The sequence below is a fragment of the Glossina fuscipes genome, unplaced genomic scaffold (genome assembly GCF_014805625.2).
Source record: "Glossina fuscipes isolate IAEA_lab_2018 unplaced genomic scaffold, Yale_Gfus_2 150, whole genome shotgun sequence".
Lineage (NCBI taxonomy): Eukaryota > Metazoa > Arthropoda > Insecta > Diptera > Glossinidae > Glossina > Glossina fuscipes.
Window position 1 is genome coordinate 1896696 of NW_023998493.1, and position 72089 is coordinate 1968784.

The 72089-nt window shown below is 33.6% G+C and overlaps 1 protein-coding gene across 3 annotated transcripts; it reads right to left on the bottom strand.

Moving 5' to 3' along the window:
- Positions 1–28628: 28628 nt before the first annotated feature.
- On the bottom strand, positions 28629–57318 carry LOC119641488. 3 transcript variants are annotated; one of them, XM_038040204.1, is made up of 7 exons: positions 57270–57318; positions 44578–45118; positions 32324–33210; positions 30273–30510; positions 29942–30153; positions 29664–29769; positions 28629–29458 (listed from the first exon to the last, which is right to left on the bottom strand). In XM_038040204.1, the coding sequence occupies exons 2-7, from the start codon at positions 44630–44632 to the stop codon at positions 29355–29357; spliced, it is 1602 nt and encodes a 533-aa protein (XP_037896132.1). In that variant the 5' UTR covers positions 44633–45118; positions 57270–57318; the 3' UTR covers positions 28629–29354. The 3 variants fall into 3 exon arrangements, with proteins under 3 accessions (XP_037896132.1, XP_037896131.1, XP_037896130.1); XM_038040203.1 differs by lacking the exon at positions 57270–57318 and adding an exon at positions 52553–53032; XM_038040202.1 differs by lacking the exon at positions 57270–57318 and having other exon boundaries at positions 44578–52327.
- Positions 57319–72089: the final 14771 nt, after the last annotated feature.

Consider the following 72089-nt stretch of genomic DNA (forward strand, 5'->3'; position numbering starts at 1 on the left):
TATTTAAAAGCTTTAAAATGAATACTTTTGGTTGAGAAGGAACGGTTATTAAACATTTTATATAACGATGCAACAAAACGATGACTGCGTCGTTAACTAAAAAAGGGAAGAAAGGAAAAACAAAAAAAAATTTAACTGATTTCTTTTCTTTTTTTATTGCTTTTTAATAATATAAAATACTTTTTTACAGCATGAGAGTTATTATAAAAGCAATTTGAAGTAAATTAAATGAAACAAAAACGGATTGAATGCATTTGAGTAATAAAATTGCTCTACATCGTAACAAAAGAAGTTCTGGGATACTTTCTTTTATATAATCATAACAATAATCAACAAATGCAAATGCTATGTCAGACGAACAATAAAAGCTAAAAGAGAAATGAACGCTTTATTCCTAAAGTAGAAAACATTACAAATTTCATTTTGCCAATGAAAAACGCAATTAATATTAATGGGGATTTGAAATCTTTCCATAGCGATTATTTAAAATGTGTGTGGAAAACGAAAGAAAAGTAAAAGAATAAAAGATTTTTTTTTTAATATTTTTTTTTTTGTCTGGGAAAGTTGGTTGTTTTCTCTTAAACTCTTTACAATAAGTACTATTATTATTCTTGTGCACTGGTCCGGGGATCTTTTGGCTACAATTCAAACCAAGAAACTCGATGGGCAGAGAGAAACATATGGCAATGTAATCTAAGATGCTACTGCTAAACCATCATTATGTGAGAAGAAAAAGAAACCAAGCAGATTGTGGCGGCAGCAAATCGCGTGAACGGTTTTGAACTATTTTAACCATTCGGGGTAGATAGGTTACTATTTTCCGTCATGCGAGTTGCATTACATAGTATAGACTGCATACTTGATAAAAATCGACAATCAGGTGCGATTTCTTTTTTTGGGACTTGTGTTAGCCAACTTCATCGTTATCAAAAAAGCATAGATCGTTTCGTTACGTGACGCCTATATGAAATTCCTTTTGTGACGCGGGAAAGTAACAATTTCACTCATGGTCTTGATGGATTTTTGTTAGGAACCTATTTTCTAAAGAAATTTTTTTTGTATATATGCGCTAGTTTCTTTGGGAGCATATGTGAGGAGGTGGATCATTTTAATTCAATTTACTTTATAAGGCTGCTTGCGCCCACACTCGCTAGCTAACACATATGCTCAGTACAACGTAAACTCTTAATACCGATAAACACAATTGATCTATGTTGCTTTTAAAATATTGTTCCACACAGTCGAATAAATCTTTTGCCCACGTAGAAGCTTACCAAACCAAAGCACACTTAGAACCCTTTCTGGCATCAAAAATATTCGTTAATTAAATTTATTAATCTCATGGGAATAAAGGGAAATTATTAGTTTATCGAGGATCGATTTGATATTTTGAATGTACAAGGCTACAGGTACTTATGCCAGTGTTTGGAAGACAACCTTTTCAGGAGCATGATTTGGACAATTTGTCAGACTTTTCGGCAAACGAAACAATGTGTAAAGAAAAGGTCTACTCTGCTAACTCCATAAAAAGAATAGACTACCAAGTGTGAATTCGAGTACGAAAGAATATTGTCGTATTTGGCTCAGCTTGGAAGAATCATGCAATTCCAAGAATCCAAAGCTATGATTCCGTTGAAAAAAAGTGTATGAAAACCTTTCACTTTTCGATTCAATGTATTTTTGGTCAGTTTTAAGGTTGTCTGTGTAAATGCGAAATTTCAACTTTCTATTTCCATTTTAGCGATTTTGAGAATGGAAACGAAGGACGCACAAATGTACATCAATTCAGAATCTTCCCTTGATCCAGTCTATATCTTTTATTTATTAAGATAACTGACTCATATTTTGAAACGCAGCAACATGAACGTAAAAATGAATAAATTAGTAAAGAGTGTGAATGATGTTTACAAATATTAATGAACGTATTCATGTTGTAACCTCATGTAAGAATTTGCATGGCTTTAAGTCATACACAGTATTGAACAGTTGAACATTGTACTTTTCTCTTATTCCCTTATATGATAAAGTTTATTGTCTTCCATTACCTAGAGAACATTAACAACTATGGCAGTTATTTGAAGAAACTTTTTGATTATTGTTTACAACACTACAATTGTTGTTTGCAGTTGCATAAAGCAAGTTGCATAAAACAATTTTCTAGCTTATTACGACTTTATATTCACCACTTGAGGATGGCGCTACATATATTTTATCGTTATATTTTCCACATTCGAAAACAGGTATCAAGGTAACATATTTTTTTCCCCAAAAAGGGTAAGGTTCTACACTGACTCGTTTCATCTTCTTTCTCTCTATAGATTTGTCAATTGACTTTCTCGTCAGTTTTCTTAGTTATACATGCGTTTATTTCTTCATTTATACATCGATATGTATATATATATATATATATATATACATGTTCACTCGAGGATCCATCTTCATACGTACGACTTTCTATATGCTGTCTTTCTCTTCGTTTGTCATATGTATTTCTTTGTCTCTTTCCTTTCCTCTGTCCATAACAGTGTTCGCTTGTGCGAATTTCTGATTATATCTTGTTGAAATTTCGTAAGTGGCAATAATTAAGATAGAAAACTGAAATTTACTAACTATAATTTTCTCTAGCTAATGATTAGCAAGTCATTAGTTCAACAATGTGCCCCAGCAGATGCCAAATTTTGGATCTTCATATAAGTATTCCAAGGTGATGTATATCCGAGATTCGTTGCGAGACTAATTTCTTTCTCTCACTTATGTATATGTGTATGTGTATATGAACGTATGCATGCATGTTGTTAAGAAAATTTTTGACCTTAATACCCATGACTGTTTCGGTTATTTTGTACACTTCTATTTGTTTCTTTTTTTTTTATTCTTCATACACTTTTTCAATTTTATGAGGATAAAACTTTTATTGAAGGGGACTTTAAGTGGCCCCTAAAATTAACGATAGAAAAGTATGCAGCAATATTTGTTGATTTTTTAAAGATTGCTTTTGCTTTAATGGTTTTATTATATTTATACCTATCACTATAGGGTGAGGGGTATATTTATTTTGTCGAGACTTTTGCAACGACCAGAAGGAAGCAGAGATCCGACAAAGTATTTATATTCTTGATCAGCATCATATCTGTATCTGTGTAATGTCTGTTGTAAAAATACTCCTGGCCACAAAAATGAAGCTTTCGACTTCAAATTTGGCAGAAACATTGGGAGTATCACGTAAGGTACGAACAATTTTTCAAAAAGAATAAAAAATTGGTTTTTGCTCATTATTCATAAACTATAACAAATAAATATAAAAATGTGAACGCATATTCTATGGGCGATGGTGCATCTCTACAATTATAAAAAAAATATATAGAGCCTATCCAATGTTACAGTGTATGAAAATTTACTTTTTTTTCCATATCTTTTTTAGGCTTAAAACTCATGGTACAAAAACACCTTAACCTTATATAAATTCTTGGACAGTTTCAAACATTCCCTCGCTAGCGAAAATAAAGTTATATCACCTACAAATTTGAAAAAGAATTTGGATGTGATCTAAACTTTACAAAGGATATGTCTACAACGATCGCACGCCTACGCGACAATAACTTTTACTTTGAAAATAGAAAGAACCAGGCGCGCCCACTCCATATTGCAGAGCATGAAAATTTAGCTCTTTCACCGTTTTGTCATTTTCAGGATAAATTTGATGGGTGTAAAAGATTCGATCAACACCGTATGTGATTTTCTTATTTGTTATTATTCTATATTGGTCAAATAGCTAATGCATATTGTAAGGAGTATGCACAAATACGAAATTGATTTTCTTATTTGTTATTATTCTGTATTAGTCAAATAGCTAATGTATATTGTAAGGAGTATGCACAAATACGAAATTGTGCGCACACACATAAGTTTCTCAAAATGATGATCGCGACAAATAGAGAATTTCCGATTTTTTCTGCGATTATTCTCAAGTTCGTTTTCGTACCAAAGGACACACAATGGCCTAAAGTGTCGTGCTACGATCCTATCCTGCGATGAAAGTCACAAAAAACTTGGTGATTATATTTGGAGGTCCTAGGCTCTGTCTTGCCCAGAGGGGAGTGTATCGCCAACATCCAATCCTCTATACATGGTGCTTTAGAGAAGCGAAGTACGCACTAAGTGATGCAAGGTTGTCCATCAGATCGGGGGTTGAAAATTATCGCGTGCATTTAGCTCTTAAACAATGGGTTTTTGTCTAGTTAAGTTTTTTACACTTGTAGACGTTAAAACATCTAGCTGTGCTTCGGCCTGTCTATGCGAGAGCATATCTGAGCCTCTATTCATGTGTCTGTCTGTCCTTTCTTCTGTTTGTTCTTGCATCCCTACGCTCCTGTGTCTGTCTGCCTATGTGCATGTCCGTGTGTTTCTTTGCTTATCGGCGCGTCTGCCTGTTTTCGCATATTTTGGCTTGAAAATAGCAACACATTTTACTAACGTTAGTAGGCGCTCTTTGATAATACACGTCAAAAACGTGTGCGCATCGAAAAGTACCGGACACTGTATACAAAATTTGCTTGACGCCTTGATTACCATCCAACACAGATATCTTGCGAAAATGTCTTCATGTACGGTATCTCACAACAGTTAAATAAAAATAAATTCTCAAATAATCTGAACTGTTCGTTTGTACATTTGCAGCATTGACACTTACATATAACCAACAATTTGTTTAATTGTACACATTGCAAATGTACACACAGTAGACATTTATGTTGAAAGTTGGCATGACGTGCATATGCTAATGAGTTGACGTTCAATGTAACAAGACCAACACAAACACACATCACATCCAAACGTTTGGCACTAAATTAAGTTTTATAAATACAGCTTAAGTCTCAGGAGAAACAATTCAGTTTATAAGACTTTAAATGTGGTTTTCAAACAAATAGAACAAATATTTAGTAATTGTTTTCTTGAAAATGAAATTTTAATTATCTACACTTAGCTCCTTTCGTAAAGCCTCAGTTGATCGTAATGGGCTTCTGTTGTACTTGGCGCATGATACAACATACGTTACTTAAGTTTACTATTAGCTTTCGACATTGACCATGAGATACAACTGTAAAAGTCACTAATTAAAAAGTAGTCATGGTAGAAGACAATAATAAAATTTGCCTAAGGTAGATGTAACTGTGAATTTAACATTTAATATTGTGAGTTGTAATGGATCAAAATTGAATTAGAAATAGTTTGGAAATTTCTGGTGCGGAAGAAGTATATTTTGGATATTGGTTCCTTTTTAATATGGAACAACTTGGAAGAAAGACGAAGACTCCTCTCTTAATGAACTATCTAACTTGTTCGACTCTACAAGTAGAAAGGGGTATTAGATAAATCGTATTTCAGCGAACAATCTTGCAGCGGGGGATAGCAAAGCTTTTTTTACTGATTCATTATGGACGTTTTATCTTAATTGCGCACTTCACTTACGTTGGTTATTGTCTGCTCCGGTTGGAGTGGCTCATAATTCCACCAAACCATACATGAGGTTAATACGGCTTTTGTCACCTTTTATGGATTTATATTCCTCTTATATCACGTTTTTCTTCACACGTACGTATGCATGCATGCGATATGTGTTCGTCTGGCTACCAATCTCTGCAAAAATGGCTGGATTTGTTTGTTTTCAGCAGCAATTTCCAGGCGTATATTTATTATATTAAGAATGAGGAAATGGAAGAGCAAGATACAAATGCTTGTTAATTACCGGTGTTATTACTGTCATCGATAACAGATACACAAAAATGACCTAAGATTAACCAAATTTCAATTTTAAACTAAATGTTGGGATATCTGCGTATTTAGTTGTCTTTGGTTTTATTTGCGCGAAAAAAGACCTACTTTCTACATTTTGTTTTATAATGGGCGATCAGATTGTTATGCATTTCAGTTTTGAAAATAAAAATTCGCCTGAAAAATGTTACAAAATGGCAGCACATCCGGAGGCGTTTTGTGAAGAAACTTCAATGTAATTGGCGGTCCATTACATTAGTGGTTGGTGCAAAATTGCTTTAAAAAAACCTGCATTCATCTACAGCAATATGCAATATTGATTCATGGTAATTGTCCAGAAAAATCTACAAGAAAAGCGCATTTAAAGTCGTGTAATGTGGTACAGACTTGCGTGCTTCTTATAACAAACTTTCCATTATTCCTTTCATTAAACAACAATCCTAAGAGTTACACAGTCGAATTAATAAACTTCATTCAATACTTGCAAATTCTTGACAGCACCTCCGAAATCTTCTTCTTCATATCTATTCATTGAACACCTTACAGAAGCTACGCTGATGTGATTTCGTTGGGCAACGCTTCTAAGGGTCCGCATGAGCTAGAAGAGAGAACTTTTGAAAAGTCTCTCTGAACGAAGGAGTTTTTTCTGTCACGACAACAATGATTGAACATCATATTTTTTTGCAAAATCAAATTTCGGAACCTGTTAGCAGAACATCTTGGTTTTTTGAACTCAGATAAAACCGTCACGAGATATCCCGTCCAAAATTTATTTTTATTTATTTACTTTTTTCTAAGGACCGATCAGGGAAAGCCCCCTATTCGCGTAACGCGGTGACGATCAGTAAGAAATGAGGAATAGGAAGGTGATGGCTTTGCAAACACAGCCTTCGAAAGCTACGCAACAGTCGAATTTTCCAAATTTTGAAGGGAAAATTTTGCGAAATGTGGTCGAAATGTTACCATTTTTTTTCTACGCTTAAAAGTTTAAGTTGTGTAATTATTTTATTACATTCAAAAAGCAAAGTTATTTTTTTTGTTTCGAAACTGTTGTAATCTCTTACATGAATATAAACAATTTTTAAAGTTATGTGTTAGTGCATTGGAAATGTGAAAATTTAACAGATAAGGCAGATTCCCGCTGGAAATCATTTGAGACGGACGATTGATTAGAAAATTTTGGGAAAGCTCCCGAAATTTCAAAACAAAAACCTTCTTCTATTTAACTCAATTCAAGTTTTTCTGACACGTTCTAGAGGATATAAAGCGACTACGTAGTGGTATTAAATCTTTTGAGATATCTTCTGCAAAAGGTAGAAAGAAAAGCAATGATATCAATTGATTCTTAAATATTCGCCTTACCTTTTGTATCAGCAATATTGTTATTACCATCACGGTCGTTAACGAAGGTGAATGCAAAAAAAAAAAAAAGCGAGGAGCAATCAAGTTGTTGGCAAGAAACGCAAAGCAATTTCGGTTCTTTGGCATAAATCAACAGAACTCACAATTGACTTACGGTTGCTGAAAGTACGCGATATATATTTCAATGCTTGACGTGGTCATCGCCTTTGTGCGATATATATTGAAAAGAAACATGAGAGAGATATTAACGAAAGATCAGATATATAATATTAAAAAGCAACAATTGTAAATTGAAATTTAATATTTCGTTAGTGCTTGTTATGAGCAGAAAGATACAACGGATTGATGTAACAAATAAGCAAATAAGCAAGCAACTTATCCTGAGTGCTTTAAAGATATTCCTAGAGTGCAATTCAAAGATTGATAGGATATTTTGAACTTACGTAGCATATGTCATTCCGTCCTCTACTGGTAGAGAAGAGCAGTGATTTCAGTTTTTGTACACAAAAAGACTTGCGGTAGGAATGTATCAAGTTTCTGTGGACGTGTGTGTCAATCTATTTAGATCAACCCATCTTTTATTATACCGAACAACTCAAAATCATTTTTGGAATTAATTTGGCCCGGTTTGCTGACCTGTCCGTATATTTCTCTGAGTCTGGTGTCTGCCCGGATAACAGCTGAATACATTTGCGTGGTACTTGGTATATCGACATGTTTTGGCTCAAAAGACGAATGCTATTGAATGTGGATTGAATAGAATCATTTTTAGGACCACTTCCCGTATAGCGCTTATGCAGGAGAATTGCATAATTTTTAATATTTCTCGACGAATGTCGCCTAGTAATAGTATTTCGGCACAGTGAATTGACGTGGAAAATGTGGATTGGATAACACAAATTTTCCAACTGTCTTCTATTCAACCATTCTTATAAAGTAAGTTGCAAAAAGATATCATTTCTACTAATTTATAGTAAAAACCGATCCATAATAGTTCCTTGACATAGAAATTATCTGTACCGAACTTGAACACCGAACATCTGTTAGCCCCCTTTAGGGGTATCATTTCTGGTATCATATTTGGTCTTTTATTATGAAAGCAAATGAAAAATTGTATTAGGCGAAGTGGTATATTTAATAATCGGCCTTGCCCGACATTTCAATATTTCAATATTTGTACTCGATTGTACCCATTTAATTAGTTGTGTTCTGTTTGTCTCCTTCCGTTAGTAGTACTGTCTGGCTGGCTTTACTTCCGGTAATTATTATAATCTACATCAATTATTGTAAAGCTACATTAAGTTTGTGAAGTTGTATGCAGTATCCAGATGCACCCTTTTTCATTTTATGCAGAATCGTTTTTAGAATCCCTTTACATATATTCGGCCTATTTGATGGTTATTCACATGTTTGCGTTCAAACTGTAGATCTCCATTTTCGTTATTTTGATGAAATAACAACAAATCTGTTCAATAGGACCATTCATCATATGACGAACTATTTTTGAAAAGGTTATATGAAAAAAATTTTTTCTTTTTGAGGTTTCATACAATTTTCAATTTTTTTTTCATACAATTTACGATAAACATACCTCAAGTATTGTAGTGGTGTTTGAAGTGGTGTAGGATATTTAATGACCGTCCTTGCGCGGTCATAAAGCTTCGACTTGTTTTCATTTCCTTCATGTCTTGTATTGGTTTTTTTTTTATGCTTATGGTTTGCAATGTACAATGTATACCTATATTTCCATGAAAAAGTCTCTATAAAATCATATACACTGTCGTGGCAATAAAAAAAGAGCATTTTGTTTGCTTAGTACAATGTAATGAATGTTTTGTCTAATGAAAGTACCATGAATATTGCATAGGCTCCATTTCTATAGTGAAGTTATACTAATTGACTAAAACAGTACTCTTCCAAGTACATTAATTTTACTGCATATGAACTTACTATTATGCTTAAATAGCGTAGGAACAAGAAAGAATCCTAATAACGAATCCGGTAATAGCCAGAATGATTCTTAATCAACATTAAAACGCTTTATCTGAAATGTGTATATAATATAAATATATATATATAAATATAATATAATAGTATAATAATATATAACAAAAACTTTATATAAAACAATGCGACGGAATACAAGATTTGATGGCACAAGTTAGCTAAACTGTTAAGAGTAAAGGGAAATAGTGATGGGGTGCAAAGTTAAAAAACGTATTCGTAAATTATTTCTTGTGAGTTGCATTCATTTGTTTTAATTAACAATAATAATGCGAATATAAAGCCGTTAGTTAAGAATTCAATATTGTCTACACAGTCTAAAGATAAATTAAGTAAGAATATTATATCCGGTTGCGACAGAATCTTTTCTACCCATCACCGTTAACCTACAGAAGATTAACAAAAAAAAAAAAAAATATAAGCTTGTATGGGTGGACGTGGCTGGAATTTTATATTTTTGTAGAATCTTATGGAAATTTATATCGCGTATCTGTAACGAGCAAAAGACACGGACAACAAAGATGTGCTAAGTTTTATAGAAGGGGGGCATTGTAGGCGTGTTCGCTGATGTGTTTCAAACCGTTCTGCAAATGTGTAGACGATATCTTCATTTTTGCCAACTGGAAAATGTTGACTACTTTCCGTGAGTTCTCAGTTTAGGCTCTATTGCGGGCATATTCTTCAACTAATTTCGATCATTGTCTGAACCCACGTGGTTTTATTAATTTTCAACATGAAATATTTATTTTTTGTCGATCAGAAGAAGGTTTACCATAAACATAGAAAGGTAACCAGATGGACTTACTTCAATCGATTCTAAAGTTGATGCTAATCACGAACGCCGTATACACACTTTGTGGTGCCTCCGAAACTTCCTTCTGCATGCTGTAAATATTTGTACAAAATGAATGTACTCCCATCGTTCGATAATAAATGCAATACGCAAGAGTTTAACACGTATCTTAATATCTTGACAATTACGAAGTTTTTCATATGAATAGATATTCATGTAAAATTATATTATTACAGTAGATTAGGTACTTATTAAAGAAGAAAAAGAATGAAGGCGGAGACTTGGCGAAACTCTAAGAAATGCTCAATTGTAGTCTTTTCATCGCGTGGCCAGTAAAGCAGAACAAGAAAAAAGCTATTTTCTAATTTGAACCAAAATTGTGAAGACCAAAGTCGAAGCTTGTTTCGGTTCCCCACTTTAGGTTAAGGGTTGTAGCAAGTATTCTTAAGTAGTTCATGTAAATACGTTCAAATATGACAATAATAATAGTGTCATAGGTATGGTTGGATCTCATTCGAAATCACCCGTTTCGATCAAAAGACCCGTGGACAACACCAATTAAGAGGACAGAAGCAACCAACACGACTTACGAAGTCGGATTTACGTTGGGCTCCCTCTTCTTTTTTCGGTCATCGAGAAGAGCAGACGTGCGAGATATAAAAAAAAATATCTTTAATAAAAACATAAGCTATAATAGAGTAAGTGATGAGTGAATACGAATTACATTAGTAAGAGTGAGTTATGGAAATTTAAAACTATCTTGAGTTAAATTATAATTCATGATTGTTTAATATACTCTGGGTGATGGATAAGCCAGTCAAAGAAATTCAATGTTTCTCTTTCTTTGGGGTAGTAAGTTCAATTACGGCACCATAACAAATAGGGGCTTTACAGTACAAACAAATTATGAGGTCCAAGAAAAGAAATTTTTTGTAAGAAAAAGAGCTTTTTTCCATATGACTTCCGCGATTTGTAGAGCGTGCATCGTAGTGAATAGATTGATTAGCATATGCATTAAGGCGATTTGTACACGATTGATAGCCTTTTATAGAGTGTACATTTAAAATCATATTTACAGTGTCCATCTTCTTGGAGTTCGTGTCCCAGTTACGACTTTTTTTTTCCATTTAAAACATTATTTTTCTAGGCCCAATTGGTTCAATAAAAATTTAAGAAAAAAAAAAAAAAAAAAAACAAGTAACAAGTAATTGAAAAGCGTATGAAACTCTGTGGTTCGATTAAGACTTATTTTCTTTTTTGTACAAAATTATCTGAGGGATGAAAACTTTTTGCTTTACTCTTGAACAAACAGTTTGTATGTGTTTGCCTATTGCTTCACTCAGTGGAAAATTTAGTTACTTTATATAAAATCTGTGGATTCTTGTCGCAATTTAAGAGAAAGTACCACACTGGCTATAAATTATTTACGATAATGCTGTTATTGAAATTTTCTTTACTTGTTTCATGATAATATTCAAGATTTTCTGGGGAGAAAAAATCCCAATGAAAATTTTCTTTCAATAATCTTAATAAGATAATTTAAAAGTACCGTAATGTTAATGTGAAAAGGGTGCAAAACGAATATTTCAAATTTACGAAGTCCCGTAAAGCAGCATATTTTTCAATTGCAATTCGTTTATTTCTTAATTAATTTTCTTATTGGATACAGTCGTTCATTTTCAGTAACCATAACGTAAAATTAACGATTATTTCTTTTTCTTTTCGTATTTTTAATGTAATTTATTTCATGCTGTTGCAGCAGCCCTATGAATATTTTATATAGATAGATTGCGAAAATAAATGAAGATGCGCGAATAAGCGAATGTAAAATAACAATAATAAAAGAAAAGAATTCAATTCAATATATTTTGGGGAGAAAGAACTAACTTGAGGTAAAAATAACTTGAAAAAAACTTTTTCCATAAATTAATAATATTGAGTGATAATAAAAGGTAAAATAAAATTATGTAGCTTTACCGTTCTGGAAGTACATCCGTGTATTCATTTCTTTTCATTATCTCACTGAAACAATTACCAACACACAAGCATCTACAAAAACTGATAAACAGTGAAATAATGACTGAGTCGATTGAGACTTTGTTAATAAATACTTGGATCAAACAATTGAGATGACAGAGAAGAATCTTGCCAATCATAGAATAATCATAACCGTTTTGAATACTCAATTCGAGTTCCTGCACATACTTTCGCAAAAGTCCGTCATGGCTGTTACAAAGAAAGATAGAAATGACTGGCGAATATTTAATTCTTTATTGTAATTATTGATATGATAAATTTAGGAGTGGCGAATATATAAAATTTGATTATATATGGTAGCATCAATCTCTTTTTAGCGATGCAATTTGCATTATTATATAAATCATACGCGATCTCCACTGCGTGCGTGATTGATATGAGGACAATTGTTTCTGATAAACCTGATTATTTTCGCAAGCATCTGGTCTCCAAAAGTCTTTGGCTCACATGTCAAAGGATATTTTAAAACGAACAACGTAGGTCGACGGGGAATATGGTTTAGGAAATCGTACCGCGACACTGTACCCCGAAGTGAAAATAGAAGCCAATGAAAACCCGGTTCAAGTATACAGTGCCTAACGTGTTACTTTGATATAAAAATGATGATTTGTATATACAGCCAATCAAGCAGATTTGAAAGCAAGCACGATTGTAAACACCAATTACAAGGGCAAATAAAGAGACCTTCAATAGGCTAGATGAACGTCTATTTAAAGCAATACACGTAGTGAATCATCATACTACATATAACTAGATAGTCAGACTATTCTTTGAGAAAGACGAACAGTGCAAATTAATTAACGAAAGAGACACGCAGGCACAATAACCAATAGTGAGTCTAATGAAGAAATAAAATAGTAAGGTGAGCATACATGTATGGCTGTATGTGTAAGTGTACGTCGCTGACCACTAGGTATGTATCTAAATGTAGACAGATATGTATGTAAGTGCAATGTACAGACAAATTGACATGAAAATAGACATATATGTGGCTGTGTGTTACGCACGAGATAAAGAAATTAACATAACCTTGTACCAAAACCTAAGTTTTCATTCATCCAAAAAAAATTGAATAATGAAGATGAAAAAAACTTTTAGCACGTCTTTGAATTTCTTAACAAAAAGGATTCCAACAATAAATCATTTATTCATAAGAGTTCGCCGTAGTCAATCACTATATATCACAGCCTTTCGCAGTTAAGTTGTCAAGGCTTTTAGACATTAGTTCTTATAAATGCATAGTTAGGAGCGTTTATAAAGTGCTTTCACGAACGCGATAATTTGATAAAATTAAATTGAAAAACGTTTCCGGATTTTTTATATTTTCTTTTATTCAGTGATGATGCTGATGAATATTTTTTTGCACTCACTTTTTTTACCCTCTTTTCAAGAGTGAAAGAAGAATCTAAATAGTAAAGATTTGTCTTGCTTTTTTTTTGGAAATATTCAAATACAAAGAAAAACGCGAACAAAAAAGAATGAATAAAATAGTATAAAAAGCAAATAATAGTATTTCTTGTTATCTCGCGATGCATGTTCATCTTATGCAGCATGCCTTTTAGTACGATTAAGGCATCTTTGGCAAATGAGACTGAAATTTATTCACTCTCTGCGCGGCTCTGTTTACCTAACGTTTCAAAGCAAACCTTGTATTTTGGCAGCCTTGTTATATTGTTTATGCAAAAGAATGACAAAATTACCTTAAAAAATGTGCCCACAAAAGCCATGAACTGCCACAGCACTCTTGTTCAGTAAACAAGATAACATTTTTTAACCAGCTATAAAAATATGTTGATTTAAACAAACGTAAATGGCAACTAAAAGTCACGGATAGTAAGTAGCAATCGCGTAAAAAGATAAAAAGTTTATTTGAAAATTCAATGAGCTCCGTGAACCCCTTTTTAGATAGACGCAAAACCGTTTTCATTGTAAATAAGAAAATTATAAATATTAGGAAGCCTTCTTGCAAATATTAAATAAAGAAATTTTATAATTTTCTCTACGTATTCAGTGAATTCTTAACAAAATGATTTGGGTAAACGTTACGTTCGCACAAACAAATCAATTTTTTATCCCCAACGTGCTTAATGTGCTTATACACAAAAAAACAAAGCGAAATGTACTGTTGGGTAAGCAAATCTTTAACACTCAGCGCATCGACAAAAAAATCGCAGTCAATTTTGTAACTATATGGGGCTCGTTTGTGTGTATAAAAAGTCTTCTATACTTTGTTATATTAAACTTTTATATTAAATTTGCCAAACGTTTTTAACAAATAGAAAAACGTATATATGCAAGTCAGAAGGGCCTTCGGGAATGTATTAGCCATGCTAGTCTATTGAAATCATCATTACAATAGTAAGAATGTGTTTAGAACAAAAAGTTTGAATTCAGATTACACCAAAACCTCGCTTGGCGTCGTAGAAAAAAAAAAAAAACAAAACAAAACAAAACGAAACGATGCAAAGTGAACCGGAGTTTCTTATAGGAAATCGTATAAAAATCAAAGAGAGGCTTCAAAAGGTAACACAAAACGAAATTTAGCCGTAATTCACGAACGAAGCAACATTGAAAAAGAAAAAAGTGGAACGATGCGTGGCCTGGGTGCGTTCGTAAATCAATCGGCCCGCTTGCAATTAGCCCGAGAATTGACCACATTTTTTTTCCAAAAAAGGGAAGTTTCTTTCCTTTTACTTTCGAACTTTAGATTTTTAAATTCTAGCCCAATGATATCCCCAAGAAAGCTTCAATAATCAGCTAGATTCCATCAAGGCTGCACCTAAATGCGTGAATAAGTTAGATGGATTAAGTAAACATAATTTTTATAGCTCTGCACATAGTGCTACGAAATTTTCAATTTTGGCGTTTGTCAATTGTTGCATCGTCGGTTTAAAGAGACGTTATTTTAAAAGCTAACCCCAAAATTGTCTAATTTACCTCGATGGGCTCTAAAGCGGTGAAAGGTTTTTTTCGTGCAATTACTAGAGGAATAAGGGTAATGTTCATGAGCGCTGTACACAGTATTTTGAAATAATTTACTCAAGAGCACTTAGCTAGTCATGCGATCCTTGAGGTTGTATTCATTTATTTAAGTTCTTCAGTCTGTTTTAATAATATTCTCTTTTTAATGGCTTTAATTAAATTTCTTTTAAACAGTTTCAGTATTTTTTTTAAGATTATTATTATTATTATTTTTTTTTGTCAATTACGTATAACCCTGAAATATGTTTGCGTTTCTATAGTAAAAGATTTTTGCTTTTAATGGCCTCCAATGCTCATTAATGATTATGATAGTAATTAAATTTTTTATTTAAAGGTTTTTTTAGGAAGATTCACTTCTTTCTTTTTGCACCCATCACCGAAAAATTAGGGATATATTTATTTTCTTAAAACGTTTGCAAAGCCCAGAAGAATGCTTCAGAGACTTCACAAAGTATATGTGTTTTTGATCAGCAACAAATTCTGACTAGATCTAAGTATGTCCGTGTGTCCGTCTGACTGTCCGTCCGTTTGTTTAATGACTCTTGTAAACATTCTCCGGGCCAGAAACATGAAACTGTCGACTTCAAATTTGGCAAAAGCATTCGGAGTTCTTGCTCGCAGATTGGTATTGAAAACGGACGATATCGGTTGAAGGAAACGACTACACGACTGCGTGAAGTTGGGATACGTGTGTTTTTGAAAAGGGATAAAAAATTGTTTTTTTGATGCATAGCACAAAAATTTGAGGATGTATATTATAGGCGAAATATAGAAAAAATAGAAAAAATTGACCTCTCCAATATTATAGTGTATTAAAATTTAATTTTGTTCTCAATACGTTTATTATGCACAGAAAGAAGCTTCAAAAACCCCATAAATTATATAAATTCTTGGCCAGTTTCAAATCTGGTATGCGCCTTAACGTGTCCCTCTGTTCATACATCCACCTGCCCATCTGTCCAACTTTATAGTATCTCGGTAAACATTCTACTGTTAGTGAAAATTAAGGCATCGCCTACAAATTTGCGAAGGAATTTGGAATTGACCTGAACTTTTCAAAGGAAGGGCCTTCAACGCCCATATGTCTGTACGCCTCTACGATAAACTTTTTAATTTGGAAAACAGAGGAAATCAACTGCGCCATATTATAGAGCGTGAGAATTTTGTTCTTTTACTTCTTTTGTCTTTTTTTGGGATAAACAGCGATGGGTATAAAAGATTCGGTCCCGACCGAACTTAATTTTCTTTTTTTTAGATTATTTTGTTCAGAGAGTAAATTTTGAAAATTATCTTTGCAAATTTTATTTTTGCAGCAGACCATCACGCCTTTGATTGGATCTCTTGATTAATTAATTAAGTGTTCATAAATAGTCTCTTCACTGATTCAAAAATGTTCAAAAAATAGGCACTATTTCAGGATACTTTGGGATTTTTACCTCGCAACGTTTCACAAAAGGCGTCTTTGTTGTTTTTCCCAACTAGGTGCATACTAGAACGGTTATTGTACACTCACTGTGTAGGTTTGAAACGTATAAAGCGGGTTAACGGTTTTCCTTCGAAAACCAGTCCGAACACGATAGATTTTGTTTATAACTCAACCTCTTTGTTATTAAGGCATTTAGTTAAGTGAGACATCAAAGTTTGAGGTGCAATGCAATAAAATTTTAAATTATTACCCACATTTTTCGTTCTTTGAAAAAGGTAAATTTAGATAGTTAGTAGTGATCCGGTATTGCAGCGTACATCACGTCTGACGTAAGTTTGCCCGGACGTACGTAATATTCAGAAGGGCTTAAGACAGAGCCCCCTTTTATTATACAGATCGATTCAGAAAATTATTTCAAGCTTGTCTGTCCGTTTGTCCGTGTGATGTCCGTCCATGTATTATTGTGTTCAACCTGCAGGTCCCAAATTTTTGGGATATTTAAATAACAGATGCTGCAATGGCTGGTGTACCGAATTTCTTCAAAATACTGCAAGAATTGCGATTAAGAGGTTGAATACAGGAAAAAAGAAGGACGGACGCACAAACTTAATATAGCATTATAAAAAAATTTTGAAATAAATATAATCAAATACACATCGGCTTCTACTCCAAAAGAGAATTACCTCCAACTGCAACGCATTTATGAACAATGTGTGTCGTCTACTTAGCCACCCACACATAATTTCCGCTTTTTAATGTTTCCTATCTGTCTGACTACATCTGCCTAAAAAAAAAAAAGAAACGGGTAGCAGCGTAAAACAACAATAAGGAAACTGCATAAAATAGTTACGCCAGCCATTTTGTAAGAAATTTACAAATCTGGTTAGATTAGGTTAATTAAGATTAGTAGATTAATTTAAGGGCATTTCCATTTAGCTTACAAGTTGTACGCATTATTTGTTACCTTATAGTCCTTTTGCCTTTCACCCGTCTATCGAATTTTAAGAAAATGTTTGATAGGCATTTTGTATTTATTTTATACTACGAGATCTGAGGAATGAAAGCATTAAAGTTATAAGTACCTGGCATATCGAAAAACCACCAATATGCTGTGTGACACGAGAAGATAAATTCATGATAAAAGTAGCCTCCGAACCTGTTATCCCGGTAGTTCAAAGATAAATATTTAATTTTCCTTTTTTCTGACAGATTTCAAGGCAATAAAAACGTGTAGAATAATGATAGGGAATATTTCTCAAGCAAAGCAGCGGCAGTTTCACATCCTCCTCGCTTTACCTGTCCGTAACTTCATCTCGTGGACAAAAACTTCATTTTGGCTTCTTACGCAAAACTTTATTCAGTTCATACACTTGATTCATACTATTACAGTGAAATTAAGAATTTTAAGGAAATTATTTTGTATTTCATTCAGGTTTCAATTGTCGATATGTATTTTCATGTGCACAACTATCAAATGCTCAACAAATAATACATTAGTGCAAATATGAGTACGGTGTATGGGGTTTTGTCCCCAGGCGAAGTCTGCAGCCACAGGAATAACTTCATGGAAATATGAATTTATGTTCTGTTTTCAAACTCAGTACAATCAATGTGTGCCGCATGCCGGCTTTCTTACATTCATGGCGACAAATATATTAGAATTGTCTGTCACGCACAAAGAGGAAATTAAACATGCAGTTCAATCCAATTTCTTTGACAGTTTGCCGCAAATACCTAAACATATATTGGAAAATATTCGCTATGGACATATGTTTAACTAAGTCAAAGACCGCTCTTTTGTTGATAAATATTTTCTTATTTTTTAATGGAAAATTATAGTGTGCTTTAAAAAAATTACATTGGCAACTGTGCCGCCAGCCTCTGGTGATAAATGAAAAACGTCGTAAACGGAATTTTCGTTAATCTGTAGTAATTATTTCTCATTATATATTGCTACTATAGTTGGCTGTCTCGGCCGTACTAATTGCATACTACATACCCAAAGTAAATAATTTAAAAGCAATGTTAATTCACTAAGTAGTCCAACTTAACTCGTTTAGAGTAAAGTAGGGCCTACATGTGGGAATCGCTTAAGGTGCATTTATTCTGTTTGATATCATAGCGTTCGCTAGGTGATATAAACTCATTGCTCGAGGCACCAAAAGCGTCCATTTCATCCTTAATGGCCAATGCCGAGAGCTCTTATCTGCCAACGTTCATAAAAGATAGTGTTTTTCATTTATTAGAGCGCACACAAAACTTTTCTACTACAAAGCAGTGCAACGAATCGATTTTAAAAACAAAAGGATTGCTTCTTAGTCGATCAGCTGTTTCAAAGCTATAAATATTATTTTCTATTACTTCTGTGCGATATTTGAACAATTGTATCCTTGCTTAGTTATTGGAATGCAATCCTGAAGAGTTAAATTAAGGTATTCACCGATTGCATAAATGAGGTCAATGCTAACACAGGCCCTGTGTCTCAAGCGAGCGACGCGAAGCTATTGGTTAAAAAGGGACACACATAGTAAGTGGAGATAAATGAATGTGATTCCTTTACACGCTAAAATGAACTTATCGTCTCTCTACGTCATGCTTAGCCGCGTTGAACGCACATCAAGATACCTGTTTTGTTCTCGGTCGAAATAAAGATTACGATCGGTTATTATTGCTTTGAATCGAATAAAGAATTGATTGCACTTAAAGACGGTTTGTGATTCAAAAGTAAGGGATCGCTTAACAAACCATGTCTATAGGTACTCATTATGTCTTATAATTTGTTACTTGCCTACGTACCAGCTCGAAGGACAACAAAAAGAACATTTCAATTAAGCAACGAATGTTCCTAAAACTCGTATTCTCCGTAACCTATATGCTGAACGTGTAAAAAAGTAAGCAATTCGCCCCCTCGTTGTGATAATTTTTGAAAAGACCACACTGTCAAGTATGGAGGTCGCTAAATATACAGGAAACTAATTTACGCATGAACAACAAAAACCTTGTTTCGTATAGCAAGCGAAAAATTGATAATCTCCCCCCAGGAGTCTAACTTTACGCAACTTAATTATGATATCGACGGTTTCAGCAATATTAGCCAACTTCTCAATAAACAAACATATGCTGTAGCCCTGAAAAATAATAAATCCTACACCAACCTACTGGATAGAATTAATATTAGGTAAAGTAATCTACTTAATATAAAAACAATGCTATTTAACAATTAATTTCTTTCTTGGACAAAGGAATAAATTCTTTACTTTACTTTAGCGATTATGCTTTAATCCTTGGTGGGGTTCACTACTCGAAAATCCTAAGGATAAGGAGTTTTACAAGCGGTTACAAAAAAAAAAAACAGGTTTAGTGATACAAGAAAAATCCCGGAACTGGTGGATTTCACTGTTTACTCGATTATTGCCGTATATTGTTTAGACATTAATATGTCTTATGATTTAAGTTCTGACCGTTCGCCTCCTTTAGTTAATTTCGACGTGAACTGTGCTTTTCATCTCCAAACTTGTAAGGTTATCTCTTCAAAAACTGATATGAACTATTTGAAGCATTGGCTAGATCAAAACTTAAGCCTCAGGGTCTGAATTAAAGACGGTCTTGAACAGAATTTTATCGTAGGAAACTCTAATAACAACAAAACTTGTAGCAAATGTAAATTAAATCGATCTACAAATGAATAAAGCCAGCGTACCGAAGGAAGCTTTTGATAGAGTTTGGCATCCAGGACACCTTTTTAAAGTAGACAATGAAATATCAGACGCCCGTGAAATCTATGTGGTCATTGCATAATGTAGTATATTAGGCCATCTTCGCACACATGATACGACTTCATTGCATGCAGCAATGGTTATACCGAAGCCTCTACCCTCGTTCAAACACGTCTTTATAAGATCTCTATACGGCTAAAGGATTGGCATATACGGCTAAATTCTGCAAAAAACTATGCATATCGCAGTTGTTACTTTAAAATTGAGTGAAAATAAATGTATATATGAAAAAGACAAAATAATGAAAGTTCGTGGCCCTGGCCGGATGAGAAAAGTATTAGAAAGTGAATTCCATTGAAATACATTAGAAATGAGCCGATTAATATACGTAATATTCTATGCATAGTTCACTTAGAAATGTATTTTACATTTTCATTTCGGTCTTGCTCTGTCATGGTGTGTAACACATAAACAGATGTTACAAAGAAAGGAATTTTGCCTTTAGCCGAATTAATTAATGAAGATTTATCTTGAGGAGCAGATGGAGACTAACATTGCGGAGAATCTTAAAGACTTTCTTTTCCCATGTATATATATATATATTCCGTTAATAATTTTTCGAAAATATTTGCTTCACTAAATGCCCAGATTTGTTTTAAGCAGAAACAGAAGTGGCTATGGTTTGTAACATTTGCGTAAGTGCTGAAACAATTTCGAGTTTCAGTTTATATTTTATCTCGCACTCTTGAAAGTTTTCCACGTCTAAATGAGTGCTTTTCTCTTAATTTAACGCTTATGTATGTTTACAAAAAATTCGAAGAATTTTTCATCAAATGAATATGTGCAAAATATGTTTATTCTTGATTGCACTATATCTTGGACGCCCGCCTGCTGGCAGCTTTAGCTTGCGTTCTCAAGAACAGACAATAGGTTTTGAAACGTGCAGTGACGCGTATATTTATCGTAGTTACGTAAAAGCTCATCGTGAAATTTCGAACAATAAACAATCTAGCAGTGAGAAGAAATTTGCAGTTCACAGCAGATAAAGCGTTGCCTAAATACTTCGCATGACTTGAAATATTCTTGTAATGAATGAAATATTGAAATATAGTCAGTTTTAAACTAATAAAACAATTATGTGGTTTACGTCAAGAATGTGCCACATGTAGCATCTCTGAAACTGAAAAAGAAATCAAATCTTCAAAATTTTAGTGGTAGTGAGTTTAGCAGTTTGAGGAAAATAAAGAATAAGTTATTCTGGAATATTTTCGTTTACACTTCGCCAGCACAGGTAAAAATAAAGAAATACACAAACCTTTTAATTGTATGACGTAATTCTTGAGCTTAGCAAAACTTACATGGTTTGTTTTCTTATGTTTCGCTCTAATCCTAACATTTCAGATCGCAATCGCGATTTTAATAGATAGCCGGGCAGACAAACAAACCTGACATAAGCAGACTTATAAATAATATTAAAACAAAGGATGTTCAGGATTATGCATTTCACAAATCTTCTCACGTCTAAATTTACGTCTCATGTTCGCTAGCGGGAGAGTGTTTACCACAAATATTAAATATTTGGGGAGACGGATAGATGGACAGACGAGCAGGAGAAGCTTAGCGCATTCCAATTTTGAAACTGGTCAAAATTTTATACACCTTGCGGGGTTTCCGAAGCTTGGTTCAACTTGTTATAAAGGTATCGAAAAACAAAAAATTTTGATACACTTTAATGTTGGGTAGGCGGGGTAAAATTTTGTACAGTGTCGCTCATATAATATGCGTTCTAACTTTTTCTTATATATCTGCCATAGTTTATGACTAATTCTCAAAAAACCAATTTTTTATTCCGTTTGAAAAGATGTATTCTCAGTTTGTAGGTGTGTCCTTCGGCCGATCTGGCCCATTTTCAATACCAACCTGCGTGCAAGTAATTCTAATTTTTTTTATCAAATTTGAAGTCGAAGCTTCATTTTTACGATTAGGAGAAAGTTTACAACAATCGTTAGACAGACGGACAGACGGGCATACTTAAATCGATTCAGAACTTGATGCTGATCAAGCATATGTATATTGTGTGGGGTTTCTGAAGTTAATTTCTGGACTTTGCAAACGTTTTGACAAAATGAATGTACCCCGCATCCTTGGCTGACGAGTATAAAAAAGGGACTATTCACGTGAAGTATTAGCCTCCCTATTTAATTCAAAGGCAAGTCCTCCTCAGCAGTAACGGGTGATGAAAAACAGAGACGCCGTGATAATGCGAAGAACAACGAATCAAGCTGCAGGGCAAACAAACATTCCGCGATTTTGCTGGATGTGGTATATTATAAATTGGCGTACGATTCGATGAAATTTGGAGCCAAAAAAGCCATCGAGCAATGAAAAAAAAGAAAAATTTTTGAATTTAATAGTCAGTTATATATTGCAAAAGTTAATCAAGAGAAGCTTCTCAAAAAACATATTGCAGAATGCGCTTGGAAAGTCTAATATTAGCTTCGGCATAAGTGTCAAATTTTGCTGATAATGTGTGTGGAAAAATAACTAAAACTTTTAACCAAGTAGTTGCATACGCAAAAGTCAAATTATTATTTCGAGGAAAGATTCGAATTCTTGAAAAACCAATAAATTTGCAGTGAAAATAATTTTTCATATCAAGATTAAATAAGATGATTGCAAGAAATTTATCGGTTCCTTAAGATATCTTCTCTTACTATTGGCACCATCCCTCTTTCCCATTCCTTTCTTAAGTTTTTCATTGCCTAAATTTTTTGTTCACTTCAGTAGGCCACTTTTATTTCGTACAAGTTTTCATTCTCTTATGTTTCCATATGTCTGAACAAATGAAAAAAAAAAAATGAATGAAAAAAAAATGAATAAAGAAGCACTCGTTTCCACTTATACGCAAGAACAGCCGAATAATTGAGAAACGCGACTAACAAGTCAGTATTCGCGGGTTTAAATCCCATTGAGGTAGAGTTTACTTTGGTCGTATCCATAGTTAGTGTCCAGTCAGTTAAGGCATAACACTTACCGACTGAACACACTGACCTACTAGGTAGCCTTCCTACATCTTTCCCTTTATTCACTTCTTCTTCTTTCTGGCCGTCATGGTTTTACACTAATAAGAGACTCCCCCGATTGGTACTTCAATTACTATAACCTGCAGCCTGAAGTCTTCGGAAATAGTGGGCAAATGGATTTCGCAAAAACGACTTTGAATCGTGTTGAATCTCTAAGATATGTCTTATAACAATCTTAACATGCTATTTGATGGCGGTAATGAATTATTATTGTTTAATAAAATTAAAATAACAATAATTAAATTCTTAGTTCTCTTTTCAAGAACCTATGGAAAATTGTAACCTCATTTTCATAAATGAATACGCGTTTGGCTCTCATTAAAAAAAAAGAGAAAGAAAAAACGAAAACAGAAAGGAAAAGTTGAAAAGTCCATATCGTATATATCTACATATCAGTTCATGCAGAGTGTGGCGTACATTTTAATTAAACAAAAATCCTTTTCACTTAGGAAAGAACAATTTTTTTTACTTATAATGACTTTAGAAAATCCTTAAGGTTATACGGATTTAACAATTTCACACGCGTTCATGCTGAAATAACTTGGTTTTATGTTTGTTAACCTTTGACTGAGAATAGCACATTTTACTACAGCCTCACATAGTTTCGGATCATGAAAAAAAAAAGACAAATAAGACAGTTATATTCAGTTCGAGTCGGATCTCGCATACCCACCACCATTATAATATTTGCCATATGCCTTTATTTATTGTGATAAAAAATTTATCTTTCACCATTTACTTCACTAAAAGATATTGTTAAGAAAAATTAATGTATAGAGACGTGTCGTCTACCGTAACTAATTCAGAGTTAACAGACTTTCTCATTCTAGTCTCCATGTCTTTATATGTGATACCCATGTCAACGGTATTGTAACGAAAAAATTAATCCAGTACGTCGTCATACCCCATCGCCTCGTCGTTGTACTCTCGAAGTCCTTTTATTTGATACCCAAATCGCTGGTATTCTTAAGGGGGAAATTAATTTAAGGCCATATGCATACCATATTTATTTTAGAATTAACGCATATTTAAGCAGAAAATATATCTTCATTTGAGGAATGTATAAAATTATTTTAATCATATCGGACGAGGAGAAAGTCAACAATAAGAATATATCGACTTTATAGGGTCTCTGAAGCTTCCTTTTTGGTGTTGCAAGTGTTATGGCGAAGTGAGTGCACCCCCATCCTCCAGCGGTGGGTACAAAAATAAATAAATAAATAAAAACCAGGTAACTAACTTGGAATCAATGCAAACTGACTCTTGGACTCCTATCATTTACATTAAATTCATTAAATTTGACTTTTTTTCGGTGGGGAGTGGGTCTCCGATGATAATCTTAATTAGCGGTACTTTTAGAAAGTGGACTGATAAAACCGACACAGCAAATACTTTTACCGATATTTGTCATGTATTAACACGTGTTAGAAAGTCCTTTCAATACCAATCTGTTTGTTTACTATTATCTATAGGCGTATCACATCTACTTTCATTTCCACTACTATAAGAAAAATAATACCAAGATTCAATATTTCTGTTTTCGTTCCGAAAACACTTAGGAAAAACGCCAGACCAGCAGAAGAAGGAGGACGATGTAAATAAAAAACGATTTAAAATCTTGAATATATATTACCATAGGTATCTGCCTAAACATTATGATGTTCTTGAAGCACTACCCCTAGAAACTCAAACGCAATGAGAAGATTAGTGTATGCAAGTTTTTCGTGGGTGAGTTAAAGAAGAAAGAAAAAAAGAAAAATATTAAATAAAACGACAGAAAATGTATTGTTATAGTAAGTGTTGTAGATTATGTTTACGTTTATGTTGTTGTTAAATGCGGAAGCGACAGAAGAAACCGGAACATGAATTTTATGACTTCATTTTTAATACTACCAAGGATGCAGGATGTACATAAAAATGTATACAACTGCTTGCCTTTACCTTTCACCTTTCGTTCTTACCTTTAACATTTGTTTTACTTGTGTTCTTTCGAAATAAAATTTTTAAGTAAATTGTTATGTTGTTCTTGGCTTTTTATTTTTATTATTATCGTTATGCTTGCGATTTCCTTTCACTTTTTTTTACTTTCATTTTGTTTACTTGGCTGTTGTTTTGGTTTTAAAATTACATTTAATTCATTATAGTTTTAATTACAAGTTTTTTCCGGATAAAGACCTACACTATAATATTTACATTAAATATAATAACTTGGATTTACTTGTTTTTGATTTTTCTGTGTTCTAAATGGAAGGAAAGTTTGTGTTATTTTTTTTTTAGTTAAACTTGGTATTTTTATTTAAATACTTGTAGGCTTTTTTTCTTTTTATATATATTTTTCATTTAAATGCATATTCTCTTAATGATAGAAGTGAAGTATGCCAAAACATACAAGAACGATGAATATAAAATTTAGTTGGCATTGCAGTTCGTGACGCGGCAGATTCCATTAGACCTAAGTTATAAAATCATTTTTGTGTAGGAGAAGAAACACTTAGCTTCTGTATGTGTGCTTCACAATCTCTTGAAAAGAAACATTGTTTTCGATGAATTCGAGGAAAAGTAAATGCGAAACGCTTTGAAGGCTTTCTGAAAGCAATTTTTCAAGAAATTTTTCATTCATTTCATTAATATCTTGCATACTTCTCAGCCCCAATCACATTCATTGGAAACCCGCGAGTTAATTGTATCCTAATCTGTTCTATAGTGCAACTGAACCTATCTTCCAGCACCTTTGAAATTTCCAAAACTATGAAAAATCACTGGCGTACAATCTGAATTGAATTGATTACGATATGTAATTAAGGCAGATATTTGCTAGTTTGAAGTTGGAAGTAAAAAGTACAAAACAGATAGTTAAAACACGGCAAGTATTTTGATCAGGCAATGTGTACGCAAATGAATAGAAATGTAATCAGAATACAGACTTTAACCGACTTGTCATTGCAACGAGCATGATGACTGTCTCTTCTAGTTTTCGCGCGTGTACGTAATTGCAGTAGCTCTTATTTGATCCAGATTGCCTACTCTAGAAGGCATTGATTTGAAAGCTAAAGTTACTCCATAGCACTTGATTAACCCAGATTATCTACTTTAGTTGTTACAGACATACGCGTTTGTCGTAATTACATACCACAATACGGAGAAATTATCTATAATCATGTTTCCTTATCCCCGATTTTCTCGACAAATTTACATCCACTACTTTTGACATAATGCAATCCAGAGGAATAAATTGAAACTTTTTTACACGAATTTCTTTTTATAAAAGTAGGTGAAAAAGTATTTCCGTTAAGAGTAATTCTATAGGTACATATATGTGGCGCTATTAAACTGAATTTATCTAAAATTAGTTGAACAGGGTTCGAGTAAATTTGAATATGGAATTTTTCCGGGGTACTCAACCGACCACCACACTCTACATTGCTTCATGTTCATTAATTGAGAATATTTGCAAATAATAACAAGTAAGAAAATTATATTCAGTTGTCACCGAATCTTTTATACCCATTGCCATGATCGTAAGAAAAGAAAAATAACTCTAGAATATTAGCTGGCTGCCGTCGATTTTTTCTATTTTTAGAATAAAAGTGGAAATTTGTATGGTACTTTGTGAATAACAAGCGAAAAACAGGGAAAAGAAAGCTATTCACCGCTTTCATGACATGGACGTGCCGACGTTGTAGAAAAGTTTGTGTCATTTTCGAATTCTTTTGCAATTTTGTAAGCGATATCATCAGTTGCGCAGACGGGCAGATAGACAGACGAACAGAGGGACATTCTTAACCGCATTCCGAATTTGAAACTGGCCAAGGTCTTTTATATTTTATGGGTTTTTTGAATTTTGGTTCTGCGCGTTATAAAGCTTTTGAAAATTATGTACGATACATTCTAAAATTAAGAAGGCGTGGACGATTTTTTCCATTTCGATACAACATCTCTCACAGAAGATACGATCGTATTTTTTAAATTTATCTTCTACAGTTTATGAGTAATGAGGAAAAGCCAAAGAAGTGCTCCCAGTTTACGTGATACTGTAGACGTGTCCTTCAGCCAACCAGTCTCATTTTCAACAAGCGCCATGTTTCAAATGTTTCAGATAGTTTCATTTTTGCGGCTAGGACGTTTTTTACAACAGACATTTTATACAGATGGGCAAGCGGGCAGACGAAAAGAGAGAAGATTCCTTATTGGCGTCCCAAACGTTTTGGCCAAATGAATATACCTCTCATCCTTGGGTGGTGGATATAAAAATGGCTACGTCGCTTTATTTTTGAAGCATCGGACAAGTCTGCTTCTTTTTCAATGAAATATGGTAAAATCAAACGTTATAAAGTCCAAGCATTTCTCATTATTGTGTTACACGACTTGCCGGTGTAATCGATCATACTTTAATATATATTAAGAGATAATATCATTGTATTGAAAAATATGTGCACCCGTTATGTTATTTAGAAATTTGTAATTGAATCAATTTGCGTCAGGTTAAATTGAGTTGTCTTGCATTAAATTAAATTTAATTGCGTTAAATTAAGCTGAATTGGATAGATCTGAATTGGATGACAATTGAATGGAACCGAACCGATATTTTGCATGCACCACCAGACCACCAAATTCCATTCCGATTTGATAGAAATTATTATGCCATTCATTTTTATCTTTCCCTTATAGCCCCGAAGCCTAAGGACAAGTGCTTCGCTAAGTTATCAAAGATCTCCATCTACTCATGTTTTTATTTGAGAATTGTAGAGCTTTCAGTTTAAAAAACCAATTTGCTTGTTTTTCTCTGTTAAAAATTAATAAAATTTTTAATTAAACTGCCCAGTGATATTTATATGGATTTTGAACACATGTATATACATAAATGTTAGACCGCGTACACTTTTTAATTATTTTTTAATATATATATATATATTTTTTTTAATTATGCTTTATAAAATGCTGTATACTTTGGTGTTAGGACCATTTTCTAAATTTTGTTTTTATTTTAAAATTAGTTTTGATTTGTAATCTACGCTAACACATTTATTGATACTTCACAACTTTGTAGTTTCTTCTTTTTGTTATTATACTCACCGTCGAGAAAGCATGAGAAAAAATCCTATATGAAGCGCACAAAGGGATAAACGTGCGTAGATAAGTTGACTTATATTTGAAGCTTATGCGTTTGTATATATATATGTATACATAGCTATATTTATATATTGTACCGAATGTCCATTTAACACTTTCGATCTTTGTTCGAAGTAATACACACTTACCTACCCCTACCCCTACCCACATTGTTCGCGTTCACTTTCAACTGTTGTTCTATTTCATAGTTTGCTAGAATTCCCAGTCATATAACCAGACATATTTCTAAACCAATTTCACGATTTAAAAACAAGTAGGAACATTATAGCCTACACCACTTCGCTTAATGCAATTATTCATACCGCGGGAAATGGTCGATCAGTACTATTCGTTCTTGATACAAAACAAGTCGATGTACAGAATTTCATCAAAATATCTCAAAAATGTAGTCCCGTAAATTGGACCCAAGAATATGAGACAGAGAAAAGCAAAGGGAAAATTCAGAAAATTTTTCTAAATCGATCGATATAATAGAAGATGAATTTATCTTGATTCTTCGGGTTATACTCGGGCAATATTTGTAGGCATAAACTTAATATACGTTATAGCACAAGTGGTGTAGGGCATAAAACGGAAATTGGTCCAGTGTTTGTATGGTTGAAGCAAAAGTCAAATATAAATCTAAATAAATGTGTTTCGTTTCGTCCCGCCTCAAATCCATTGGCATCACAGAAATTAAGAAAAAAAATTGAATTTTGATATATTTGCTTCGAGTGGCGAGTATATAAGATTGGCCCTAAGACCCCTTTGTTCTATTGATTGTTAGGTATTCTGTTGAAAGCTGTATTGAGTTTAAGATGTTTAGAATTTTTTGGAGAGCTTTGTAAAAAACTTTTAATTTTTTCTTTCATATTTCTTTTTAAATTCCTATAGTACAAATTTCCGCACAAATTTTCTGCAGTTCTTCTTAAAAATTAATTTTAATTATTTTTAATTAATCGCTTTTCTGTATATGTACACATGATTGCGTTACCACTAACTCTTTATAATGTTTAAGTGTTATACCGAAATGGTTAGTTAATTTTATATAGTTAGCATTTAAAGTCCAGTCACGTTTTATAGAAGGACATTAACAGCAGTAACAGCAATAGATAGTAAGAATTCAGGGTATAATTGTTGCCAGTAGACATTATGGCAGATGCTGAATAGTCACCTAAGTAAACGAGAAATGAAAAGAACCAGAAAAACGGTAAACAAAGAAACAATCAAAAGGAAATAACAAAAGTCATAACAATTATTATAAATGTTTACAATTTGCTATTGTTAATCGCTGGTAATCTTACTTAAACAAGTTAAAAATTATTTTTTAAAAGCGTTTGCTCTACATTTCTTGCAAAAGAATACAGTTTTGCACTTACCACTTAAAACGTGTAAATGTACCGAAACAGAAGCACTGTTTGATGGCTGGCAAGTGTAATTACCCGAATCCATTTTACGTACAAAGGGTATAATTAAAGAACCAATCTGTAAGGGTACAGGACAATACACACAAAACACATATATACAAATAATTCGGTCATTGTGTTACTGCTTTCCTTAGTGTAATCATGCATAGTTACATACTCTAATGCAAATTGACTTTTGGTTGCAAGCAAAAGCTTTTTTCTTCTTGCGGACAACAAACAAAAGCAATTACCGTATTCTGATTATCCTCGCTGTTTCCAAATATATTGCGATCCAATTGTGAATACCAGCCCATGCCGTTATCGTCGCCGATTTGCGCTTTGTCACGAAACCATATAATGTATTGTGGCGGATCTAGGGTACCGCGTACTATACAATGCAACACCACCTTACTGCCAGCCTTAACAAAACGATTTTGATCACCAATCAACTCGGTGAGTGGCACTGTTCAAAGTAAATGTGAATTGCAACACAAAAGCAATTTATTTATACGTTTTTCTCTTATAATTCTTTTGAAGGTTGACAAAGCTCACGTGTTGACTGCGCTGTTGTTTATAACTTACCAACAATTTTTAAATAAACCTTTGCACTCATTTTGGGTTCAACGCTAACTTGACACTCATACCAGCCCTCATCACTCGGATGAACGTATTTGATTTGCAGCGACCAGGTATATTCATTGTCATTTTGATAGATAGCCTGAAAACGTTGATCAGCTATAAATGTTGTTTGATCCACCGAGATTATATGACCATCACGCAAACGTACCCATGACACGGGCTTATTTTGTAAACGATGAATCTGTAGATAGAAAATTAAACATTTTTCTCTGTCGATAATAATAAGAAGCTTAGCAAGTGTTTTGGAAGTTATTGTAGTTAATAGATATGAAACGATAAGTTAGTAGTGGATAACATAAACATAAAATATAGGTTACTTGATTACACGACATTTTATGTCAAGCGGATTAGTATTTGCGTTACCCATCGTTGTCCAAACAATAAAATAATCTCCCACGCTATAGCAGCCCCAACCAACATGAAGTATTAAAATGAGGGAACGTTTACGGACAAAATCCTTCCATTTGGAAAACACTAGGCTTATCTAAGGTCTTAAATATTTAGGTTTGTGATTTAGCTGTATGATCTTGTGGAAACCAGAACCCATTAATCAGACGAAACTGTGTCGCCGAGGACTTCTGATATCCGTGATGCCAGTGAATTTTATAAAGGGGTTAAACTCAGTATGTAGCCACACTTTTACGCATTTCGACTCACCATGCAACTACACTCTAATGACCTTCATTATCTTGCCCAAAAGAGCTTCAACACACCTGGAGGACACGCCGACACTGTCCATCCCATGGAAAGTCGGTCGTTTTATGTGCAGCATAGGTCCTAATATGCGAAAGGATTGCTTCATAAAAAATTTTTCTTCAAAACAAAATAAATGTCAACTTTTTTGATGAACACTGCTAAAATTTGTGGGAAGGATATCCCAGCCTCCAGTCACCCAAACAAGTTGTGGACAGGAGTTCCGTAAGATATAGAGTACTGACTCATCAGAATGCAATTTTCTTGACATTATATGTGCTTTTAAGCTGGCGAGAACCCCCAAGCTATGTACTAACTCCCGCTAGACTGTGTGACCGTTACGATGTTCGTCTTCGTCTTTTTGCTCAACTTTATCATGCGACAGACGTTGTGCTACAGAGAGACGTTACTAAGCAGTATTTAGGGCTACAGCCGTATATCTACGAATCGTTTGTGAGCATTGTATCATTTCACCCAAAAGCAGACGGGATTGCTCATCGGGATGGATTTGTCAGCACTAGATTTTTACACATATGTGCCAAAGAAGTTTCAACAATATAGTAGTCGAAGGAAAGCGTGCGAATTGCTTAATAGTAAAGATCTAAAGATCTATCCTGGGGTGGTCGGTGAAGCGGACCGATTCAAATCGTTTTCATTCTTAGATAAAAGCACCTCTGTATATTAAATTTCATCAAAATATCTCAAAAATTACGACCTGGAGATTAAGCACAAATTTACATGGACAGACGGTTAAATAGGCTTAGATCGATTCCGATTCATTTTCGAATCAAATTGGTATAATAAAAGATGGATCCATCTTAAGTCCTCCTGCATGTTACATACGTTAGCACAACTCAATATACCCGGCACCACGATTCGTATAGGATAATTCTTTAATAAGTTGTGATAATATATTTCATTAAGCATATCGTTGTTAGTGTATAAATAATATCTGTAGAATTACAGTTACGTACATATATTTATATATATAAAAATTTGTTGCGTTTGCCTAGGTAATTACACAAAGCAAAAGTTATCTTTGTTAATACCGTCTTGTTTAAAGGCATGGTTTCACGGAAATTGTTTATAAATTTGTAGATCGATTTTACGTAATTTTTGAAAATTTTTTTAAATGCTTGTCTATATTTAAAAAGAAGTTTTATGAAAAATTAATCTTTGCTCGGTTCAGTTGTCTTTAAAACTTTTTTGAGCGCTTACTTGTCTCACGTAAGCTTTAATCCACATAGAATGCTTGGTAAAAAACAAAAACAACTCTCTTTCAAACTAAATATTCTACTCACATGGCATGGCATGTAGGCATGATTGCCCATTTGTACGGTTATATTTGTTGTTGTTGCCATAGTCGAGTTTCTATATATGTGCGCATTGCCTGTTAGTGAATTGTCCAAAAATAAATGCTGCTCTTGTGTATTGCTATTAAACAGATTCGGCATTAAAGCTGATTGTTCGAATGTGGTATCTGCGGTAGTGGTGGTGGCTGTTGTAGTTGTCGATACCGAATTCAAATAGGCAGGTAAATCGGCTACAGCAAAAACCGGAAACGGTGGTAAAAACGTTGGTATAGAAAATCCTTTGGTTAATAAATCAGCTATTGCTTGTTGTTCTTCATCCAATGGCGGTAAATCGCTAGTGCCAGCATCACTATCAACGTCAGTGCTTAGTGCATTTGGAGGCAATGAATAAAACCATTCCTCAGAGTAATCGGAATTTGGGTTAGTTATCGGTGAGAAGGCGGCAGATGATGTTGTTGTAAATTGTTCTTGTTGTTGTTCTTGTATTGTAATGGGTTGTGGTAAATTTGTCGTTATCGAATTTTGTGTTAATGGCTGTTCTTCGATCAAAGCGGCAGATTCTAAGCTCGCAACAGCTGGGGTCAATGCATACAAGTCGAGTAAATTTTTGTTATTTTTTATTAAAGTTGACGATAATGACGTTGATAGGCTTGGTGTTGCGACCAAGTCATGTGTATGTGATGATAGACCAGCAAGGCCGCTTATTGCTAATGATGCTGTTGTTTCTGTTGTTGTGGTTGTTCTGGCAGGTGTAGTCTTCAAACTGTTTGTTCTATTGGAAGATTTATTTGGATTTTCCTTAGATACAGTTGCGTTATGTTGCCACAAAAGTGTCACTAATTGTTGAGGCAATTTGGCATCGCATACGCTTAACTCTGCATGAAGCAAACAAATAACGAACAGAAATGAATTTTAAAAATATGTACTTCGTGAATTTTTTCTTTTGTTTACAATGAAAAGAAAAAAAATGATTGCGCGACCTAATCAAAACATGTTTCAACTTTTCATTGCATAGAATCCAATCTTAATGTTTGTCAATTAGCTTTCGATCTTCAAACGACTACCTTTCCCATTTTTCGTTTCGCCAATTTCAAATGATTGTCTACTTAAGTGCGTTTTGCAACTTCTCCACATTTACCTACATATTTTATTTCAGTTCTTTTTTATGCATTGATTTGCTGTTTTCCGTTTTTTTTTTTTTTGCACACAATTATCCTTAACTGTCACTTTGCATATGCTCACTGCGCACTTACTTTAGTCTTTTTTTATTAAACAGAAGTTATGTTTTTCTTTTCCTTTGCAGAGAATATTTAAGTATTTAAAAAATCTCTGTTTATGTCATAAAAAATTAAGCTTTGCTGAAACATAAAGACACACTTTTCATCAGAATAAGTTTACGGGATTCAAGCGATATAGAGAATAAAAAAAAATTACCTATCGGTGAGCTTCTGCGAAAGTTTTCTAAAATGGTAGGCTTGTATTTCAATGCTAATTCTAAGAGCAATAGCCACTTCGCAATCGTATATATATATATATATATATATATATACATATATACAATATATGATCTATTGCGTCGCCTTAAATCAAGTATTATTTGGAAAATTAATAAAGTGGGTTTAAAAGATTTAGATTTCACGTGAATTCGATAACTTTTCTACCATTTGATTATTAGTAAAATAAGCAGAACATTTGTATAAACACAGGAATCTCTTAAAATCTTAAAGATCGAAGGAGGAAAACAAAGGAGCACTAACAGCGCAAGAAGAGTACAATTTATTCATTTTTTTCGCGTATATTGATGTATCTCATAGACACATTTAAATTGATTATTAAAGTCAAGTTAGAAGCCTAGGCTGAAGAAAAATTTAAGAGAATTTTGCAATAAATTTAAAAGGCGAATTTCTTCAAGTTTATGAACTATAATTGCCGGATGAAATAGAACAGAAAATATTATAGTCGGGCAAAGCCGCCATTCTTCATTTATTTGTCTGATAAAATACAAAGCTTTATACTTTCTTTCATTGTTTCCATGGGAGCCTTTAAAAATAGCCATACATTACTTAAATTTATTACACTTAAATTTCATTTCAAATTAGCTTTACGTGCTAATTTTCTTAATAAATTATTGGAAATGAAATCGGTTCCCTTAACTTACATGAGAATCCTTTTATGAAGTGAAGTTCAGAGAATAAAATTGCGTGGTGCAAATTTGATACAGTTAAATTTTACTATTGTGAACTAATTTTCATTGCGCAAAGTTTAAAGCAAGATATTTTTACACCGTAGTGTGGCCGAAACGCTTATGCTCAGCGTTTTCTGTCGAGAAATTTTGAAGTTTGGACATTTTTTTTTAATATGATATTCGATATACGATACGTTATCTGAGGATTGGCCGAAAAAGTGATCCGTAAGGTGTAACTAAATGTCAGGTGAGCTTGTGGAAGATACGCATAGGATAGTAGCTCCTCTAAATTTTTCTACGATTCATCTCTGGCCATTTTCACTTTTTTCTAAAAGGTGATAGACAAAGCAACGCCTACAGATTCTACGTGGGATAGTAAACGCCAGCTCGTCTACCAGGGGCAAAAGTCATACTTCACAATTAATAAACTTAGTTACGAAATTCAGAGCAAGAGTGAGGCTTCTCTTCTCTAGAGGGTTTAGGCTGATTAAAATGCTGATATACGTACCTCTATTAATGGGGCGTAGTTTTTTGCGCTTCCCATCTCAATGCGCGAAGGGCAAATAAATTCCAGCATCTGCGCATAACATTCATTGCATGGTAACCAAACAACTGATGCACTCTTGGCAATAGGATTAACTAGAGATTTATGTAAGCTTTTTGTGAAGTGGGACTCGGCAAACTTCTTAGCCCATGTTTTCATGAGGCAAACAGTTAACTTAGCTTTATCAACCATCGATTGAACGTGAAGATTAGATGCAGTTTACTTTTGAAAACGAGTTCCGAACCATAAAAGGGCATGCTGTTGGGCTTTCTAAGAAGTAACAATAATATGCATAGAGGTATGAGATTAATAGTCGCTTTTTATGTGCGACCGCTAAAGTACGAGGCGATTCTGTTAAAAAAGTAAGAGCAATTTCACTGGGACGATTCTTAGACAAGTACACTTTATATGTTACTTAATAAAAAAATTTTGTGTCTCGAATTATTGTGAAAAATTTCTCCGGAATAATAATTTTCAAGGAGTAAATGTCACGAAGAACCGCAGGATTGTATTTAGAACAGAAAAATTCATGGATATATATATATATATATATATATAAAGACACTTTACTCTCTAAGTACAAAAATGGAATCAGCGGCATTGGCCGTCTCCACATAAAGTTATGAGTAATTAAATTATATTTTTCTTACTTTTCTGAGGTTTAATGCTTAAATAAGCATAAGGCAAACAAGACAAAATGTTTAAAACCATTTTGTACACCCCTCAAATAAAGATATGTTATCTGCCTAAAAATGGGTTAAATTTACAATGAATATGATAGACAACGCGATTAATTTTTTCTTTGTAATACCAGTGTTATGAGTATCAAATAAACGAACTTCGAGAGTAAAATGCGAAGAGCAAAGTGTTGGGTATGCGAGATTCGGTCCTCGCCGAATCTTACTTTCTTACTTGTTGTTGTGCTTCTATTGTGTGCTGAAAGCCTTTCTAAGAAAAAAAGGTTTATAAGGCTTCATTAAAATATTCTTTGATTAACTATGAGGTTGAAAGCGATTCCGAAGAAACTCACCGTTTGGTACGAAGTTAAAATGTAACATGTGCGATTCCTGCTTTGATAGGGTGAAAGAAAACTATTATAGTGCTGGGACTGCGGCCTAATAAAAAAAAAAAAAATTAATTGTGATCGAAAATGTCACACGTCAACGCTTTAACGCGTCCTTTTCGAAACACAATTTTTAAAAACTTCACACAGCATAACTCAAATAATATTCAGTTTTTTCGTTAAAATTTTTACAGTCTCTTTAAAACGTGATTCTCTAAAGAACCACGTAGGATATTTTCGACAAGTTAATCCAGACATATTCTATTAATAAAAGAGTTTGTGCGTTCGAATATTCAATTCTTCATTCGAATGCTTGCCAATCAGACAAAAATCAATATTGACAAAGACTTCTAGGCAATCCTCTGGATATGGTAATGCAAATTGAATAATATTTGTTTTTTTTTTTATTCAAATTTGGACCAGTATGCTCTGGCGTTGCCACTTTTTAATACTTTTTTAAAACAATCTCACTTTTCAAAATTTGTTAAATGCATAATAACCTTCGCGGATATTATTATTCTACTCCCGTATTTTCTATCGAAAGATAATCGTCAGACAAAACTTGTTTTCAATGGTGTTATTCCTTAAGGAAAAATTTATATGCACCTTAATTCGATTCGGAGAGAATGTTACCTACTAATGAGACTAACAAACAACTTTTAATTAAAAAGAGGAAAACGAACCGAAAAAAATGTAAAAAAATCGTTGTTATATTAAAATCCATCTAAATTGAATTGAATTGAATTACTCGGTTTCTATCCCTTACCACCAAGAATCTTTTTATATGTGTATCTCTTACAATACGGACAAGGAGTTTTATTTTTTTTGTCATATTTTATCTGTTAATTTTTGTTTACTTCGACTATTACGCTATTTCTCACCGCGTGACAATAATAATAAACGTGTTTCACAGCGCATATGAAATGAGTTTAAATACGTGATGTTTGTTGTCATAAAAAATGTAAAAAAAAGAAAAAACCACGAATAAATAAAATAAACAATTCTTTTTTTTCATACAAAGCAAGTCCTCCATTACAACATGCACGTATTTATTTACTATGTACCTGATATCATGTATGCACTGACAATTAAATGAATGCATATGCAAGTGTTTATACAGTTTTCAACATTGTTTAACGAAACTATACACCGAAAATTAGATTTTTCTCCGGTTAGTTTAAGTACGTGTTTGTTTCGTTTTTCCCTTCGCGAATGCTTCCTGTATATCTATATGGTTAATGCTCACATTTCAACGTGGCCAGATGCGGCCAGATCCTGTAAATTTGTTATGAAATATTTTTATAAAAACAACACATCTCAAGCGCAAAAAAGCAAACATTAAATAAAAACGTGTTAAGTTAAACACCACAAAGAATTAATTAACATTTTTATAATCAACAATAAGAGCAGATGGGATTACACGAGTTTATTAATATACCGTACGTGACATCGAGAAATAAAAATTTGTCAACCCCTAATAAGAAAATCCATGAAATGGATAAATTTTTAATAAGCAAGGGAAGGAGCAAAGACAATTGAAAAATTTGAAGATTAGTACTATACAGAAGTCATGCGCCTATTAACAGTGTTACTATGATCAGAGCAGACCAGAGTGGCGTGTTATTCTCGAGAAGAAGATGGAGTGCGAGTTTATTAAACGGAGAGCCTATTGTCAGAGGATTGTCGCGCCAAACCGGGCGATCTGACGAGGCATACGCATGTCATCGATAGACAACGCATTCCAACAACAGTTCCGACCGATTGCACTGCGACCAAGGCTGATCACGAAGAAGTAGTAACAGACTGTACTGCTTACTCCGTCTCCATAGGGCTTGTCCAGCATTTTAACGAAGATGGGGTTGAGAAGGACGATGTTATTATACCACCCCACCCACCTTAACCCGAAGGCAAACTCTCCGAAGTTAAGTAAAGTGTTGGCCGAGATGGTGCGACCGGGATGGCATCGGCTCCGCGCAGTCGAGACAATGCTTCATTTATCCAAAATCGCACTTATAATGCCCACTTCTGAGGCCACCACTTTCGATAATGATTTCGAACCGAAGGCGAGAAGAAAAAGAAAGATACATTGAGAACATACATAAATATCATACATCGTGAAATGTATATGAAATATATATAATTTATGTATATGTATTCATATATATGATTATAATTATTTCTATAATATATATTTTCATACAATTTCTTACGATTTCTTACGATAACTTATTCGGTTAGGTTTTTTTCCGAGGCAACTGTGACAGGTGCCAGTTGGATTTAACTGATTCGGCATTTTTTTAACTTTAAATAAAAGGAATGAAAAAAACTTTTAGCCCAACATCCTGTTGTACGTCTTTCGGTAGACAGAGGGTTGGTAATAACGATCATGGATGAAAAATATGCAAAAATATATTTGATTTGGATAGAGCTCCAGTATCCCTTTCTGAACCCAATCTAAGAACAACAATCTGTTACGAGGACGTTTGCAGAAGCCGTTATAACTCAATTGACGTCAAGTTTCCATGGTCTTCTCTACGCAGGAATTTCGTGGAGGGTCTGTATATAAGACTTATGTACCAACTAAATAGAATTGAAACGCGCAAACATATGTGTGATTTGAGACACATCACCTTCACCTTCATTGCTTTGCGCATTCTTTGCGTTTCTTCTTTTTTTTTAATATCAATAGGTGTCAGTGCAAATCTTTTACCGCCTACGTAGTCGCGAATACAATTAATTTTATTTCCCTAACGTTTTTGAGCAAACCGCTATGGTCCGCAATACTACTTTTCTTAAAGGGTGTGAAGATAAATTCGACTATAATTAGCAAAGACACCTGCTATTTTGGTTAACAAAACTCTGTTAACGACTTAACGGATCTCTGTTAAATAATTGCAATTAAGGTATAGTTGGATTTGAGAGCCTGCTCCGTCCTTATAAAAAAAAGGAAAGTTTCAATTTCTTTGCTCATTCGACATGTACTTTTATATAGATTCACGTGATATAGGTGAACATAGGTGACATTTTCTAGTTTGGCCGCACTAGAGTCTCAAATTTGGGTGTTCTTCCATAGCCGTTTTTCGCTAACATACCAAATTTCAAAACATCGTTAAAAATAGCTCCCATATGCAGAATTTGTTTAGTTTGTTTGAAACGTATTTTCATATAGACTCGTGTAACGTCCACAAAAATATTTTCCTTTTTTTAATATGGACGCAGTAGGCTCTCAAATCCAACTATATATATCTTAATTGTAATTATTTAACAGAGATCTGTTAAGTTATTAACATAGCTTTGTTAACAGAAATGGTAGTTGTCTTTGCTAGCTAAATTCGTATTTATCTTCACACCTCTCTTTTCTTAGTCAAAGAGCAATTTCTTGACATTGTCTAATTCTATTTTTATTAGTGGAATCTTATAGTAGATACCCCAAATCCACAGAAAAATCATTTTTGTGATGTAACATATAATTTACTGTTATACGACAAGTCGTCAAAGCAGAAATTATTTGATTCATTTGCAGCCAGAATTGCGTTCGTCGCTTTATGGTACTTACTTCAATCGTTTCATCCAATTGAAAAGAACACGAATTGTACAAAGCTTAAATGCTGTAAAAAATAAAAACATTTTTTCGACAAGTCCTTTCAATTTTTGGAATTAATTTTATTTTTTTAAATCTACCCCAGCTTTGAAAATGTTGTTGAAGATTGTTAACCATAAGAATCTAGATTAGCTTGATGTATGTAGTTTTTAGATATGAATTTAACGAATTGAATTTAAATTGAAGTAAAGTTTAATAAAAGTGTAATATTATATTTAAATTTTAAGCCTTAAATTTTAAAATTCAAATTTTTCAAAAAACGTGATTTATCTTTTTTTTTTAAATTCATTTTAGGAAAACAGAAATATAACAAAAATTTGAATTTTTCTCAAAAAACATTGTTATTTTAACTTTTTATATTCTTGGCCAGGAAGAATGGTATTTCAGATCATAATGTAACCCGAGAAGGTTCTTTCAAATTTTGTTAAACTCTGAGCACTAGAGAACAAAATCCCTTGAACTTTAATGCGTTGTTAAAAGCTTCGTTTAGATTTGAAAGATAAAACGAGTGGGAATATTAAGCTCCCCGCATTGCATTTTTGTTTAATTACAACAATATATTTCTTTATTATATAATTTGCAAATGTCTAATAAAGCAAAACTGCTGTTTTTTTATTTTGGAAAATAATATTATTGTTTGCAGACACATCAACTGCACCATATTGCGAGTTGTTTTGTATTATTTGCACAATAATTGCTTCTGCGGTATAGCACTACAATGACAAAGGGATTACTTGCTTTGACTTGGAAAGCTTTCCTAGCGAATGAAGACAATTTTCATAAACATATTTATGTCGTGAGAAATAGGATTCAAAATATTTTTATCTGTGCTTAGAAGATATTTACAAAATTTATATGTATATATTGTGGGTATTTACATATTTTATAAGCAATCAGTCGGGGGACGGCTCTTGTACGTTTAACAAGGTGATTGTTAGAAAGGAGCGGACAGAGGGACAGATAAGCAGTGGTCACGTCCGAGTAGCAAATGTTGTCAATTCTCAACGGAATTCCAAGTCTCCATCAAATTTACAAATATTTGTGCAGCTTGTACGGCGTAATTAAATCAGCGATGTATGACTTCCTATCGGTCCGCTTGGAGAATTCTTCATTACGCCTTCAAAATTTGTCTAGATATCAAGGCTACAGTCGAGTTTGGTTGACTACTACCAAAAAGGTGACAATTTTCCATTTTTCCTTGGCATTTTCACCTTACTAGCTTTAAACTTGAAACATAAGTTCTTCGTGCCCGCTTCGCAAATCGCGCCAGTTTGAAAAAACTCCGTTTCCACTTATAAACAACCCAATAAAAATGATGTGCAGAGAGTGCGAATATAAATATATGTATATATTAACAGCTAATTCTCTTTTACACGACAGATACGTTTCTTAGAAAACCGTGCAAGAAAGATAGCGTAAACAAATAAAAGCGATATATGATAAATTTGGAGAAATGTTCCACAATTTAAAAAAATCGTATAAATTGAAAAACTCTAAATATTTTCTCAGAAAACCGTGTAAAAAGGATGACGACGAAGACAAAATTACATATTTATAAAACAAAAACAATTCATTTTCATTTCAGATGCAAAAAAATTTAAAATAGTGTACAGTGAAAATTCAGTCCATAAGTACAATATAAAAAAATTTAAATTGCAAGTAGCAGTAACAACTATTCATTGCTACTTGACAACAACAACTTTTAGAATTTTATTGAAATTACTTCTTGTTTTCTGTAAACTGTACAGTGTAAAAGAAAATAGATACTGAATAGCGAAACTCTATGTTCGAGTTGAAGTGTAGCGAGATAAAAAAGAAAGTGGTCTTAAGATCGTGACATACCACGTTATACACACAAGTATGGCTTGTGACAGATATTCAACAATTCGGGTCAACTTGTGCATCTCTAACTTATTTTTATATATGGGCATTGTAGTATGCCTATATATCATTGCATATGTGCGTCTACTTGAAGTGCGTCGTAAGTCGAAAAACATAAATATAAAATCAAAGCAAAAGAAGCAACAAATTTTGACATAATTCAAACCTTATCGAATTACATTTCCAAATTAAAGAATAAGTGAAAAGAGTGCAATTTTTGAAAATTTTTGTTTATTTTTAATAGCATGGATTCAAGATAGTAGAAATAGTTGATTGTTTCAACAAAATGCATTATTTCTTTTGTGATGATCACTACCCAACTTATGCAACATCATTCAACAATTCAACACTGAAAGATCAGACTAAGCGTTTCAGGTCACCTGTTAATATTACACAGGGATATAAGGAGCAATCGACTTGGTGTTTCGAAGTCGAGCAAAACAGAATACATGATTAGGAATCCTGCCGAATCATTATAAGTTTAGCTTCTTACTTGTTAGTCATCTTTATCCAAACCCTTACCAATATAAAAGTCGCAACGATTGTAGCTGACAGCAAAGCCAAGTAAAATAGAACGAATGAAAAATATCAACTCTAAAATTATTGATTTCCTTCAAAACCATTTAAATCGTGCATAAGAGCATCTTGCTGTAAAGTATAACTAAGGGTACTTTAATGTAAAAAATAACTCTTGAGAAAAATCGATTCCCATGACTAAATCAATTATCATGTTCTTCAAGAATTTACAGAGTTTCAGAAGAATATTTTGGGGTATGACCGAATGCTTAATCAAGTTAACGCAAGACTATTCGACTGTGTGAGATATATTTTTTTAAAGTCTTTCTATCGACTTTTTAAATATTCTTGTTATACGTATCCAACAACCGCAAATGATATCCATAGTCAGAAAAATTCTATTTAACTTATAAAACGTACAACTAGGTACACAGAAGACAAATAAAATCGCATACATATAGACAACAAAAACTGCATTAATAAACATCAATATTCATATCTCTAACCCAAGTAAACATTTACGCACATTTGCGAATATGTATCGCGGGCAAGTACTTATATAAATACACATCGAGAAAACTGTGCATTTGTGTAAATGAATAAACTCCCATTAGCACAGATAGTAAGTGCATTCATATATAGGTGTGCGTAACCTACATGCAAACCAAATGAATATATACGTGCATGTATATATGTTTGTTTGGCAACATACATCTGTTAGTTGGTGTTAAGATTACAAAAAGAAAAAAGAAAAAAAGAAAAGCGGAGCAAAGAAAACATTTCGTTTATGTAATATAAATAGTGACTAAATATATACACATGCACCCACGCAAAGCTATGATTGCTATGCTTTACGGAACAAAATAACCGTCAGGGTTGCACACCACACGATGGCGTAAATGAACACGAAACACAGAACGATAATAGTTTAATTTGTTAACGAACAGTCAGGAAAAGGGTAAACGGAAGGCAACAAAAATGTTCTCAACAAGAATTAAATCATTTACAAAAGCCATTAAATCACATTATGGTTCACTTTGGGTCAATATATAAGTTGTTGGTAGTGCTCTGGAGAATTTGGTAAAGTTTTAAAATATTATATTATAATTATTAAAATATTAAATAATTTTGAAATCCTTTGAAAATCTGTTTCTTTTTTTTTTCTTGGTTTGCAACTTACAAAAAAAAGTGAAATTTAAAAAATTTTTTCCCATCTTATTGAGTAGTTATGGCATATATATATTAGTAAGGCCTATTCATTAAGAAATCTCTTATATATATCAAAGATATAAACGGAAAAGTGTTCCATGTAGAATATATTAAATAAGTTATTTTCTGTACATACTGCTCAGCTAGGCTAAATCAACCGAACCGAATGCCAGGCGTCATATATAACGCCACTAATGCGTTTAAAATGTAAATAAGAAAAATATTAGTATCCGAAGTGACCTGCACGGAGTTAGGATTTATAGGCGTTGTGAACTTTGAATTAAGAACATTGTAGTTGGGTAAGGCCGACTACTAGATACCCTACATCACTTCGCCTAATACAGTTGTTCATTCGTTTTGGTAATAATACCCTACAAGTTGCACAATATTTTCATGCAAAAGCATATTTTTCCTAAAAGCCCGTATATTGGAGAAATCCTTATAGGCGTTGGTATCCAAAAAATAGACCTACGTGCTGAAAATTCACTAAGGTTGACATTTTGGTAATATTTGGTACGCTGACGAGGGCGTACGCTTTTGAATGTGATCCGGTACGAATTGCTTTTCCGACCTCTGCCCATATAATGGCTTATCTTAAAAAGTCGTCATGCAAATAACTGTAGGGTTTTTAACGGTGAACTGCACCAACTGTACCGACTACAGCGTTTTCAATTGTTTTTTTTTTTTTCTTAAATTTCGGTTCATTTTCAAAACTTACCTAACACTATAACGCGGAAAAGTTTGAGCCCAAGTCTGGTTTTCTAGACGATAGGGAATTGTGACAGTGATTTCAGCAGACAAACGGCGCAGCCAAAGAAGCTATACAATCAACACTCGCTATTGAAAGCCATCACTCACTAGATAATAAGCGGCGCACGGAAATTAAATATTTGATCCGAATCAAAAAATTTATGAGTGCTAAAGAATCGATCTGAGATGAACTTAATTTAATTTAGTTTGTGTTTTGTTGTGGCGTCGAACACACATTTCAAAAATAAATAAATTTGTAAAGTTTCAATAGAAGATGTGTTTTTAATAAAAGCGTTTTTGAGAAATTCTATTAAAATGTGTAAAATCATTTTGCAAGCGATTGTAGGTAAATATAGTTCCTATACTATTGAACGGTTACTTGACTTGAAAGTATTCTCCTTGTGTTGTGAGTTTTCATTTAAATTCTAATAAATTAAATCACAGTTGTGCGTATAAGTTACTTTTGTTGTTGTCTCTTTATAATAGTACCTACCCATGGCACAGATGACAGTTGCCAACAATGCTAGTATTAAACGTCTTAGGGGCATTTTAATGCAGCATGACTGGCTTTTGGTGTCGCCGTTGCCAACCGTTTGTTCGGTTGTTTGATGTTTTTGTTGATACTCGCTGGTATTGCAGACCCTTATGCTGATAATAAGAGCGATGTTAGAAATGTTTTTGTGCTCATTGTAAATGCTGCAGTTGTTCTTTTGACTAAAGTTAGAGCATAGATCCCTGCGGTGTAGTTGTTGCTAGGCGGATATTCTTCTTTGGGGAGCTGTTTTAAGTAATTTTCGCTGTAATGGCTGTCGACTGACGCAGCTGCTACTGTGGCTACGACGTTTGTGAATGTTCTTTTTGTCGGTCTTATTATTGCTGTTGCTTTTAAAGTTCTTGGCGGTTATGTTCTTATATTTAGCTGCTATTAAAATTATTTTCAAAACTTCATTTCTCTCGTTCGCTTCCTATTTTCTCCTTTTTTTTTTTGTTACGAGCATTCAAAACACATTTAGTCTTTTTGTTAAATTTTATATCTAAATATTTGCAGATTTTGCCAAAATATTCACATAATTTGTATGCATCTACGTTTAATTTTTCTTCTTGTAACACTTGTCTATTTAGGATTGCTGTGTTTTTTTTTTCTTTATTTGATTTTTATTTATTTTTACATTTCCAACATAACAAGGTAGAATAGAGGTGAATATTCTAGCTTGTATGAACAAGGTAAGCTAAAAAACTCTCTTCTTTTTGTTTGTTGTGTTGAAAGCCATAAATAATATGAGAAAAAGTTTAAGTGTGTCAGTGTTTTTTTCTTTTTTTTTTCTATTTTTCTTTTCTATAAAATACAAAGTAGAACTTTATTAATACTAACAAGTTTTTGCAATTTTGTTTATTTTTCACGTTAAGCAAACTTTCAGAATTCATTTGAACACAACTCTTCGGTTATAAAAAAAAAATTTTTTTATATCCTTGTGGTTGGGGAAGCTTGTGTCTTTTATTTCCAATATAATTAAATTAAGTTTGAAGCAACCACAACTTAAGCACTTAGTTGCTAAGAATGATAGGTACATTTTTCGCTTATAAAACTAAAAATTTAAATTTTAATAGACTTGAGCACTTTAAGCAGGTAATCCCTCTTGGTTTAGAAAATTAAAAAAAAAAAAATTTTAAAGGTCAAGTTTCTAAATATTTAAAAGCAGTTTTCAATGAATTACTTCCGCAAAATGCTGATAAACAGTCACGAAAATTGTATTCTCTTCCACACTTTTAGCAAATCAGGACTTTTTAGATAGGTGCATTAAATAATGATTGATATAAAAGGTTTCCGCGATTTTTTGCCTATAGATGGTATTGACGTTGTTATATCGGGCAACATTTATCTTATTGTCTCAAACGAACATGTGCTGAAAAGGTGACATTTCAGCTTTCAATTTTTGTTAAGATAGTTTTCTAATTCTTTACTTTCTTTGAAGATGAGTGAAATATCTAACATGTGATGCTTTTTGAGTATAAAAAAGGTAAAAACGCTGCAAAAACGTGCCGACAAATTTATGAAGTGTACGGTGAAAATATTGTGCTAAATTTTGCAACTGACAGAGTTGCTGTGGATGTATATCTCTTCAGCTTTTGTAAAAATTTATGCTGAGAATATAGTCTTTTAGTATAAATTACGTTTCAGTTGCAAATTTCAAAAGCTTTTACTCCGACATTTCAAACATGAAACAGGGCGAAGGTCGGCCAGTTGAACTGACGACCAGAAAAACATTGTGCTTTAGCAAAAATAAAAATTATATATGCCAACCGACTGAAAACTAATTGCTGTTTAATTCAGGTGATTTTCCGCTTGCGTGTTCCTCGCCAATCCTCGTCTGGTTTTATGCATTTATTTCCTCGAGTTCCACTATTTCCTCGTAATCCATTATTTTGAGACCATTTTGAATAAATACTTAACGTTTAACAAAATTGTCTGTACCAGCAATAAAAAAACTGCAAGTGGAAAATAGTCAACTTGTCCCATGATGAAAATTTCATTTAAGCTTAAGGAAAGAAGGGTTTTAATGGGTCTTTCGCTGAAAGCGACAGTTTTCAAAATTGTAATTTTCAGTTCCAAATATGTTTACTTTTGGTGCTTCCAGGTGGGTAAATATCTAATATAATTTGCTTCATCATCCAGCGACTCACTATTCTCGATCGTTTAGAAATCGTTAAAAAAAGACGGCAGTTCACCTTTGGATGCTTATCGCTTGTTCGCCAGAGAATTAGGCTCCATCATTGTTTCTCTATTCAGGCCTGGCATGGAGGTTTTTTCAGGCGGTTAAAGCGTCAGATTTGGAATATTTGCAGACGAACAATCAGACTAACGACAGAGTGGTGAACAATTGGACATATCGTGCGCATATTATGCTCTAAAGATAACAGCAGCTTCAAAATAAAGCACATTTTACTTTGATAGGTTGAGTAGTTTGGTTTTCAAAATAAAAAAATTATCTCTTAACGACTATCACTCTTAACGAAAGACCCTTTAGTTTCCGAATAGCGTGAGCCTTTCTGTTGCTCTGGAGGTTATCAAAAGTCTAACCTTCATGGACTCATACTCATAACATTATCCTTAAAGATTAAATGATAGATAAACATTTATGAAGAAGCTAGATAAACGTATATGAAGTTTAGTTGGATATACTTAAGAAAGTTTTGGTTCAATTTGTAAAAAGGTTATAGTCCTAAAAGAATCGAAGGAGGAAACTCGGTTTTATTTAAAGTCTCAAAACGGTTGCGAATTCCGAGTAAACGAAAATGTGGACAATTTAACATTTGATGTATAAGCATACCGCTCGGCCCATGATTTCTTAAAATGGATACTACTTATACAAAATCAATCAGAAAAGAACAATCCCGGAACTTATGCGTCAGCGTAAGTCAAACTGCATGCTACTAATGCGTAGTTTATGAAGTTGTTACATATTTGCCAACCTATCAAGGACTGCTCTTCCTATCATTCCGATTCGCACAATCGACCACGGCTACTAAGGGCCTTCGTTGGAATAGTAGTTCTCTACTACTGAGTGGTTTTCCTATTTGCTCCACATATTCCCCGCAATTCAAACGTACACGGACATTACTTTCTTTACATTTTCTCCGTTACCTGGCTTTCTTTCTGAATCACGTAGATGTACAAGAAACATTCACTCTCTATCAATATAGGGACTGATAAGACCCTTAATGACGTATCTTCATTGCAAAAATGTAACGCTATTGAGAAAGCGTAGCTTCTCCATAAAGTACAACTATTACATCTAGCATCGAGAGGTCATAAGCTATATTCATCTCGCGAAAGAAATGGAAATGTGTGAAAATTGGTTGAAATATTTAAGGGAAGAAAAAGAGCAACTTTTTTCTGGCACTTACAGAACATATAAAAAATGTTTGTAGAAATATGTCTTCGTCGACATATTTCGATTGCTTTCGTATCTTAAATGTTTTTCTTATTCTCATATTTAAAGCAATATGCTCTGAATAATAAAATGGTACAAATCCATTGAACATTAAAAAAAAGAAAAACAAATCGCGCTGCGATGTTGTGGTAGCCCCGGAACAAAATCCCTCAAGCGAGTGTACCGTAGACAATTTCTTTAAATCATATTATTTATTTATTTCCTTTTAATTGTTTTATTCACGCGTAAAGAAAAGGAATGATTCTCGTGCTGCAAAACAACTATTTACTTAACCCTACGCATCGAAATGCACACGCAAATTAATGCGGCAGAGACCCTGCAAAGCGTATATATTCGTAATCAATATCCAATTACAAATAGAGTTAGATGTGTGTGTTCATGCGTGTGCTAGTTCGTGGTAGACCATCTCCCGGTTTTACAAATTAATATGCTTACTGTAAGTTAGGTAAAGGCACTGCAAATGCTTGCGTACAGGTGGGCAAAATCAGCCATAAACCAAAACCTTTGGTTTTTTGGGCTTCTTTTACTAGCCTTGTACTGCGAAGATATAACGTTCCTGCGGTTCAGGATCGCCCACAAAATACCGTAACGGTACAAAAACTAAAAAATTCCACCGTTTGTCCACCAATGTAACGAAATTTAATATTTCCTCTTTTCCTTGAGTTCTTTTTCAAAAACGAATATAATGTTTTTGTGCGTTTTTGTTATTACTTCATCAGAGTAGTTACGAAGGGATTGAATTATGAGATATTTTGCTTTCAACACTTTTTTTCATGTGCATTTGCGAATCATGTTTCCACATAATTGTATAAAATGAAAGAAAAAGAAACCGTTATAAAGCATCACATCAAACAGGTTGTGGCAATTGCAGAGAATGATTAACTTGCAAGAACTATTATAAATTATTCAGAACTTATCTGTTACAAAGTGCAAACTTATAATTGAGTTTCTCTTTCAATAAGTTTTCCCGGATAGCGCACATATTTGCAGATAAATATTTGCATTTCATTACGTCTTCAATTTGCATAAATTTCTTTGATTAAATAATAGCTGCAAAAGCAATTTTTTCCAACACATATTCTTATGTTTGTTCAAGAAGTTTGAAAAAAAATTTTTTTTTTTTTTTGGTTTTCCTTATGATATAATTTCAGTTCGATGGAGACCGTCCTGTAGTGGCTTTATTATTTTCCTTTTTCTTTTGTGTTATATGAGATGAGAGCACATTAAATCTTTCATTCTTTTTATAGCAATCTATATGAAGCGCGTTAGCAGGATTTTTCTTTTTATAACGAAATTCATATTTGTTAGAATTTGTCGTATATCAAGAAGAGAAAACTCTGAAAGCGAACAATTTATCGAATCGAGTACCGATATACCGCAAAGAAAGTGAGAGACTTGAAGACATCGAAGAAGAGAAGAGTACAATAATGTAGCGCGCTGAGACATGACCCTGTTACCTGATTAAACTAAGTGCTTGGGTGCTGAACAACATGCTCACGGATGTTTTTTTAAAACCTAATTCAAATATTTTACATTTAGCAGCGGACCCGCGTTTAGATAAACAGCGAAATCACTGAGAATAAAAAAATTTCGAAAGAAAATCATCTCGACCACAACACTGCGTGTAACATAATATCATAAACGATTAGTGTCAAAATTAATTACTAAAAAGATGTGAAAATGGTGCATTAACAAATTTTTAAGGTATATATGGACTATCGTGTCTATGTCAACTGAGTACAGTACCCTGGAGACAAATCTGTCCGTTACATATTAATAAGCTGTTGTTTTCAAGAACTAGGCATGGTGTTCAATCACATAGGCTGCCGTCAAGCAAGCGAAATTGCAGACTCATTACGAAGTAAGTATAAGCAATAAAGTCGGCCATGAGCCATCATTAAACACCCTACATCACCCAATAGATATTCATGCAGCTCATTTTCAAAATTAGGCATTGTGTGTGAAGTGCTACAAAAAGTCGTCCGATCCGAGCTATTTTCAATAGAGTTCAGCCTTGTACCAAATTTCATTAAAGTACCTCGATTGTAGATTCCTGAACAAAAGAATACAAGACGGCCAGATGAACAGACTAGATCAGTAAACGGTCGGTCTATCTCAGCTTCTCCTGCGTGTTGTATATATCCGCTCAAACTCAATACACTCCACTCCACAAGCGGCTTCGGTTATGTTAAAATGCCAACCCAACGGATAACAGATAACGGATAACTCTATTGAAATGAACAACTAATAAATAATTATTGATGTTCTAACGAAAATTGAAAATATAGGCATACGGATGCCTCTCTGGTGTTTAAAAACGCACAGTTCCCCCAATAAACACATTATTTATATGTCCACAATTATTGAAGGGCGCTTAAGTAAAATACTATTCCAATATATTCCGCGAATAGTGCGTATCGAAGCTTCATCTTTTTTTTTTTTTTAACATAAACAGTTCGCTGTTCGCTTTATTTATTTTATTCATTTGTTTGGTTTAATATGTTTATCTCCCATACGTAGAGATTCAGTTCTTAAGCATTTCATATGAAAAGCAAAAAAGAAAAAACATTTTTTTGTAGTTCTTTTACCCCAGGCACTATAATGTACATATTTTTTCTGTGATAAAATATTGCCAAATATATCTGAGCCATCACATTACAAGGCATCACCAACCAGCTTTATGTCTGTTTACTATTTCAGAAGATTTAACAAAATTTAGGACACTTTGTTTGTTGGTTTAGTGCACTTGGTTTTCCTTCTTTTCTCTTGGCATTTTCTTTTTTATTTATTTATTTATTTATTTTTTTTTTTCGTTCTATTTAGTTTCTTGTTTACTTCTCTTGGTATTATTTATTGTTACACATTTTTCCAGTCAAATGAACACAATCCGTTTCACTGACACTTGTACGATGATAAATAAATGCGATATAAAATATTCTACAAATGGCATAAAACACTCCTTATCGTTTTTACCAAGAAGCATTATTATATAATATTGTATGATATATAGTATAACAGTTTCTATTATACTACAAAAGTAAAGAGGCAACGATGATCTTTTTAAATTAAATTTTTTTTTCTTTACAGCACCTTTGGGCTTTATCTTCTTATCTTTTTATTTTCTATTGAAACATGAAGATTCTCCTGTCAGATCAGATCTAATAATGTTTGATAATTTCGGAAACTATGCTTAAACGAGTAAAGGAAGTTTGAATTTCATTTGTATGTTGAAGATTATTTTTTTGATAATTGAAAATTTGAAAAACAAATAAAGCAAATCAATCAAGTAGTCCTTTTTAAAAAATGTTTATTTAGAGCCTGAATGCATTCTAATGAGAGGCAAAAACTTCGTCAAAAAGCGATTGAATAATCACTAATTTGATGATGCTGTTACTTCATTTCATCATAAGACCGCCTGTCTTCGTCTGTCGAAGAGTAAAGAAGTCAACTCTCTACACATCCATTTAAGTGTTTCGTGGAATCTCTGACTTCACCTTCTAATAGACAATCTTATTTGTTTAATTTTTCATGTCGTTGTTGATGTAGAGAAATTAGCGAATAGTAATATACTAAGCGATCTTTCGAAGTTCATAATTATAATTAAATTAAAGATTGCGATTCCTTTCTAATCAAATATTATTGAATTACTATTAACAACTTCGGTCATCAATGATATCTTATATAAATATTTTCAAGTACTTTTCAGCCAAGTTAGTTTAGAAAACAAATTCGAAAACACTTTTGCTTGCACCTTGGGAGTCATTGATTTCTTTACCATTCGGCTAGAACTGTTTAAAGTGGCTGTTACCGGAGATGCAATATCTTTTTTTTTTTTCTTTGTTTGCCCCACAAAACATTGTAAGATGAAGTATGCTAGGATTATCGATCAGTTTGCAGCAATCAAAAATTTGCGAACATCAAAAACCTCACAAAGGTACTCTTCATAATATGTATTGTATGTATTGTATGTATGTATTCTTGACGATCCAAAGAAAAACATAAGCCAAGTTCATCTATCACAATTGTTGTTCATTGCACTCTAATTTTTATCATAATAATTTTATTATTATTAATTTGGTCAGAGAGTTAAATTCTAAGATTAAAGACTTAAAGCACTAGCATCTAATTTATTGAAAATTCTACCGCACTTGAGATTTGAAGTCACGACCACTAAGTTGTTAAGCGAGACCATAGGTAAAGGCTCGGCCAGTCAGGCGGATATATAATAATTTTAAAATATCATTTATTATATTAGTTAACATTTTACTATATTCAATTGCTTCTTGATTTTTTTTTTTTTTTTTTGTATTTTCAATATTTAAAATTTTACATAAGTTTTTTATTTAAAATTATTCTGGTTTTTTATTTTCAACAAACAGATTGTGCGTTTGATTTTGAAGTATAAAAAGAACATATGCTTGTAAAACAGTGCAAGCACACAAACAAAAAATGTCCATCACTTTCATTATCCCGTAGAGTGTATACAATTATCGCATAAATATTTTAGAAACGTACATGTTTTTCCACTTATCACATAAGTACGTCGTCGTTTAATTGTTTTATTTAACCTATTCAAAGGTCCTTGTGTGGCATCGTTTGTACATAAATGCAAGCGCATCCATACACGCGTAGGCTTATGCATATGAATTTACAGCTTCGTAGTTTTATTCCATCATCGTCGTCATGATCCCTTTGGTAAACATTTGCTTTGTTTCACTCTTTGGCATTTAAACGAGTCGCATGTTTATGGGAGTGTGATGACACCTAACTTTTTTCTTTTTTTTTTTTTAATACGTTAATCCACAACAGAGTAATTTGTGTAATTTTTAATTACATGACATGCACATATAGGCGAATTCAAATATGCCGAGCAGATCTTTTTATATATGCAAAGCAGACACTACTATATGGCTATTGGCGTATGTATTAACCATGTAAGGCTTTGCGTTACCGCTTTGTAAGAATTCGCGTGTGTTATACCGAACGATGCAAACCTTAAACTGATACTGTAACTGTTTTGTTAGCGTTAAACATTGCGCACTTTGGAATCATTTCCATAGAAAAAAAATTGGAATTCATACATAGCTATCTCGATTTATACGGGACGATTATTCGCTTTTGCTTAGAGCAGACGTAACCGAATGCATCGTAATGTGTTCCAATTTCGGAATTTACATCTTTTAAGCATCATCATCATCATCGGTATCTACGATGTTCTATTCTTGTTTTCTCATTTCTTCTGTTCCGCTTTACTTACTATTCCTGAGAGATATCTCTGCAGAGTTATATATTTAACAGCTCAGAGATTTTTGTGCTATTTATGAAGCGAAACTCCTAAGCACGTGTTCTTGTAAAGCGCATGACTGTTCACATTCTCATTCTCCTAATTACATAGGCATTAAATTACGTTACAAACTATGCGAATATATTTTTCATTATTCGCATTTCGGTTATATGGTCTCACGGACAAATCAAAGAGTTTGTTTTATCCTGATTGTTGGACGAAGTTCAGCTCTCGCAAGTAATTCAAGAAATTTAATTGCAATTTTCGTTCAAGCTTTAATATGAAATCAGTCTTTTTTGCTAAGCAAATGTTTAAAGCACAAACATGCCACGAAATTTTCATTAAAGTTTATTTTTTTTTTTTTAAAGACAGATTGCCTTCAAAATTCCATGCAACACCCAGAAGGGCTTTAGATTAACCCACACTTTAGTATGCCGATCGATTCAGTGTTACTTTCTGAATTACTTTAAGCTAGTAAGCGCGCGCTCTACGGGTCGTGTTTGCTTTTGTTCAACCTACAGATGGAAATTTTTGCGATATTGTGATGAAATTTGGTACACCGGTGCATTTTCGTCCAAGGACGTTCGCTATTGAAAATGTGTGGGATCGGATCACTTTTTCGAATACCGGTACGGTGCTGTAGGCTATTTAATGGTGGACGGCGTCCCATTGTAGTGTTATTACTTGTTAAAACTGTAAAACTTTTTTTTTAATTAGAGTACAACTTTTTTTCAATGTGTTTACAGCTACCTTTTAGTTACGATAAATACACTTCTTGCAACATTTGAAAAAATTCAAATTCAAAATTCGCAGCGATGCTATAAGTCGGCTGATAAGACAGAGGATAAGAAAACATATGTACACTCGAAGGTGTTAATAATGATTCGAGTTTCATTTGCTTCTATCCGGATGGAAGATCTAAATCGTAGAGAATTTGCTTGTATAATCGTGACGAACTTTAAAATTACAGGACAAACCCTGCCATCGCACTTTTATAAATTGCGGCTGCAGGGTTCAGAGCGTTTGTAAAAAAGTTCAGGACGGATTGAAGAATAAATACTTTTTGCATTTACAATAATATTCTTAGTAATAATTTAGAAATTGCGGTTTGGGGATTAAACCCAAAGCTAGCAGAATAAGGCTTTTTTTAAGGAGGGCAGTAAAAAGAGCGTTTACAAGCAAATTTTATTTTAGAAGACAAACACTTTTCTACGAACTCGATATGTAACGAAGCGAGAGACAGGAGATTAGTTACCTATACTAATAGTTCAGATGCGTCCAAAAACCGGACAAACGGAAATAAGAGAATTTGTTTATATAATTGTAAAAATGGAAGAAGAAGAATACTGTAAAGAATTGAAATGACGATAAACTTACGAACAAGATATGCGTATGCAAACCTATAACAAACGTCTAGTTTGTCGCATTAACGCGCGCAAATTTAAAAACAAAAAACGGGTATATGTTAAATCGAAATTGTGAAGAAATGGAAAAGCTGTTGTAGTTATGCCTTACAGCATTTTTTATATTTGTAGCCTAGTAATGAAAAAAGAGTAACTTCTTATTGCATTATTGTTTTGCAAAGCATTCTACTTTATTTATCTATCATTCTTCTTATTGATCTACAAACTTTCGCAAATGTTCAAAGCATTTGTCATAACGTTTTCCCCATTCCGCTTAAGTTACCGCCAGAGCATGGTTTTGGAAAATAGCGACGGTTTCTTCCGGCGACGAACACGCACGCGCACGCAATTTTTTCTTGATGCTCGCTGACAAAAAATAGTTATTAGGTACCAAATGAAGTCTGTACGGCGGACAACCAACTAATCCGATTTTTTGAGTGTTTAAATAATTGGGTGTTAGAAGAGACACTTATGAGGTCGCATTGTCGAAAATTGTTTCGACGGCGTTTGTTTGTTTTACTTATTTCATCAAAGACTTGTGGCACGCAAATGATTGCGCGTCTTTGAGAATTGATCGCTTTACGTTCCTCTAAAGGCGTTGTTACTATATTATCTGTTTTATTTGATAAACAGGCCACCATTTGGTTCAAAGTAAGCGACCGTTTGTTCTGGAAACAACCATCAAACCGAATGCTTTCGACTTTCCTGGTCATACGCATAGATCGTCTTTCGTCACCTGTTACGGTCTTACGTGCGCCTTTTGAAACGCCGCCATTGTGTTTCTTAAGCATTTTTTGCACCATTCTGTACGAGCATATTTTAAAAGTTTGTAAAATTTTGGGAAATCAAAAAAAAAAACCTGTTGCACGGTTAAGTGATCATATTATATATTATGCATTTTAATGGAACTAATCTGTAAGCTTGTCTCAATCGCTGAGTATGTTGGGTGCTAACATTGCATTTTGCACGGCGTCCACGTTTCCTGGTATACATAGTGTTACCAAGGCAAGAAATATATGTAGTGACCTTCGTATTATATATCTCGATCATTAGTACGAAATCGACATTTGTTCAGTTATGACTTTCGAAGTTTCCGACTCCTTATGAATTCCTTTTTCGAAAAGAGCCACTTTATAATAAACGCAATGGTTTCTGATATGCTTATGACCAAGACTATCATGCAGTGGCATTGCTGAGTTGATGGACTACTATTCGAAATGCTTTCGCAGTCAAACGGTACATAAGTGAGATTTATCGAATAAAAGGATGGACAAGGTAATTTCCATAGGTTGGCAGAGCTCAAAATTGTTATAGTCTGATTAAAAGAATTTCTTTAATACGTACGTCCTAAAATCTTCAACTTGTACCAGACGGTCACGTATTTGCAAAATTTGGAAAGCAAACAATATATACAAAATTAGATTTCAGAAAACTTGGAGCCCCTCTAATTGTGTACTTAGAAGAAAAGATATATAAAGTGTACTTCTCTGGCGCAAGCAAAATAATGGAAAATTGAATTTCAGCAAAAAAACGATAAAACAAAGACAATGATCTCTTATTTGAAGTTTAACGACATGTTTTCGCCCTAGAGTGTGAATAAGTCCGGCGAAATCAGAATTTATTGCAAACTATTTGCTTTTCGCAAAGTAGATAACAATTCTACTTTTATATTACATATCTATGTACATAAATAATACAAATATATATATATATATATATATATATTTATAATATAAATATATATAATATAAATACACAATTACTCCGCATGGATAACACAGTTGCACGCAAAACTTTACTTGAGTGACAACCATTCTGGTTTATTCATTTTGCTTTCTTTAGTTCTTACTAATTAACCTTTGCTAATGTAATTGAGTAACAAAGCCTGTTACTCTGACTTGGTAATTGTGTCCACGATAACGTGAACAACCAATTGCAATTCAATTCAGTCTCTTACTTCTTAGATAATTTTTGCTAGTGTAGTGAGTAACCGAGGCCGGGATAAAGACCGGGACTTTTTTACACAAGCGCACGTATAATTTGAACTGTTAATTGGGCCCAGGACAGCGCGACGTGCAAAACTTTGGGAGGATTTCTAAAATGTACATTATTGCTAGCCAGCACCAGTAAAGCACGCGCCTATACTAATACGACCTTGCCGTATCAACATTCCTCGCGGTCTAAAAATTATGAGTTCTCATTTTTTTTTTATATCTTCAGCACCACGAAAATATAAGTAATTGCAGGGATAATTCCAGGTGTTCTTTGCAAGAAAAATTATTGTTTAAGAACACCTTTCATTTGCTGTTGGATGCGGTTGCTGTTAGTTCAGCAATGTAGATTTTCTTTTAGAATTGCTCAAAAGAATAATTAAATAGAAAATAAAACACGTGCGTGGTAGAGAAAAGAAACCAGCAAGGCAAGCGTATGATGCGTGACGGTTTTTTTGCCCGAAACCATTAAAATTGCCGTAAAGCACTGTTCTAGATACCGTTCCGAAGAATTAACGAAAATTATTGCTCTAGACACCGTTTTGCCAAATTACCGTAAGCTATTGTTCTAGATGCCGTTTTGAAGAATCTACTAAATGTTTAATCGGCAATGATCGGATATATTGTTCAGCGTACAGTCGCTTCAGTTTGCTCAAGGAATTTATACTTCAGATCGAAGCGTAATCCGCTTTGCAGGAAACAGACAATCACCAAAGTTCTGAAATAGCAATAGGGAATATTCCTCAGACCGAAGGATGATTGACAGTCCATTTTGCAGGAAGTAGCCAATCGTTAAAGTACTGAAGCATAATATGTGTTACTTACCTTTCTGCTTGATTGTCGCTATACAATAAAAGAATGATCTTTCGTCGCGTGCTGCTTTTAAATCTGTCGACTCATCACACTTGCTATTCCGCTAACACAGGTCTAAGAGAGAAATGACAGTTGGTGTTGTCAAAGAGATTTAGAAAAATTTCCATGACGCCAGCAACACAAACCGGTCCTTAATACCTAAAGCGTTCTGTACGTGTATGTATAACGGGTTTATTGTTTAATAAGCAAATATGGAGACAGACCTTAATAATCCTAGCATGTGAATATAGATAATATGAACATGTGAATAATAGATAATTTGTAAGATGAATATAGGAAGGAATCAATATGTATAAATATGATATATGAAACAATATGTGAGTATATATATATGATGTATATGAGAACGTTAGTAACAAATATTGAAAGTAGACTGATATTTATATGAGGTATGTAAGCATAAGTAAGTATAAGTACATACAATTAAATGCTGTGAGGTGAGTTTAAAGCGCATATAAAAAGAAATTCAATCAAGTATATACAAATCTAAGTAAAAGTAAGAGTAAAAGTAAATATTATAGTTTAATAAGTAAGCAGTCGCTTGCTTACAATGCAAAGTGTTCTAAACAATTAGAAACGGGTAACATTTAGTTTTAATGTTTAGCTACCCTTTTCCGTTTATTAAATAATAGGAACTAAGTAAATCCAACCACACACAATAACTCTACACTCCTTATAGTGCCATTAAGAAACTTATATTCAGCGGGAGCCGAATTTCGCACACCCACCACTATGCTTTTCGCGTTCTACTCTCCAAGTTCTTTTATTTGATACTCACATCGCTGGTATTATTAAGAGAAAATTAACCCATCATGTTGCGGTGTTTACCATACTCTTTTTAGAATTAAACCATTTTTGGACAGATAATATATTTTCATTTAAGGAATGTACGAAATAGTTTTAAGCATCCCGTCTTGTTTGCGTTGTGATAAATAAGCAGAAAATCAGAAAATGTGAATAAAATAAAATTTTATTAATTGTAACTTTGTATGGGCATGGCTGATTTTTTCCATTTTTGCAGGTAAAGAGGAAAATTTCAGGTCTAAAACGTTTATTAGTAACGAACAAAAACACAACACAAACTTTTGCTAAGAAAAACGGAGTTGCGTTCATTTTATGGTCTAGCGCAGGCTTCCGCTGTGACTAATTCAGCCCATTTCCAATACCAATCTGAGTGCAATGTTTATACCGAATTTGAAGTCCAAATCTTCATTTTTCGACCAGAGGAGTGCCAACAACAACCGCCACACAGACACACGGACGGACATACATGGCTAAATAAATCCAGAATTTCACGGTGATCAAGGATACATATACTTTATAGGGTCTCCGAAGCTTTTTTTTTGGTGTTACATCCACTATGAAAAAGAAACAGAATGAGTATAATTCTATCTTTGAGTGGTGGGTATACAAATGAAGTAATTCTATCTATATTAATAGAATAATAATAAAAACAAATATAAAACATCACGTTTAAAATATAACAACCAATATGCAACAACAAATAGTTCTTAAATATCAGCTCATGATAGGTAGGTTAAAGAATAAAGCCCATAGCTTGTAATTAGTGGATGAAGCGAACGAACGTATCATATATTACGCTTTTGTATAAATGCTACTGCAGGGTATGGTAACAATAGCGACGTCATTATACACGCATGAAACGATTTCGCTGATTGAATTCCCATTAACCCTCATACTGTTTGGGGAAAACAACGCAACAATACAATATGTCGACAACAAAACAAAACGACGTTGACATTGTTCATCGCATAAGTAAAAATGTTTTCTTTTTTTGTTAATAGAAACCTCATATACTTGGAAATATTTAGCTTATATTTAGCGAATAGAAACCTCATATACTTGAAAATATTTAGCTTATATAAAACCAAGGAATGGTAAAATAAAAGAAAAGAAGCACTGCAGGGAAGTCTTTTCGATTGTTTTATTACCAAGAGATTGTACAGAAGTGATCCATAGAGAAATGTGGTAAGTTTAAACAACTATATGACCACGAAGTGCATTTTATATACATGCTGAATTTCTGTGGCAGGTGTCCTTAAAGGCAAGTTGTCAGTCTATTCATAAATAGATTAAGTATTCAAAGGGAAAAGTGAAAAAGTGACCATAGGAAAGTACACAGAAATTAGTAAAATTTGGATAAACAAACCACTGCAAACTTAAGAAAAGTCTCCAGCGATTCTGTTTTTTAACATCGGTTAACACTGGACACAGCTCCAGAGAAAAGAAATTATTTCTAAAATAACTTAATTGAAGAAGCGCGATAAAACACCTCAATACGCGTGTTTGAGCTCAGAAAGGCACTGGCAAAGTAGTTGGAAGTTTTTGTCTGAGGTTTTTGCTGTTTCTTGGCGCTTAATCAATTCTGGATGAATATCGTCACGATTAGGATGATTTATTTGCCAATCTATTGGCTGCAAATAAGCTTTAAATCCAGCGAGTTTCAAAATTTAGCTTTCGAAAAGCGATTTGCTGGTCACTCGTCGTTAGAAGCAGGGCGTACGAAAATGGCATCCAAAGCGACTACAGCTATTTTCTGGTACAACAATGAAATCTTAAATCTAATAATCTTCAGTGCCCAAATTGCGGCTAGTAGGCCCTTTAAGTTTGGATATTAGAACCCGGTTGCATAGGAAATTAGGCGAATGTTTTATTCGAGAAAATTATAAAGCTGCCTCGAATACTGCTGAAGGCCAATCCTATTTATCTGACTTAATATTTTTCTGAGATTTAAAGCATCAGCGATTAAAAAACAAATTTATAAAAGTGAATTTTTGGTTTGTTTCTAAAGACCAATCGCAACCAGTTGGTATCCAAATAAAAATTATTCCGCTCTGCATAAAGTATGTAACGCCAGCGTAAAATAGTGTGTTCCACTCCGCTTAACACAAGAGAGACAGTGAAAACAAGTAAAAGGGTTTGAATTGGAAATTAAACACTCTACACCACTCCCCATATAATGCAATTTTCATGCAATTTATTTTCGTGATATATTGCTATGCTGTGACGGCTTGCAAGTTGACGAAAATAATTTGGTCACTTGGTGTTAAACCAAAAGCTGTAAGTTGTAAGACGCTGCTATTTTCGAGGCGAAACAGTGGAATATTTAATAGGCTCACATGGATTCATTTCTGAACCTAGATATCTTGTTTCATCATAAACTTCGATTCAATTTGCATGTTGAATACCCTATGAATAAAGATAAATAGATCAGTACTAGGCTTCATCACACTTGTCGAGGGAATTTGACTGCCCATATCTGACGAGAAATCTATACGTCAGCATAGTACGCCCTGCATTGGAATACGTCTCCGTCGTATGGTTACCTTCGCGTCGTTGCCCTGTGGATTCCAAAGAGCCTTTGTTTGTTGTCAGTTTCTGGTTTTTGTTTTAAAAAAATTGCGTTGAGATCCGAATCCCGCTACCTCCTCAAGAAAATAGGTTGCTGCTTATATCCTAGTAAAGATGATTAATGGTTCCGTTGGCTTGCCGTTTTTTCTAAACATGCCTGTCCGACAAGAAATTTTCTCTTTATAAAAATTAGCCAATGCAGGTTACATTATTAGATTTTTGAACCACTTAAGGTTCTCTGTAGCAATCTAAATGAAGTTTATAACCTAATTTCCGTAATGGACCTCGTTGCTTCCATTAAGATCACTATTCTTACTGCCCATGCACTGCTGACGTCTTGTCTGTAGTTAATAGTTAAATCGTATTATTCGGCATCCTAATAACGAGATTGCTGAGTAATTGATAGACGCGTTCGTTACTTTCTTGTATGTTTGTATTAAGTATCTGTTATTTTAGCACTTTTTCTACTCAAACTGTAGTTAGATTAAGCCTTCGAATGTACGAATTGCGCAATTCAGCTCAAGCTTTGCTGTAACTAAAGTCTACATTTATGAAATTAAATTAACTAAATAAATTAAATTAAAAAAGTCGTCGGATGTAGTGCAAAACGTTGACTGACGTGGTCCACATTCAGCAAATTAAATTTGCTTCTGGAAGATTTTATTACTGTCCATCTATTCTCGTCTTCTCTCGGCGCTTATGAGTATACTCTGATCACATCGATTTGTAATAGGGTTCAGTTGTAGGCTTAAACACATCACTGCACTAAATTTCGTGAAAACATATGAAAAAACTGACCTGGAGGCTGAAAACAAAAACAGGCTGATAGACATCAGATAGCGGGACAAAGAGACAGAGATTTAGGAAAGAGTTTTGAATCGATCCGTATAGTACAAGGTACCTCTGACTTAATTTCTCTCTTTTACCATATGTGGAGTAGAGTAAAAAAATATATATATTTAAGATTGATATGAAAAGATACAAAATTTGTCAAGGCAAAGTATAAGATGAGAACTTACTGTGGCGTGCACTAGAATCGCAACGTAATGCACTATAGCGAGGAATCAAATAACAAAGAATGTTATAGACTAAGCCAGCTTATAGTTTAGGATATCACATAAGAGTATTGATTTGTGTAGTGTAAATGGATGTACACAAGTACAGGGGAAGGCGTGATGTAGGGTTTAAGAATAGCATAAAATAGTGAAAGAAACATAAGAAAAGATAAAAGAGCAAGAAGGTAGAAGACGCATAATATGTAATGACAAAGCATTAAATGGAGCTACGCAGAAAAATATACAACATTGTTACAAATGATAATTAGACCATATTTTAAGAAAGTTTTGTTTTAAGGATCTAGAACAGTATGGAGAAAACAGCATGTCCTACAATTATATTCAATTCAAAAATGTTAATAGTATTTTATAGAAAACTAAATAAAAAAGTTTTTTAAATAAACTTTTATATAAGCAAGTTAAAAAGTGAAAAATAAATTTCATTTTTATGCGTTTTTAAGGTGTAAGAGATCAATACTTTCTAAACTTTCCAAGCATTTTGTTCCATTGTGTGGCCATGTCGCGAGGTCTCTCATATTTGATTTAGATACATACGTCGAGGGGATTGTGAAGGAAAAAGACGATTAATGACGTTGTGGATTAAAGAAACCAATTTTGTTTCGAGTCATGTTCCAGAAACCACTGAGGTAGCATTCATTTATAGGCATGACATACCAATGCATTCACAAGCTTTGCAATAGAGTTTTCGAAACGATCAAGAAAGAGCAATGTCGACCATTTATCTGTGTCTTGTGTTTCTGCTCACAAATTTCCACGGGCGCTATCGAATATATATGTATACGTGTTTTTCAAAGATTTTTGAACACAAGGAAGAAGAGGGCAATTTTTTGTTTATATATATTTATATTTATGTTTTTCAACATCTACACACTTCTCCTGGCAATGTTTTCATACCTTTATCGCACCAAACTGGTACCTGGACTTTATCTGGGCAAAATAGTTAACGGCGATGCAGTGATCGCCCGATGGCGACTAACGATTGTGATTAAGCAGTTCTAACTGTAATTCACAATTTTTCGTATTAGGTATCGAAACGAACGAAATTTTAGTTTCCATAAATATGATCGTTTTTCCGTTATTTCAACCTTCATATCATCGAGTAATGGGAGGTAAAAAGCTTATTCTTTTTTAAGATAATCGATGGGTACGCTAGAAAACAGTCGCTTTCACTTTCCCTTTGCTATGCCCAAAGCTTGATTCAGTATGTGACCAATACGTTCTTGCAACATATCCATGAGCTCTGCCATCTCTCTAACCTTAAGTCGACGATCGTCCACCACCAGTAAGGCTCTTGAGCTGAAGCTTTGCTCTGCGAACATAGTTTTTGAAACTTAATCTCACTTAAACTGTTAAGATCATGTTTCTATTCAGCTACTCAAACTTTCACCACAATAAATGCAGAGTTTGCGTATGCAGCGTCTAACTTCGATTTGATTTTCTTCTTAACTATATTTGGTTTTTTTCTACCATTTTTTGTCTATCCCTCTCTCGTTGAAAATCACATAATGAAACCCGAAATTTTCGGTGAAAGTGTAAAAAAGTTTTTGCATTATATTTAACTTATGCACAAGTGGGCACACATACATAAATATGTACATATATATGTAGACATGTCGGTGTGAATGTGCTCACCCCACGTCTATAGAGAGCATGAAAAGGACTTACTTTCCAAATTCTGCTTATAACCGATTGTTATTTGAAAATTGATTGCTGACAAAAGTTCTTTTTATACGTGAGTGGGTGGCTGTGTATATGTAGCTGTGTTAACTCATGTGGGCGACCTAAAGTATAACAATAACAACGTAATAATATGAATGAAGAATAGAATATGATTTTGTAATACTTCATACACAAGGAAAGAAAAGTTTTCAACTTGTCATGCGAAAATTTATATTTTTAGTCTAAGGAAAAAAAAAAAACAAATGATATATGAAAAACTTTAACAAGAACAGAAAAAGAGATACAGAGTATAACACAAGTGCTGAAATTGAAGAATAACGCTTGCATTTTTTACACTAAAAAATTTAAAATAACAATAATTTTCAGATTAAACTGAAGACAAAAACTTTGGGAAATTACACAGTTTTGAATACCAAATAAGAAACAAAAAAAAAAAAAAACAAAATCACACAATTAATAAGAAATATTTTTTTTGTTTGGGTTTAATTCGCACAATTTTCCTTCTTGAAGCCCTCGGCTCTTTAAAGGTACAGTGCTAACGGTTCATGTACGAATCTGGATCAAGCTTTTAAATATCATTACGTAAACTTAAAATCAAACGAAGAGTAAAGTTAGGTTGAACATCCTCGAGTCGTTTTCCCCCAAAAATCATAAGTTTCCGAACTGATAGTAGATACTTTGCTCGAACCATATCAATCCCATCCTAAGGTTCCAATCCCAAATAGGGGTCTTAGCAAACAAAAATTTGACGTTTTGAACTTTGACATTTTCAAGAGTATCAGATGGTGCTACTATTGAAATTACCAGTCAATGCCTCCGCCATAATCTACGTTTTTGAACTAAGAAAAAAATATGTTGCTTGTGTTCAATATTTCTGAACTCAATGTAAATTCTCCTTTCTTTTCTCGAAAAGAAAACGTACATTTTCCTTTTTCAAAAAAATTCTTCTATTGCACGTAGATTTATTTGTTATTTTCTTTTCCTCGAACTAAAGTATGGTATTTACAGTTGTTAAGTACATATAAGAATTCGTCCCTGATAAATTTATTTTCATTAGAGAAACTTACTCAACCGAATATTACCATTAATTAAGTAACTTACTACTTTTAAGTGCATTAGCTTATCAAGCTTCTTTAATATGCAATCGAGTGTGAGTGGGTTTATCTAAATGGATAAAAGTATTTCTAAATACATGGAAGCAAAGTTATTTATTGCTAACTATTATTCACGTTGATTTACCAGTGAATGAACAAACACTTGTTGCTTTTCGATTGAACTATATATGTGAAAGTAAGCGCAAACGCTAGGAAGAGTCATGCGCTGTGAAAGTTATTATTATTCTTTTCTATGATCTACAATAAAACAAAGAACGATTTAGAAAGTGTTCTTAACTTTTTGCATTACGATGTACAAAATAAAAACTTTAGCAACTTATTCGCTAAAGTGATTAATCCTTTTATTTCATTTATTATTAAATTAAATAAACTTCCAACGGCAAAGTACAGGCTTAAAAATTTTTTCAATTTATATTATGCTCCATGGGCGCCAAGTTGAAAATGAAAAAGTAAGAAAATTAAATGCTCATTACCCAAAAAAAGGCAAAAGAAGTAAAAGAAAAAAATCCTCATGCTCTATAATATGGAGCGGGTTCAGCTGATTCCTTTTATTCTCAAAATAAAAGTTTTTCTTGTAGAGAAATGTTGGCGTTGTAGGGGTGTCCTTTCAAAAGTTTAGGTCAAATCCAAATTCTCTTATAAATTTTTAGGCGATATTTTCGTTTTCGATAACGGGAGGACAGGCGGACATATTTAGATGCTGGCCAGGAATTTGTATACTTCATGCTGTTTTGGAGCTTGTTTCTGCGCGTTGTAAAGCTATTGAAAAAAATAATTAAATTTTGGTACACTGTTACATTGGGTAGGCGTGGTCAATTTTTTCTATTTTTGTCAGCAGATGCTACAGTATCGCCTGCAGAATATGCGTTCAAATTTTCGTATTTATTTGCTATAGTTTATGAGTAATAAAGCAAAATAGGCAAAAAAATAATTTCCCATTCCCTTTCCCAAACAGAAGTGTTCTCAGTTTACTGTGTGCCGTGAACGTGTCCTTCGATCGATTTGGCCCATTTTCAAAAGCAACCTCCGTGCAAGAACTTTGAATGTTTCTACTAAACTAAAGTCAATAGCTCTATTTTTGCGGCCAGCAGAATGTTTACAAGAGACATTACGCGGACGGACAAACATCCAGAAACAGACGGACATGCTTAAATCGATTCAGAATTTAATACTGACCAACAATATATGCACTTTATAGAGTCGTAGAAAATTCTTTTCTTTTGTGGGTTGCAAACATTTTAACATAATGAATATACCCCTCATCCTTATGTGACGGGCATAAAAAATGCCCTTATCAATGATTTGCTCCCTTTGCTGCCTTTGCCTTTTGCTATTTTTTTAACTTCTTTCATATATTATTCATTTCGCTGTCCAGATTCGGGAACTCTCTTTTAGTAACGTATGTAAAACAGAACAGCCATCTACGGCACCATATGTTTAGTAGAATGTTTATCATTTTACACAATAGATCGTTTAAAAACTGCTGAACGCGTTGAAACAGTAAAAACTTATTACAAAAATACTGATTCTGCAATAGGTACATCTCTTGCATTGCTGGTAGATTATATTATCGCTGATCTCAGCTCATTGCAGGCGAAACTGTGAAGAAATTGGGAGAAACTGTGCGTGTAACAGAATTGTTAATCTCTACATATCATCGAAAAGCATCTGAAAATGCTGATATTGTTATTGAAAGCGTCGAAGAAGATACAAACGTACTTGTTACACAGCGCCCACAGCATTTGGGGCTGTCTTAGCTTACACTGAGGCCTATTGATCATGAATTGCGTACAAGATACGTTGATTGGTTGCTCGCACAACAGTGTCTTTCTTCGATGAGGCTTATTTTTCGCTAGGTGGATACATCAACAAGCAAAATTGTTGCATCTGTGGCAGTGAAAATCCACAAGTAACTGACGAAAAATCGAAAAGCCTAATGCGTAATTTTGTAAAAATGACGAGGGTCAATTAGCAGATTTTTTATGTAAAGTTGAACAAATGGATGTTGACGATATGTGGGTTGAACACAACGGTGCTACAAGTCACGCGACACGTTCCGTTTTGGGCGAAGAATTTCCCAACGTCCAATTTTACGCTTACGTCGTATGAGTTGGCCACAAAGATCGGCAGCTCTCTCCCCACTAGACTTTTTTTTGTAGGTAGGATACGTAAAAGATCGACTACATGCGAACAATCCTCAAACTTTTCACGCTTTGAAAAAAATATCCGCCAAGTTATGGCTGAACTATTGCTCTCTGTATGCAAACAAGTTATCGAAAATCGATCAGAAGTTTGTCTTATTTATGGTTATTTTCCCAGCCACAAAAAGGATAGCCCTTTGTGATGGTTATGGATTTTTTTTGAGGAGCATTAACGTATTTTTCTGCTTCTATTAATGCATTTTCAATAACTTTTTTTATTAAGGAGAGATTATCGCTTTCTGCCAATGAAACCGCACATCGTAAATATCAAATCCGATGATAATTACATATTGTGGATCAGGATGGAATTTATTTTTTGACGGGTCTTGTTTTTAGAAATTTGATTTTCCCGCTAACTATATCGTATATAGCTTGGCTTCCTTACAATTTTCCCATTTCTAATCCTTCATAATTTCAATTTTCAAAAGTTTCGCTTTAATAATAGTTAAATACAAAGTACAATAAAATGTAATTCAGAAAATACGATGAAATGGAATTTGGTTTGCAAAGTTTTATATGGCGAACGTTTAAAAGCAATTTCACTGCAAAATTAGTGGAGGAAATGATTATCCTATTCGGTTTGCGTGGGTTGTGTGTCACAGTAAATAAAAAATTCGGGGAACGTAAATTATCACATGATGAAAGAACGGAAGGGTGAAAAACTTACCGTTGCACTCTCTTATAGTGTTTCAAATTAATAAATGCACGGAGAAGTTTGGTGACAAAAGAAACTTTTTTGTTGGGTTGAAAACTTACAAAAATTTATTTTAACAAATGACAAATATTTTCTAAATTAAAAATTTCTATCTAAAATGACGCATTCACTGCATACCGAAATATATTTCAAGAAAAAAAAAAACCAATAGTTTCGCGCTTGCATAAGTGGGTGGGCGGATTGCGCGCCGCGCTAGCTCATCGGGTTTTTATCAAGTGGACAAAAGGAGCTGAGTTTACTTACGCTTTGGCTTTGGCTGATTCTTCTGATGCCTTGTGGCGAGGAATTATATCTCGTTTCTAACATTATGAACTTTTACCGATGAAGGGGATCGTAAGTGGATTAATAGAATATTGAGTGTGTGCTTAAATAACATGCAGTTGAATTTCAATGACTTGAATACAATACTTTATTATTTTTGAGTGTCTTTTTACTTTTAGTTTGGCAGCCAAATTCTGAACAATAATTTTTTATATCTTTTTTTTGACACTTTTCACAAACATATATGAATAAACACAATCAAACGCAAAATAAAGTATCATATTATGTTGGTAAAGGTACAACGTCAATAGCCCCTACAGACAGCCTTGTTTCCGTCAGATTTCATAAAGCAATTTTTAGCGCAGAAATTCTTCGTCTTTATATATACCCAATATAATTTTTTTATTGTTAAAAACAGCGATGATAGCGGTTTTTTTAAACCAGACCTACACCACAAAAGGGGGAAAAATACCAGATCAAGGAAAAGAACGAAGAGGAAAAAATTTCTCCTTTTTAGAGTTTGGTTAATTATTTATGGCATCTTGGGCTTTTGCGGATTCTGTCCTGAAAATTTTTAGTTGTTATTTTAACTTTTGCTTGCAAATGTTAGCCAATTATAAAAAATTATTCACGAGCACGCGTTATGCGTTTTACGCACAATTATAATTCCTTTTTCTCTTTTTTTTGAGATCTATATTATGGTACTTATTACAACAAAGGCTAGGTTTGGAAAAAACACTGCCGATCATGAGGCACACTAAACTCTTACTTTCTGTTAAACAATTTTTGGCAAATGTTTCTTAAATGCTTTGTAGCGGGCACACGTACATTTATACAAATAAATTATCTGCTGCAAAAAGTTTGGAGATTTATTGGCGCGGCACAAATGCACGTGCGTGGTTGTATTACTGGCTAAAAGTGTTTGCCAAAATAATCAGTTAAACATACAAATTGATGGTTGCCTAATGGTTAAAGTTGACAAATATTTAATGTTTGTATCATTATAATGGTTGTGCATTTATTTGTTAGAAGAGGAAATGAGGTAAAATTTTACAACACACACTAAATTTCTTTTATCTATTAAGTAATAATTGAGTCGGAAGCCAGTTGTAAAATATTTGAGGTCGTTTAAATGATGACAAAGGGAGGCTCACATTTTACTGTTTGGCAATTAATTGATTTTTTTTAATTTAATTGATTTGCATGGCGTTGGATATATACGCAAAAGCACCGATAGCTCTTGAGAAAAGAAGGTTAATATCCGCTTAATTTGACAGTTGTCATGATTGAGGATTATCTTGGGGTTCCTGTAAGTACATTTCTTCTAACTTTAGCGCTTTCCCTGGAATGTGCACTGTGATGAACAAAGTCTCGTTTTGCTCCTACACTATAGGCTAAGAGTACTCCTATGCGTCGTGTAAGATTACTTTTAGTACTTTTAGGATGTAACTCCGACACATTTAGGATGTTAATCGAAGATATGACAGATGCTTTCAAATGAGAGTAGGAAATTTTGCGACAGAGCCAATGTTTGCACAACAGTTGAGTAAATCGATGGCGCTCCTGAAAGGGTGTTACCTCATAATATAGTTGATAATAATATGAATATTGTTTCTGAAGGAATGGCTTATCCCATTGTTATCCCGACATAGTGAAAGATTAAGTGAATTGTACTTTCAGTCCGATATAATATATGATTCGTTGAATTATATAAAATAAAGTGAATTATAACGCGTTGATAGCAGCCAGCGGTAGCGTATAATACGAAAAAGCTAGAATTATTAAGATAGCAGACTGATGTGTCAGATGTCGTTAAAGCCTGTTACTTAGCCTCAGCAGATAAGAACAGTGAACAGTACTTAGTTACCTAACTACTTAACTGTTTAGTCCAGGAAAATTATATGTTATCGCATGCATTCTCTCATGCATTCGTTGAGTGCTAGCCTAGCATAAATAGACGGACACATAAATTCTTATGATTATGATTAAGACTCAATTGGTGACTTATTATCTGTCCAAGCCGGACGTTGACCCTTATGACGACACCCAAAAAATCAAGCGTACCGTAAGTAAGCTCAAAAGATACCAATTTGTGTGGAATTTTGTGTCTTCCAAAAAAATGTGAACGTAGCGATTTTCAATACGGAAAAACGGATGTTTTCTCACACTAATAACAACAAACATTAAAGTCGGGTGAAGCCGACCCTTAAATACCCATTTTCCTTAGTACATCCGTTTCAAATTTATCGCAATTATTTATAATACTGAAATAATATTTTTTGAACTCCTCCAACGCTTTCAAATGGAACGTTATATATATAGAGAGTGGGTGCGAAATCGCTCCCATGCAATCTATAATCTATAGTGTTCAGTCTTGGGGAAAAAGACGTCAGTTCATCAAATTTCGTGAAAATATCTCAAAATTCCCGACTTGAACGCATGGATAGATATAAGATAGGTAGACAGACAATTTGTCTGAATAGCCGAGTAGATAAGAACCGAGACTATCAGTTCGCGGGTTCAAATCTCGAGTGCAGTAGAGTTGTCACTGGTGGTAGCAACAGTAAGTGCTCAATTGGTAAGCACTTACCGATTGGGCACCACTGAGTTGCAACCACCACCACTTTCCTCCCCTTTTTTCCGGCTGTCTCCTGAGTGATTGGTCATAGTAAAAAAAAAGATAGGCACAAGATTTTCTGGGTGGAATAGGAACTTTTCCATATTTATATCACGAATTTCTAACTTTTGGCAGCAAGTTCGTTTATTGTTTGTCTGAACCGATATCGAAATGCGAGCTTTGGGGTCCTTTGAAGATTCCGTAAATATCTTTAAAAGAGGCTTGGCCTCGTTATTGAAAACTTGAACTCGCCTGACAAGGGAGGTTAATGATTACAATGATAGAGTAAGTTAATTATTTGAATAGTCTTTACTTCTTCCTCTGCACATAATATAGATTAATGTAACTATGTATATATTTCAGTGGTCTTTGATAACCGTTCCCCCAACTTACAATTGAACTGGCCAACTAGATATGTTATACGTCGAAACATGCAGTAACCTGCGTTACAAAAAGTTGATAGTTAAACGGTTTTCAGGAGCAAATATTAAAATCATTTTTCCTTAACTTTATTATGTATGGTGGATTGAATGTGTGGCACCCGATTATTCGATGAAACGGAAAATTTTAACAAAAACTGTATAATTTGCTTTGATATCCCAATTTAATGCAAAAGTTTGGTCATGACGATTAAATGTGAAATTGAAAGGTTTCAGTTTTATATTTTGTATAATTTCTCATTTGCTAAGCATTTAATTAATTCCAATAAGGACTTTCCACATTAATTAGTTTTTTTTGTAATTATTATGTTTGTCGCCACAACGCTCTGTTTAATGTTTTATAGAAAGCTTTCTAATTTTGTGGAAATACTATGATAAAGCAATCATTCATTTATATATATTTATATGTTAAATAATGGAAGAGAATAAAAGTTTATGTTGACTTTTATGTGAAACCAACGAACGTTGAGCGTACGCTTGATTTCTCCTTTTTTCGTATTAAAGTTTCACAAAGCCAAAATCCGCCAATTGTCATGCGAGCAAAAGTTATTTTTATTCCATTTGCTTGGTAATTCAAATTCACATTCGACGGACATTTAGAATTCTGTGGCGGTTTGGAAAAACGATAAAGTTTAACTGACCAAAAATTTGCTAGTGTGTAAAATTTATGAGAAATGTTTGTCAGACAATGAATTATAAATCGTCGAAAAAATCCTTGTTATTGAATTGAAAATGAGAAATATATGTTCGTGCAAGCAGGAGGTGTTTGTTTTTGCTAAGGTATTTAAAACAATCAGATTAAATTATTCATCGAAACTTAGAGCAAATGTTAATACTCCGGTCCGTTTGTTTACAAAAATTTCGGGAGTCTCCTCACCAAATACTTTTATGAATGTTTGCTATATGTGTACGAACTCAGTTGTTAGAATCAGTAGGTCTGTTAGAGCCAGCAGAGGTTAATTTGAAATGTGGAATAGTCACTTGTACGCAGATGTACAGTCTCTTGCTTGTATGGATTTTTTAA

Excerpts from the sequence above, each read along its gene's own strand:
- LOC119641488 (XM_038040204.1), bottom strand. The coding sequence starts at position 44,632 with ATGCCCCTAAGACGTTTAATACTAGCATTGTTGGCAACTGTCATCTGT. Across the intron at positions 33,211-44,577 it reads AACTGTCATCTGTGCCATGG|AGTTAAGCGTATGCGATGCC; the intron begins GTAGGTACTATT and ends TGCTTCATGCAG. Across the intron at positions 29,770-29,941 it reads GCGAGGATAATCAGAATACG|ATTGGTTCTTTAATTATACC; the intron begins GTAATTGCTTTT and ends GTACCCTTACAG.